Below are 72,089 nucleotides of genomic sequence, written 5' to 3' on the forward strand. Positions count from 1 at the left end.
ATATTTATCCGAATTCTATCTTTTCTTGCTCATTGCCCTTTTGGATTTTTTTCCTTTGCCGCTTTCCCTTAATTGTCTGCTTTGCCAATCGGACAGCCGCTCTGCGGACTGTCGTTGGATCAAATGCTTGGCTATTTTGGGAAGGCAAGTACTTAGCCGTTTTTAAGAGTTTTTGAGCAAGTTGAATAGAAGGCGGCAATCCGACTATTCAAGAGTCGGTTTGCGAAAAAAGGCTGGAAGCCGTCTTGAGCTATGTTTTATGCTTTGAGTCCTTAGCCATTTTTCATGCGAATGCCCATTCTACCTTACTCATGCCCACCGTACATTCTCTCTACGAGCTGCGGCTTCTGATAGGAGACGGTTTAGGTGTTACACACTACTTGTCCGGCTGTAGGAAATATTTCATAGTGCAAGGCGGCAAGTCCCCGGGCCGACTTGTCGAGCCCGGTGCCAAGCTGCATAATAAAGAGTAACATACTTGTAGGCATAATTTTTATCATACAGACAAAAGAGGGCAGTCCCCGAGCTCGTCTCGGGGGCCCCGAAGTCTTGGTACTTTAATACAAAAGGTAGCATGGTACATACTGCATCAACTATAAAATCTTCGGAGGAGATTTTCATTCCATGGCCGCTCTGTCTCCTTGACGGAGTCATCCCTCTTGCGTGCTCGGGGCTTCTGAGCGTCAATCAGGTACTAGGAGTCATTGCCCAGCACTTTGCTGATGATTAAAGGGCCTTCCCAAGGCGCCGACAGCTTGTGCTGGCCGGCTGTTCGCTGGATCAGCCGGAGCACAAGGTCGCCTTCTTGGAAAGATCTTGGCTTGACCTTCCTGTTGTGGTATCGGCGCAGGCTCTGCTGGTAGATGCTAGACCGGCTGAGTGCCAACAGCCGGCCCTCTTCCAGCAGATCGACGCCGTCTTGACGTGCTTCTTCTGCTTCCTCCTCGGTGTACATGGTGACTCGTGGGGAGTCGAACTCTATGTCCGTTGGGATGACAGCTTCGGCACCGTAGACGAGGAAGAAAGGCGTGAAGCCGGTTGACTTGTTTGGATTCGTGCGTAGACTCCAGATGACGGCTGGCAGCTCGTCGAGCCAGCAGCCAGCCGAGCGCTCCAGAGGTTCGACCAGTCGGGGCTTGATGTCGGACAGGATGAGGCCGTTTGCTCGGTCCACCTGGCCATTTGACTGTGGATGGGCGATGAATGCTAGGTCCAGTCGGGTGCCCTGTGTTGCGCAGAAACGGGCCAAGGGGCCTTTGGCAAAATTTGTGCCGTTGTCGGTGATGATGCTGTGTGGTATGCCATACCGAATTGTGATATCGGAGATGAAAGTCACGGCAGTCGGACCGTTCTGTTTCTTGATTGGCTTCGCTTCTATCCACTTGGTGAACTTGTCCACTGCGACAAGTAAGTGAGTTAAGCCACCTCGTGCTGTCTTGAATGGTCCCACCATGTCTAGACCCCAAACTGTGAAAGGCCAGGCAATGGGGATGGTCTTGAGTGCAGAAGCCGGCTAGTGCGGCTTGGAGCTGAACTTCTGGCACCCTTTGCATTTTTGGACCAATTCCTTGGCCTCTTCTAAGGCAGTCGGCCAAAAGAAACCATGTCGAAAGGCTATTGCGACGAGTGCTCTTGAAGCCGCATGGTGGCCGCACTCGCCTTGATGGATGTCTTTGAGAATTGCTTGGCCTTGCTCTGGCTCTACGCAGCACTGGTAGACACCAATGACGCTGCGCCTGACCAGCTCTCTGTTGACTATGGTGTAGGCTGCACTCGGCGTTGTACTAGCCGAGCTGAGGTCTCATCAGTTGGCAGCTCTTTGCTCACCAGGAATTTGAGGATGGGCTGGGCCCATGAGGGTGCTGCTATTTCTTTGACTGCCAGAACTGCGACTTGGACGAGGGCGGTTGGGCTGGGAGGTGATTGGTTGGAGTCAACAACCGCTTGCTGGGTTAATGAAGTCCCCGGGCCGACTGGCGCGGTTCTTGGGCCGAGTTCTGGAGTCTTCGAGCCCGCCGCCACAGTCCCCGGGCCGGGTACTGCGGTCCCTGGGCCGGCCTCGACTGTGCCGGCTTTGGAACCATCTGCCAAAATCCCTGTACCATCTGCCAGGGCTCTGGAGTCGGATCCGACTTCTTCGGGAGGAGCTGGCACAAAGATGGAGTCTGATTCTGGTGAAGGCTTGACAGACGGCTTGAGGAGGCGTTGAAGGGCGACGCCGGATTGTATTGCTTGGCGGGTAGAGCCGATTCATGCCTAGGCATCTGCTTGGTCATTGTCGTTTCTTGGCACATGAAGGAACTCGCACCCCTCGAAATACCCACTGAGTTGCTGCACGAGGAAACGGTAGCTCGCCATGTTTGCATCTTTGGCGTCCCAGTCGCCAGATGACTGTTGGACCACTAAGTCCGAGTCGCCATAACACAGGATCCGGCGAATGCCAAGTTCTTTGGCAAGCTGGAGCCCGTGAATGAGCGCCTCGTACTCGGCGACGTTGTTGGAGGCGGCAAAATGGATTTGCAGTGCGTATTTGAGCTTGTCGCCTTTAGGAGAGGTGAGGACGACGCCGGCTCCCAAGTCGTTGCGCATCTTGGAGCCGTCGAAATGCATCCGCCAATGGGTGGAGTCGGGCGCTGGAGGTAGGTACTGGGTCTCAGCCCAGTCGAAGAGAAAGTCGGCCAGTGCTTGTTACTTGATGGCGGCACGTGGCTGGTAGTGGATGGTGTAGGGAGCCAGCTCTATGGCCCACTTGGCCACTCGGCCAGAAGCATCTCGGCTTCCAATGATCTCGGCAAGTGGGGCTGTGCAGACCACAGTGATTGGATGCTCTTGAAAGTAAGGCTTCAATTTATTGGCCGTAAAGTGCACGCCATAGCACATCTTCTGGTAGTGAGGGTAGTTCTGCTTGGAGGTTGACAGTACTTTGCTTAGGTAATATACCGGTCTCTGGACAGGTAGTGCCTTGCCTTCCTCCTTGCATTCCACTAAAATGACCGTGCTGACTACCTGGCTGGTGGCGGCGATGTACAGGAGCATAGGTTCCTTCGGAGTCGGAGCCGCCAAAACGGGTGGAGTAGTTAGCATCTTCTTCAACTGGAGAAAAGCTTCGTCCGCCTTGTGGTTCCACTCGAAAAAAGTGGTCTTCTTCGTGAGTTGGTATAAGGGGAGAGCTTTCTCGCCCAGCCGACTGATGAATCGGCTGATGGACGCCAAGCAGCCAGTGAATTTTTGCACGTCCAGCAGTCGGCTGGGTACCTCCATCCTCTCAATGGCCTTGATCTTTATAGGGTTGCATTCTATGCCGCATTCAGAGACCAGGAAGCCAAGGAGTTGGCCAGCTGGTACTCCGAAGACACACTTCTCGGGGTTGAGCTTGATCTGGAATCGGCGCAGGTTCTCAAAGGTCTCCTTGAGGTCTTCCAGCAGTGTTCCACACTTTTCCGTCTTCACCACCACGTCGTCCACGTAGACGTGGGCGTTCCTGCCGAGCTGCTTGAGGAGGCACTTCTGCATGCAACGCTGAAAGGTGGCGCCGGCATTCCTCAAGCCGAACGTCATGGTGAGGTAGCAGAAGGCTCCAAACGGCATGATGAAGGCGGTCTTCAGTCTGTCAGCCGGGTTCAGCTTGATCTGGTGATATCCTGAGTATGCATCCAAAAAACTCAACATCTTGCATCTGGCTGTGGAGTCTATCACCTGATCGATTCTCGGTAGAGCAAACGGGTCCTTGGGGCAGGCCTTGTTGAGGCTCGTGTAGTCAATACAGATTCGCCACTGCTTGTTCTTCTTCAGTACCAGGACCGGATTTGCTAGCCATTCTGGAAAGAACACTTCCATAATGAAGCTGGCTGCTAGGAGTCGGGCTATCTCTTCTCCGACAACTCTTATCTTCTCTTCTGATAGGCGGCGCAGGGGCTGACTGGCCGGCTTTGCATCAGATCGGACATGTAACTTGTGCTCGGCGAATTCCATCGGTACACTTGGCATGTCTTTGGGGGACTATGTGAGGATGTCCCGATTCTCACGGAAGAAATCGACGAGCTCGCCTTCCTATTTGCTGTCGAGGTTTGCGCCTATGACAGCGTACCTCTCCGGGTGCTCCGGATCCAAGGGTATCTTCTTTGTCTCTTTGGCCGGCTTGAACGAACCCTCAGCCTCCGACTCCTTTGGGTTGGGCGACACCTCTGGCTGCTTGCCGGCCATCGCCACAACCCACTCCAGGAGCCGCTTCTCGGCTGTGATCACCAGGGACTCGGCTAGCCGACTGCTCTCAGCCGCACAGGCAGACAATTTCCGGTAGTCGCCGGCTACAGTCAGAATTCCCCTGGAACTGGGCATCTTCATTTTGAGGTAGGCGTAGTGGGGGACCGCCATGAACTTGGCCAAGGCGGGTCGGCCGAGTAGCGCATGGTATGGGCTCTCAAGGTCCACCACCTCAAACCAAACTGACTCTCGGCGGAAGTGATCTTTGTCTCCAAAGAGGACGTCCATCAGGATCTTGCCGATTGGTGAGCAGGAAAGCCCAGGAATAATGTCGTGGAACACAGTCCGACTGTTCTGAAGCTGTCTTTGCTTGATTCCTAACTTCTCCATGGTGTCTTTGTACAGGATGTTGATGCTGCTGCCTCCGTCTATCAGAACTCGCGAGAAACGCGCGGCTCGTCTATCCGTAGCAAAGGTGGCATCCAAGACCAAGACATAGGAGCCCGGACTTGGCATTACCTCTGGGTGGTCAGCCCTGCTCCAGCTGATTGGTTTCTCGGACCAGTGCATGAACTCTGGTGACTCGATGCTACTGCATTCACCTCTTATTGCTGCAGCCGCCTGCTGCGTCGATCATCAGCCATACTGGTAAACACCACGTAGGCTCCGTGTTCTTCAGGGTATTCGTCTTGTACTGCGCCGACTGGCCTAACAGCCGGCTGCTGGGGCGGAGGCAGAGGCGGCTACCCAGCAGGCGGGGGAGGTAGGAAGCCGTCTCCCTTGGCGATCTTGGTGAGCCAGAGGGACTTTCGGGTGGTGTGATTCGACGGCTTCGCGCCGCTATGGAACTTGCAAGGTCCATCCAAAGTATTCTCGTAGGAGAAGGCCGGCAACCAGTTGGGCTTGCGGCCTTTCTGCCGCTTGGGCGGAGGCTGCCCATCCGGCTGCTGGGCTTCAACTGTCGCGACCTGTCGGCTACTGGAAGCAGGCTGCGGGGCCTTGCGCTTGTGGTCGCTCTGCTGTTGCCGCCGACTGGCATCTCCCGCTGGAGTTCTTAGAGCCTGAGGGGCCACTTTTCAAGTTGCGCTGACTTGAATTTCCGCCTTCATGGAGGAGTCGGCCGTGGCGTACTTGTCTGCTATGATCAGCAGCTCGTCGAGGGTTTCCGGCTCGTCGCAGAGGAGCTTGTGCTTGAGGAGGGTGACTTCTTTGCACCCGCTGTGAAGTACTCGATAGCCTACACCTCGTGCACGCCCTCGCATGAGTTCCGAAGCTCATCCTGTTGGGGAACGTAGCAATAATTCAAAATTTTCCTACGTGTCACCAAGATCAATCTATGGAGTCATCTAGCAACGAGGGATGTAGATCGCACGCGGAAGCGTTCAAGAGAACGGGGTTGATGGAGTCGTACTCGCCGTGATTCAAATCACCGATGATCCTAGCGCCGAACGGACGGCACCTCCGTGTTCAACACACGTATGGAGCAGCGACGTATCCTCCTTCTTGATCCAGCAAGGGGTGAGGACAAGTTGATGGAGATCCAACAGCACGACGGCGTGGTGGTGGAAGTAGCGGGATTCCAACAGGGCTTCGCCAAGCGCTGCGGGAGGAGGGAGATGTGTCATGGGAGGGAGAGGGAGGCGTCAGGGCTTAGGTTTTGATTGCCCTCCCTTCCCCCCACTATATATAGGGCCAAGGGAGAGGGGGAGGGCGCAGCCTTTCCCCTTCCTCCAAGGAAGGGTGCGGCCAAGGGGGGGAGGAGTCCATCCTCCCCAAGGCACCTCGGAGGTGCCTTCCCCCTTTAGGACTCTCCCCTTTCCCTCTCTCTTGGCGCATGGGCCTCTTGGGGCCGGTGCCCTTGGCCCATATAGGCCAAGGCGCACCCCCTACAGCCCATGTGGCCCCCCGGGGCAGGTGGCCCCACCCGGTGGACCCCCGGGACACTTTCGGTGGTCCCGGTACAATACGGGTGACCCCGAAACTTGTCCCGATGGCCGAAATAGCACTTCCCATATATAATTATTTACCTCCGGACCATTCCGGAACTCCTCGTGACGTCCGGGATCTCATCCGGGACTCCGAACAACTTTAGGGTTACCGCATACTAATATCTCTATAACCCTAGCATCACCAAACCTTAAGTGTGTAGACCCTACGGGTTCGGGAGACATGCAGACATGACCGAGATGACTCTCCGGCCAATAACCAATAGCGGGATCTGGATACCCATGTTGGCTCCCACATGTTCCACGATGATCTCATCGGACGAACCACGATGTCAAGGACTTAATCAATCCCGTATACAATTCCCTTTGTCTATCGGTACGATACTTGCCCGAGATTCGATCGTCGGTATCCCGATACCTTGTTCAATCTCGTTACCGGCAAGTCTCTTTACTCGTTCCATAACACATCATCCCGTGATCAACTCCTTGATCACATTGTGCACATTATGATGATGTCCTACCGAGTGGGCCCAAAGATACCTCTCCGTTTACACGGAGTGACAAATCCCAGTCTCGATTCGTGCCAACCCAACAGACACTTTCGGAGATACCCGTAGTGTACCTTTATAGCCACCCAGTTACGTTGTGACGTTTGGCACACCCAAAGCACTCCTACGGTATTCGGGAGTTGCACAATCTCATGGTCTAAGGAAATGACACTTGACATTAGAAAAGCTTTAGTATACGAACTACATGATCTTTGTGCTAGGCTTAGGATTGGGTCTTGTCCATCACATCATTCTCCTAATGATGTGATCCCGTTATCAACGACATCCAATGTCCATGGTCAGGAAACCGTAACCATCTATTGATCAACGAGCTAGTCAACTAGAGGCTTACTAGGGACATGGTGTTGTCTATGTATCCACACATGTATTTGAGTTTCCTATCAATACAATTCTAGCATGGATAATAAACGATTATCATGAACAAGGAAATATAATAATAATCAATTTATTATTGCCTCTAGGGCATATTTCCAACAGTCTCCCACTTGCACTAGAGTCAATAATCTAGTTCACATCGATATGTGATTAACACTCAAGGTCACATCCCCATGTGACTAACACCCAAAGAGTTTACTAGAGTCAATAATATAGTTCACATTTACCATGTGATTAACACTCGATGAGTTCTGGGTTTGATCATGTTATGCTTGTGAGAGAGGTTATAGTCAACGGGTCTGAACCTTTCAGATCCGTGTGTGCTTTACAAATCTCTATGTCATCTCCTAGATGCAACTACTACGCTACATTTGGAGCCATTACAAATAACTGTTCTACTTAGAACTATTCTAAATTGTTGCTCCATTATACGTATCCAGTATCTCTACTCAGAGCTATCCGGATAGGTGTTAAGCTTGCATCGACGTAACCCTTTACGACGAACTCTTTTACCACCTCCATAATCGAGAAAATTCCTTAGTCCACTAGTTACTAAGGATAACTTTGACCGCTATCTTGTGATCCATTCTTGGATCACTCTTGTACCCCTTGACTGACTCATGGCAAGGCACATTTCAGGTGCGGTACACAGCATAGCATACTATAGGGCCTATGTCTTAAGCATAGGGGACGACCTTCGTCCTTTCTTTCTATTCTGCCGTGGTCGAGCTTTAAGTCTTAACTTCATACCTTACCACTCAGGCAAGAACTCCTTCTTTGACTGATCCATCTTGAACACCTTCAAGATCATGTCAAGGTATGTGCTCATTTGAAAGTACCATTAAGCGTTTTGATCTATCCTTATAGATCTTGATGCTCAATGTTCAAGTAGCTTGATCCAGGCTTTCCATTGAAAAACACTTTCCAAATAACCCTATATGCTTTCCAGAAATTCTACGTCATTTCTGATCCATAATATGTCAACAACATATACTCATCAGAAATTCTATAGTGCTCCCACTCACTTCTTTGGAAATACAAGTTTCTCATAAACTTTGTATAAACCCAAAATCTTTGATCATCATCAAAGCATACATTCCAACTCCGAGATGCTTACTCCAGTCCCTAGAAGGATTGCTGGAGCTTTGCATACTTATTAGCATCTTTCAGGATTGACAAAACCTTCCGGTTTGTATCACATACAACCTTTCCTCAAAAAATGTCAAGGAAACAATGTTTTGACATCCTATCTGCAAGATTTCATAAATAATGCAGTAATCGCTAATATAATTCCAACAGACTCTTAGCATCGCTACGAGTGAGAAAGTCTCATCGTAGTCAACTCCTTGAACTTGTCGTAAAACATCTTAATGACAAGTCGAGCTTTCTTAATGGTGACATTTACCATCATTGTCCGTCTTCCTTTTAAAATCCATCTGCACTCAATAGCCTTACGACCATCGAGCCATTCTGCCAAAGTCTACACTTTGTTTTCATACGTGGATCCTCTCTCGGATTTTATGGCCTCGAGCCATTTATCGGAATCTGGGCCCACCATCGCTTCTCCATCGCTCGTAGGTTCATTGTTGTCTAGCAACATGACTTCCAAGAAAGGATCACGTACCACTCTGAAGTAGTATGCATCCTTGTCATCCTATGAGGTTTGGGAGTGACTTGATCTGAAGTCTCATGATCAATATCATAAGCTTCCACTTCAATTGGTGTAGGTGCCACAGGAACAACTTCCTGTGCCCTGCCACACACTAGTTGAAGTGAAGGTTCAATAACCTCATCAAGTCTCCACCATCCTCCCACTCAATTCTTTCGAGAGAAACTTTTCCTCGAGAAAGGACCCGATTCTAGAAACAATCCTTTATTGCTTTCAGATCTGAGACAGGAGGTATACCCAACTGTTGGGTGTCCTATGAAGATGCATTTATCCGCTTTGGGTTCGAGCTTATCAGCCTGAAACTTTTTCACATAAGCGTCGCAGCCCCAAACTTTTAAGAAATGACAGCTTAGGTTTCTCTAAACCATAGTTCATACGGTGTCATCTCATCGGAATTACGTGGTGCCCTATTTAAAGTGAATGTGGTTGTCTTTAATGCCTAACCCATAAACTATCGTGGTAATTCGATAAGAGACATCATGGTATGCATCATATCCAATAGGGTGCAGTTATGATGTTCGGACACACCATCACACTATGGTGTTCCAGGCTGTATTGGTTGTGAAACAATTTCCACAATGTCTTAATACTGTGCCAAACTTGTAATTCAGATATTCATCTCTATGATCATATCATAGATATCTTATCCTCTTGTCACAACGATCTTTCAACTTCACCCTGAAATTACTTGAACCTTTCAGTAATTCAGACTCGTGATTCATCAAGTAAATATACTCAACATCTACTCAAATCATCTGTGAAGTAAGAACATAACGATATCCACTACATGCCTTAGCACTCATTGGATTGCACACATCAAAATGTATTACTTCCAACAAGTTGCTTTCTAGTTCCATTTTACTGAAAACGAGGCTTTCAGTCATCTTGCCCATGTGGTATGATTTGCATGTCTCAAGTGATTCAAAATCAAGTGAGTCCAAACGGTCCATTTGCATGGAGTTTCTTCATGCATATACACCAATAGACATGGTTCGCATGTCTCAAACTTTTCAAAAATGAGCGAGTCCAAAGATCCATCACACTATGGAGCTTCTTCATGCGTTTTTATACCGATATGACTTAAGTGGCAGTGCCACAATTAGGTGGTACTATCATTACTATCTTATATCTTTTGGCATGAACATGTGTATGACTATGATCGAGATTCAATGAACCATTCATTTTAGGTGCAAGACCATTGAAGGTATTATTCAAATAAACAGAGTAACCATTATTCTCCTTAAATGAATAACCGTGTTGCGATAGACGTAATCCAATCATGTCTATGCTCAACGCAAACACCAATCTCGATGGTAGAGGGAGCGTACGATGCTTGATCATATAACATTGGAAACACTTCCAACACATATCGTCAGCTCACCTTTAGCTAGTCTCCGTTTATTCCGTAGCTTTTATTTCGAGTTACTAACACTTAGCAACCGAACCGGTATCTAATACCCTGGTGCTACTAGGAGTACTAGTAAAGTACACATTAACACAATGTATATCCAATATACTTCTGTCGACCTTGCCAGCCTTCTTATCTACCAAATATCTAGGGTAATTCTGCTCCAGTGGCTGTTCCCTTTATTACAGAAGCACTTAGTCTCGGGTTTGGGTTCAACCTTGGGTTTCCTTACTAGAGCAGCAGCTGAATTGCCGTTTCATGAAGTATCCCTTCTTGCCCTTGCCCTTCTTGATACTAGTGGTTTCACTAACCATCAACGATTGATGCTTCTTCTTGATTTCTACTTTTGTGGTGTCAAACATCGCGAATATCTCAAGGATCATCAAATATGTCCCTGACATATTATAGTTCAACACGAAGCTCTAGCAGCTTGGTGGTAATGACTTCGGAGAAACATCACTATCTCATCTGGAAGATCAACTCCCACTCGATTCAAGCGATTGTTGTACTCAGACAATCTGAGCACAAGCTCAACAATTGTGCTTTTCTCCTTAGTTTGCAGGCTAAGAAAATCGTCGGAGGTCTTATACCTCTTGACGTGGGCACGAGCCTGAAATCCCAATTTCAGCCCTCGAAACATCTCATATGTTTCGCGATGTTTCAAAAACCGTCTTCGGTGTCTCAATTCTAAACCGTTTAACTGAACTATCACGTAGTTATCAAAATGTGTATGTCAGATGTTCGCAACATCCACAGACGACGTTTGAGGTTCAGCACACTGAGCGGTGCATTAAGGACATAAGCCTTCTATGAAGCAATGAGGACAATCCTCAGTTTACGGACCTAGTCCGCATAATTGCTACTATCAACTTTCAACTAAATTTTCTCTAGGAACATATCTAAACAGTAGAACTGAAGCTCGAGCTACGACATAATTTGCAAAATCCTTTTTGACTATGTTCAGGATAAACAAGTTCATCTTATGAACTCCCACTCAGATAGACATCCCTCTAGTCATCTAAGTGATTACATGATCTGAGTCAACTAGGCCGTGTCCGATCATCACATGAGACGGACTAGTCAACATCGGTGAACATCTTCATGTTGATCGTATCTTCTATACGACTCATGCTCGACCTTTCGGTCTTCTGTGTTCCGAGGCCATGTCTGTACATGCTAGGCTCGTCAAGTCAACCTAAGTGTTTGCATGTGTAAATCTGTCTTACACCCGTTGTATGTGAACGTTGGAATCTATCACACCGATCATCACGTGGCGCTTAGAAACGAACGAACTGTCGCAACGGTGCACAGTTAGGGGGAACACTTTCTTGAAATTTTAACGAGGGATCATCTTATTTACTACCGTCGTTCTAAGCAAATAAGATGTATAAACATGATAAACATCACATGCAATCAAATAGTGACATGATATGGCCATCATCACTTTGCTCCTCTTGATCTCCATCTTCGGGGCTCCATGATCATCATCGTCACCGGCATGACACCGTGATCTCCATCATCATGATCTCCATCATTGTGTCTCCATGAAGTTGTCTCGCCAACTATTACTTCTACTACTACAGCTAACGGTTAGCAATAAAGTAAAGTAATTACATGACGTTTATGTTGACACGCAGGTCATAAATAAATTAAGACAACTCCTATGGCTCCTGCCGGTTGTCATACTCATCGACATGCAAGTCGTGATTCCTATTACAAGAACATGATCAATCTCATACATCACATATATCATTCATCACATCCTTTTGGTCATATCACATCACATAGCATACCCTGCAAAAACAAGTTAGACGTCCTCTAATTGTTGTTTGCATGTTTTACGTGGCTGCTATGGGTTTCTAGCAAGAACGTTTCTTACCTACGCAAAAACCACAACGTGATATGCGAATTGCTATTTGCCCTTCATAAGGACCCTTTTCATCGAATCCAATCCGACTAAAGTGGGAGAGACAGACACCCGCTAGCCACCTTATGCAACTAGTGCATGTCAGTCGGTGGAACTAGTCTCACGTAAGAGTACGTGTAAGGTCGGTCCGGGCCGCTTCATCCCACAATGCCACCGAATCAAGATTGGACTAGTAACGGTAAGCATATTTAACAAAATCAACACCCACAACTACTTTGTGTTCTACTCGTGCATAGAAACTACGCATAGACCTAGCTCATGATGCCACTGTTGGGGAACGTAGCAATAATTCAAAATTTTCCTACGTGTCACCAAGATCAATCTATGGAGTAATCTAGCAATGAGGGAGGAGTGGATCTACATACCCTTGTAGATCGCGCGCGGAAGCGTTCAAGAGAACGGGGTTGATGGAGTCGTACTCGTCGTGATTCAAATCACCGATGATCCTAGCGCCGAACGGACGGCACCTCCGCGTTCAACACACGTACGGAGCAGCGACGTCCCCTCCTTCTTGATCCAGCAAGGGGGGAGGAGAAGTTTATGGAGATCCAACAGCACGACGGCGTGGTGGTGGAAGTAGCGGGATTCCAACAGGGCTTCGCCAAGCGCTGCGGGAGGAGGGAGATGTGTCATGGGAGGGAGAGGGAGGTGCCAGGGCTTAGGTTTTGGTTTCCGTCCCTTCCCCCACTATATATAGGGCCAAGGGAGAGGGGGAGGGTGTAGCCTTGCCCCTTCCTCCAAGGAAGGGTGCGGCCAAGGGGGGAGGAGTCCATCCTCCCCAAGGCACCTCGGAGGTGCCTTCCCCCTTTAGGACTCTCCCCTTTCCCTCTCTCTTGGAACATGGGCCTCTTGGGGCTGGTGCCCTTGGCCCATATAGGCCAAGGCGCACCCCCTACAGCCCATGTGGCCCCCCCGGGGCAGGTGGCCCCACCCGGTGGACCCTCGGGACCCTTCCGGTGGTCCCGATATAATACCGGTAACCCCGAAACTTGTCCCGATGGCCGAAATAGCACTTCCCATATATAATTCTTTACCTCTGGACCATTCCGGAACTCCTCGTGACGTCCGGGATCTCATCCGGGACTCTGAACAACTTTCGGGTTACCGCATACTAATATCTCTATAACCCTAGCGTCACCGAACCTTAAGTGTGTAGACCCTACGGGTTCGGGAGACATGCAGACATGACCGAGATGACTCTCCGGCCAATAACCAACAGCGGGATCTGGATACCCATGTTGGCTCCCACATGTTCCACGATGATCTCATTGGATGAACCACAATGTCAAGGACTTAATCAATCCCGTATACAATTCCCTTTGTCTATCGGTATGATACTTGCCCGAGATTCGATCGTCGGTATCCCGATACCTTGTTCAATCTCATTACCGGCAAGTCTCTTTACTCGTTCCATAAGACATCATCCCGTGATCAACTCCTTGATCACATTGTGCACATTATGATGATTTCCTACCGAGTGGGCCCAAAGATACCTCTTCGTTTACACGGAGTGACAAATCCCAGTCTCAATTCGTGCCAACCCAACAGACACTTTCGGAGATACCCGTAGTGTACCTTTATAGCCACCCAGTTACATTGTGACGTTTGGCACACCCAAAGCACTCCTACGGTATCCGGGAGTTGCACAATATCATGGTCTAAGGAAATGATACTTGACATTAGAAAAGCTTTAGCATACGAACTACATGATCTTTGTGCTAGGCTTAGGATTGGGTCTTGTCCATCACATCATTCTCCGAATGATGTGATCCCGTTATCAACGACATCCAATGTCCATGGTCAGGAAAACGTAACCATCTATTGATCAACGAGCTAGTCAACTAGAGGCTTACTAGGGACATGGTGTTGTCTATGTATCCACACATCTATCTGAGTTCCCTATCAATACAATTCTAGCATGGATAATAAACGATTATCATGAACAAGGAAAATATAATAATAATCAATTTATTATTGCCTCTAGGGCATATTTCCAACACGACCCAACGCGTGAGGTAATCCCGAGTCGACTCGTCGGGACCTTGCATGCACAAGGAGAGTTGACGAGGCTTGGGAGGACCCTTGTACGTACTGGTGAAGTTGCGGATGAATGCTTCGGTGAAGTCGACCCAGCTGTTGATGCTGCGGGTCTTCAGGCTGTTCAGCCATGTCCGGGCCATGCCCTAGAGCATGAGCGGAACGTACTTTACGGCGACACGCTTGTTGTCGTTCTCTATGCTGACTGCCGTGGAGTAGTCGACTAGCCAGTCTTCCGGCTTCATGGAGCCGATATATTTGGGCGTGTCTCTTGGGAGCGTGAACCCTTTGGGAAAGGGCTCGTCTTGAATGCGGGGCCCGAAACATGGCGGACCCAACTCATCTTCTTCTTCCAGCGCCAGGGATCGGTGAAGTCGGTCGATCCGGTGGCGGGCGTCATTTTCTCTGACTCCCTCTCGGCGGCCAAGGCGGTCACTGAGAGTCGGATGGTCAACAGGCGGCAGGGAGACTCGCCTCTCCTTGCGAGGAGGAGGAGGCGGACAGTCGTCCCGTCGTTCCACTGCTCTCGGGCGGCCGTCTCGGTCACGCTCTATGGTAATGTGAGTCCGACTGTGGCTGATAGTTGGATCCTTGTCTCTTCTTCCTCGGGCACCGCCAGTAGGCGTCCGAGACGTCGCGCCTTGATCTCGGCGAAGGTCGTCGTTTTGCCGCTGCGGCACCTCCGTGCGGCAGCCGGCCTCGTTCTGCACGGCAGCCGCGTCAAGGAGCTGCTGGACTTGCTCCATCATCAGGCGGCGTTCTTCGCCCTCGAAATTGTCCAGCTCGTCTGCCGCCGCCTGGGCGGCTCGGATGTTCTCCACTGGTGTAGCGTACACAGGGCGACTTGCCCTGAACAGGTCGGCGATGGCTACGCTGCGCTGCTGGACCGCGCCAAGGCGGCTGGGCCCAAATGGGGCCGGCGAGCCGCCAACAGCGCGATCCATCTCTCGTTGGTAGGCTTCCGACAAGCGTCTCATGCTAGCTAGCTTCTTCGCGCCTTCAATGAGCTGAAGGCGGCGCGCCTCCAACGTCTCCGTGTCAGCGTCTTCCGGAATGGGCGCAGTCAGGTCTTGTAGCGCCGCGCCGAGTGGATCATGCGCTCCTCCGCCGGGGAGCTCGTCATGACTGATGACGAGCACCTCGGTGACGGTGCTTCCGTCGCTCTCCGTGCGAGGGAGAGGTTCGTCGTAGACCACCACATTAGTGGGGAACGTGTCGAGCGACGCGGTGTCGGAGTCGACCAGCATCGGGTCGGTGGAGCCTACAGACTCCAAGTCCACGGCAGGCTCGCCGGAGACGTGGAGTTGATCGAGGAGGCCCACGAGGAGGCTCTCGGGGCCGCCCGTGCCTGCGTTAGACGCAGGTTCATCGGAGAGGCGAACCTCGCCGACAAGTTCGGCGAGGCAGCCGGCTGCGCAGGCGATCTCAACGCCGTGTAGTGCAGCGGCGCAAACTCCGTCTGGCGTGCCTGGCTGGCTGCGCTTGCCAGGGAGGAAAAGGGTTCCCGTCCAGAACAAGTCTCCGGATGGCGGTGCACCAGGCCCCACAGTGGGCGCCAAATGTCGGGGGTTGGGTGCGACACATGCAAAAGGATGGCTTATCATGGTGGGGGCGAGTAGAACGTCGTCGGTGCCTGGAAACGGGATGAGGCGTAGACATGCACGCCGGCGAATCTTACCCAGCTTCAGGGCTCTCCGGGGAGATAATACCCCTACTGCTGCTCTGCGGGATCTCCCCATGATCACTATGGCAAAGTGTTTACACGATTGCTCCTTGAGCTGTTTCCTAGAGGTAGGAGAGGGCAAGGCTAGCTCTCTCCCCCCTATATGATCTGGTCTAGAGCTAATAGGTTCTAACCCTTTGCATGGGTGCCCTGGGGGTTTATATAGGCCTACCCCCAGGGGTACAATGGTAATCCGGCTGGACGTGGGCCCAGCTGTCAGTGCCTCCGGCCTCCGTCTTCTCCGCCGACTGCTGGGGCCCGCCGACTGGCTAGGTACAGAGCCGACAGGCTGCGTTCACCGCGGGCGGGTCTTACCGACTGCTGATTACTGTAGCCGTGCTTCTAATGACGCGGGCTTCGTCATGGAGTCATGGAAACAGCCCCGCCGCCTGGTGGGCGATCACTATTGTCACTCTCCGTCACATCTGGTTAATGGCGCGTGGGCCCCGGGGGAGGAGCTGGCCGACTCCCGGGGGCCGACTTCCAACGAGTCCGACTGGTGGCGCACTTGCCGTCTCCTGGGGTCCCGCTGGCTGGTGGGACCCGCTGCCCCAAGGCCGTACGGACAAGCCGTCGTGGGCGCAAGAGTCGGTCCACCGATGCTTATGGTAGGGCTGGCATGGCAACAGTGCCACTCCGCACGGAGATCTCCGCGAGTACGACGTACTGTAGCCATGCCTGCCTTGGGACAGGGGTGGGGCAGTCTTCACTGTAGCCACTCCCCTGTCCTATGCCTCTTTATGAGGACATGGGGTTTTGCTGGAGTCGTGGGCTGACTCCCCAAGGCCGGCTTCTCTGGAAGTCACCATTCAGGAGTCGGCTTACCCTGAAGTCGTCCCCGGGACTCGGCCGCGAGTGGGCAGTTGGCCGCCTTGCCGCCGTCTTCTCAGAAGGCGGCTCTTCGCCCTGGGATCTGGGGCTCGGGTTAGCCTACCCGTGGCCCATTACTCCGACAAGAAGCTTAAACCCTAGTTTATGCGTTGCTTCGTAAGGGGCTGATTTGGATCCGCACAGTTAGGTTTACCTTAATACTTTTGTTATAGTTGCAGATGCTTGCAATAGAGGTTAATCATAAGTGGGATGCTTGTCCAAGTAAGGGCAGTACCCAAGCACTGGTCCACCCACATACCAAATTATCAAAGTACCGAACGCGAATCATATGAGCATGATGAAAACTAGGTTGACGATATTCCCATGTGTCCTCGGGAGCGCTTTTCTCTATATAAGAGTTTGTCCAGGCTTGTCCTTTGATACAAAAAGGATTGGGCCACCTTGTTGCACCTTATTTACTTTTGTTACTTGTTGCTCGTTACAAATTATCCTATCACAAAACTATCTGTTACCACTTATTTCAGTACTTGTAGAGAATACCTTGCTGGAAACCGCTTATCATTTCCTTCTACTCCTCGTTGGGTTCGACACTCTTACTTATCGAAAGGACTACGATAGATCCCCTATACTTGTGGGTCATCAAGACTCTTTTCTGGCGCCATTGCCGGGGAGTGAAGCGCCTTTGGTAGGTGGAATTTGGTAAGGAAAAATTTATATAGTGTGCTGAAATTTACTGTCACTTGTTACTATGGAAAGTAATCCTCTGAGGGGCTTCTTCGGGGTATCTTCACCCTGACCAATAGAGCAAACAGTTGCTCCTCAACCTACTGAAAATGAAAATGTTTGCTTTGAAATTCCTTCGGGTATGATAGAAAACTGCTAGCTAATCCCTTTTTAGGAGATGGAACAAAACATCCTGATGAGCATCTAATATATGTGGATGAAGTTTGTGGATTATTTAAGCTTGCAGGTGTACCCGGAGATGCTGTTAAGAAGAAGGTCTTCCCTTTATCTTTGAAGGGAGATGCATCGACATGGTATAGGCTATGTGATGATATGAGGTCTTGGAATTACAAATGATTGAAATTGGAATTTCATCAGAAGTTTTATCCTGTGCATCTTGTTCATCGTGATCGCAATTACATATATAATTTTTGTCCTCGCGAAGGAGAAAGCATCTCTCAAGCTTGGGGGAGGCTTAAATCAATGTTATATTCATGACCCAATCATGAGCTCTCAAGAGAAATGATTATTCAAAATTTTATGCTCGGCTTTCTGATAGCAATCGCACCATGCTTGATACTTCTTGTGCTGGCTCTTTTATGATGAAGACTATTGAATTCAAATGGGATTTATTGGAAAGAATTAAACGCAACTCTGAAGATTGGGACCTTGACAAAGGTAAAGAGTTAGGTATGACACCTAGTTTTGATTGTGTTAAATCTTTTATGGATACCGATGTTTTCCGTAAATTTAGAACTAAATATGGACTTGACTCTAAGATAGCAGCTTCTTTCTATGAATCTTTTGCTACTTATGTTGATCTCCCCAAGGAGAAGTGGTTTAAATATCATCCTCCCTTAGAAGTAAAAGTAGTTGCACCTATTAAAGTTGAAGAAAAGATTGTCACTTATAATGATCCTATTGTTCCTACTACATATGTTGAGAAACCACCTTTTCCTGTTAGGATAAAGGATCATGCTAAAGCTTCAACTGTGGTTCGTAAAAGCAATATTAAAACATATACACCTCCTGAGCAAGTTAAAGTTGAACCTAATATTGCTATTGTTTAAGATCTCTTGTCTGATAATATTGATGCGCATGTTATTTATTTCTGTGATGAAACTACTAGAATTGCTAAACCCTGTGCTAAAGATAAACCTAGACATGTGGTAGGCATGCCTATTATTTCTGTTAAAATAGGAGATCATTGTTATCATGGCTTATGTGATATGGGTGCTAGTGCTAGCACAATACCTCATTCGTTACATAAAGTAATTATGCATGATATTGCACCTGCTGAAATAGAAGATATTGATGTCACAATTAAACTTGCCAATAGAGATACTATTTCACCAATGGGAATTGTTAGAGATGTTGAAGTCTTGTCTGGGAAAACTGAATATCCTGCTGATTTTCTTGTTCTTGGTTCCCCACAAGATAGCTTTTGTCCCATTATATTTGGTAGACCCTTCTTAAACCCTGTTAATGCTACCATAGATTGAAAAAGGGATGTTGGTACTATCGGTTTAGATGATATGACTCATGAATTTAATTTCTCTAAATTTAGTAGACAACACCGTGAAGAAGAATTACCTAGTAAGGATGAAATTATTGGTCTTGCTTCTATTGCCATACCTCCTAGTGATCCTTCAGAACATTATTTGCTAGACCATGAAAATGTTATGTTTAAGAATGAAAGAAGGGAAATAGATGAAGTATTCTTTAAACAGGAACCTATTCTGAAAAACAATTTACCTGTTGAAATCTTAGGGGATCCTCCTCCACCCAAGGGTGATCCCGTGTTTGAGCTTAAACCGTTGCCTCATACTCTTAAATATACTTATCTTGATGAGAAAAAGATATATCCTGTTATTATTAGTGCTAACCTTTCAGAGCATGATGAAGAGAGATTATTGAAAACTCTGAAGAAGCACCATGCTGCTATTGGCTATACTCTTGATGATCTTAAGGGCATTAGTCCCACTCTATGCTAAACCAGTTGGTGATCATCAATGATGGTTGAATCCTAAAATGAAAGAAGTGGTAAGAAAGGAAATACTAAAGCTCCTTGAGGCAGTTATAATCTATCCCGTTGCTGATAGTCAGTGGGTAAGCCATGTCCATTGTGTCCCTAAGAAGGGAGGTATTACTGTTGTTCCAAATGATAATGATGAATTGATTCCTCAAAGAATTATTACTGGTTATAGGATGGTAATTGATTTCTGCAAATTAAATAAGGCAACTAAAAAGGATCATTACCCCTTACCTTTTATAAATCAAATGCTAGAAAGATTATCCAAACATACACATTTTTGCTTTCTAGATGGTTATTTTGGTTTCTCTCAAATACCTGTGTCAGCCAAAGATCAATCAAAGACTACTTTTACATGCCCTTTTGGTACTTTTTCTTATAGATGTATGCCTTTTGGTTTATGTAATGCACCTGCTACCTTTCAAAGATGCATGATGGCTATATTCTCTGACTTTTGTGAAAAGATTTGTGAGGTTTTCATGGAAGATTTCTCCGTCTATGGATCTTCTTTTGATGATTGCTTGAGCAACCTTGATCGAGTTTTGCAGAGATGTGAAGAAACTAATCTTGTCTTGAATTGGGAAAAGTGCCACTTTATGGTTAATGAAGGTATTGTCTTGGGGCACAAAGTTTCTGAAAGAGGTATTGAAGTTGATAAAGCCAAGGTTGATGCTATTGAAAAGATGCCATGTCCCACGGACATCAAAGGTATAAGAAGTTTCCTTGGTCATGCCGGATTTTATAGGAGGTTCATTAAGGACTTCTCAAAAATTTCTCGGCCTCTGACTAATTTATTACAAAAAGATATACCATTTGTTTTTGATGATGATTGTGTAGAAGCATTTGAAATTCTTGAGAAAGCATTGATCTCTGCACCTATTGTTCAGCCACCTGATTGGAATTTACCCTTTGAAATTATGTGTGATGCTAGTGATTATGCTGTAGGTGCTGTTCTAGGACAAAGATTTGATAAGAAATTAAATGTTATTCAATATGCTAGTAAAACCCTAGACAATGCACAAAGAAATTATGCTACTACTGAAAAAGAATTCTTAGCAGTTGTATTTGCTTGTGATAAGTTCAGACCTTATATTGTTGATTCTAAAGTAACTATTCACACTGATCATGCTGCTATTAAATATCTCATGGGAAAGAAAGGTGCTAAACCTAGACTTATTAGATGGGTTCTCTTGCTACAAGAATTTGACTTACATATTGTTGATAGAAAGGGAGCTGAGAACCCCGTTGCAGACAACTTGTGTAGGTTAGAAAATGTGCTTGATGACCCACTTCCTATTGATGATAGCTTTCCTAATGAGCAATTAAATGTCATAAATTCTTCTCATACTGCTCCATGGTATGCTGATTATCCTAATTACATTGTTGCTAAGTTTATACCACCTAGTTTCACATACCAGCAAAAGAAAAAGTTCTTCTATGATTTGAGGCATTACTTTTGGGATGATCCACATCTTTATAAAGAAGGAGTAGATGGTGTTATTAGACGTTGTGTACCTGATCATGAACGGGAACAGATCCTACGCAAGTGTCACTATGAAGCTTATGGAGGACACCATGCTGGAGATAGAACTATGCATAAGGTATAACAATCTGGTTTTTATTGGCCTACTCTCTTCAAGGATGCCCGTAAGTTTGTCTTATCTTGTGATGAATGTCAAAGAATTGGCAATATTAGTAGACATCAAGAAATGCCTATGAACTATTCACTCGTTATTGAACCATTTGATGTTTGGGGCTTTGACTATATGGGACCCTTTCCTTCCTCTAATGGATATACACATATTTTAGTTGTTTTTGATTACGTTACTAAGTGGGTAGAAGCTATTCTAACTAGTAGTGCTGATCATAACACTTCTATTAAAATGCTTAAAGAAGTTATTTTTCCAAGATTTGGAGTCCCTAGATATTTAATGACTGATGGTGGTTCACATTTCATTCATGGTGCTTTCCGTAAAATGCTTGCTAAATATGATGTTAATCATAGAATTGCATCTCCTTATCATCCTCAGTCTAGTGGTCAAGTAGAATTGAGTAATAGAGAGCTCAAATTAATTTTGCAAAAGGCTGTTAATAGATCTAGAAGAAATTGGTCCCAGAAACTTGATGATGCATTATGGGCCTATAGAACTGCATATAAAAATCCTATGGGTATGTCTTTGTATAAAATGGTTTATGGAAAAGCATGTCACTTACCTCCCGAACTAGAACACAAGGCATATTGGGCTATTAAAGAACTCAATTATCATTTTAAACTTGCCGGTGAGAAGAGGTTATTTGATATTAGCTCAGTTGATGAATGGAGAACCCAAGCCTATGAAAATGCCAAGTTGTTTAAAGAAAAAGTTAAAAGATGGCATGACAAAAGAATACAAAAGTGTGAGTTTAATGTAGGTGATTATGTATTACTATACAACTCTCTATTGGTCTGGTGCCTGACAACAGCTCTATCAAAAACTCAATGTCTCGATCCGACGGCATGCCTGGTAACTCCTCTGGAAAATACATCTGGGTAATCCTTCACTACAGGCACTTCCTCCTGAACAACTCCTGAGAGGGAATTTACTTGGGTTCTCTTTGGTGCGTGTCTGGATACATACTTAATCCTTTTTCCCTCCGGGGTGGTGAGCAGAATTGACCTACTAGCACAGTCAATGTTTCCACCATACTTCAATAGCCAATCCATTTCTGGTATCACATCCAATCCTTGTGACTCCAGGATTATTATGTCTGAGGGGAAAACATGGCCACCAATGGTTAAGGGTAACTTATCACACCATCGGTTGGCCATATACTCTACTCCTGGTGAGCTTACTAGCATGGGTGACCTAAGGGCTAAGGTGGGTAGCTTAAACTTGTCCACAAATCCCCTTGATATGTATGAATGCGATGCACCGGTATAAAAAAACGAGAGCAATAAATGACTTAACCAAAAACTTACCGATAACAGCATCTGGCTACTCTTCAACCTCCTCCACGTTAACGTGGTTCACTTGCCCCCTGTTGAAAGGGTTGGGCTTCTTCCCGGAGCTTCCATTGCCATTTCCATTCTTTGCTTTAGAACACTCGGTGGCGTTGTGTCCAGTCTTCCCGCACTTGAAACAAGTAATGTGACTTAGATCCTTCTTGGCGGGCGTTGCTAGGTTAGAGCGGTTCTAATTGCTACCTGCTCCATTCCCATTTCCATTCTTGGAGCCATTGTGATTATGCGAACTTCCTCCATTGTGCGTGTGGCCTCCATGGTTATGGGTATATCCTCCCGAGTTCGGGGTAAAATGAGGCTTCTGCTGAGCTCCTGAATTGTACTTCCCTTGTCCATACTTCCGTTTACGGCTCTCAATCTGCTGCTGCGTCCCTTCAATCATTAGAGCCTTTTCTACCAACTCCTGGTAGTTGTTAAATGTTGCCACCATTAACTGCATACTCATCTCATCATTCAGCCCTTCCATAAACTTCTCCTGCTTAGCGGCATCTGTGGCCACATCATCTAGGGCATGGCGGGCTAACTAACGAAACTCATCCACGTACTGCCCCATAGTACGGTTTCCCTGGCGCAAGTTGCGAAACTCACGCTTCTTCATGCTCATAGCTCCAGTTGAGACATGAGCAGTGCGGAATGCTTGCTGAAACTGCTCCCAAGTGACATTGGCTATAGGAAAGTGGTTGTGTAATTCTCCAACCATGAGGTTGCGGGTCCATCCAATTGAGGTGCAGCAAAAAGCACCTCCTCTGCATCTGTGCAACCTGCAGTGGTCAACTCCCTTCCAATCCTGCGTAGCCAGTCATCAACAACTATTGGCTTGGTGCTACTGGAAAACACCGGCGGCTGCAACCTCAGAAAACGGGCTAAGTTGTCAACAGGAGGTGGTGGCGGTGGGTTGTTGTTGTTGCCTTGGTTCTGGACTAACAATTGCATTAGGGTATTCTGTTGGTGGATCGATTGAGTGAGCTCCGGTGGGTAGGCAAATCCGGGGTCACGTCTCTGAGGCATCTGATGGGTTTAGAGGGGAGAGATTAGAATAGAGTGAGGTCTAGTGAGAAAGCACTACCCATATGCACATGAGATAAACACATTCATTTCACACCAATCAATTCAAACAAGAGCATACAATCGATCTAACTACCATTACAAAAGTGCTCGGACTGTTACTATATACATGGGGGAAAGACTACTGATAATATGGTGGTCTACTAGAAATTTTTATCGGTGGAAGACTCCATGATATCCGCTCCAGCTTCGTCTTTATAATCATCATCACTACTGTCAAGGTCAGAGTCGGTGTCATCGATGATGATGTAGTCCTCCGAACGGATGTCATCGGGATGATCGTCATCTCCTCCTAGCACGGGGTCTCCCATGAATACTCCTAGCTTCCTCGTCAAGTCGTCATTCTTCTCCACTAGTATTGCGATTTCCTCCTTGTAGCCGTCACATGTAGACTTGAGTTCCTCTTCAAGCTCCATGTTCCTGGTCATCGCCTTCTTCAGTTCTATCATGCTTGCGCACATTTGGTTCTCCTGGCGACGAATGTGCTGGTTTAACTCCTGGATGAATGCTGCAATGGACATGTCCCTCCTGGTGCTGATCATCTCACATTGCTCATCTCGGCGCCCACATATCTGGTAGATGGTTTCCTTAAGATCCTTGTGATAAACTTCGCCGATGCGTCCCATGGCGATGTGGGCTACCATGCTCTTACCTAGACTCCAGGTGGGTGCATCAAAGGAAAACTCTATGGTCTCAGTAACTGGCGTGAATGTCCTTCCTGGAACTTGAACTCGAATCATCCAATGCTCCTCTTCAGGTAAAGTGGCAGTGTAGGTCCCGGTGAATCTTGGTATTCCGATGTTCAGGTACCTAGTGACTTCCTTCAGGTGTCTCCCAAAAGGTGTGTCTTCATCCGGTTGTGCAAACTGGTTCCTTGGGTCCGCCATCCTATAGTGTGGAAAACGGAGAGGAGTCAAAAATGAGTAGAGAAGAGTGACCTATGGCTTATCTTAGTGGTCGTGTCCTACAATCAGCGTGTGCTCTGATACCATCTTGTAGCGATCCGACATCAAACGGTCAAATCTCTGTGCATAAGTGTCATCCCTGGACCGGTAATGCTGACACACACAGTACTTGAAGGATTTATAACAGAGTTTCAATCACACACTTAATACATCGATAGTCTCAAAAGAGAACTTATTACAATAATATGGCTTAAGGCCACCTAAATAAGATAACAGCGGAAGGCTTCGAAGGTAAAGCGAGTCCATCAACACCAATGGCATAGCTGAGTGCATGACAATGACCTAGCGCACCTTACTCTTTGTCTGAAAAGTCTGCAACATGATATGTTGCAGCCTGAAACGGGTCAACACATGGAATATGCTGGCAAGATAACACAGTAGAGCAATGAACAAGTAAATTCTACCACTACATGCATATATGGCTGGTGGAGGCTCTATGGTTATAATGTTTTTGCGAAAAGCCATTTTTTCCCTACAACAAAGGAATATATTTAGTTTAACTATCATGGTAGTTGTTAAACGTTGAGAAGGTTCCTCAAACTCAATACTAAGTAAACAGTATTAATAACCTATCAAATTAAATTAGAGTGATGAGATCAACATGATAATCCAAGAACCAGATACTCAAAATGTCCATAACCGGGGACACGGCTAATCATGATTAGTTTGTACACTCTGCAGAGGTTTGTGCACTTCTACCCACAAGACACGATCTCCTCCGTTGGATTTCTCGCACTACAAGGTGTTTGAGAAATGGATGACGGAGACACAGTCTTTCAGAAGCATTAACTCTTTACTCTGGATAGACTGTACCAACCTACATCCCCTACATCTGCTAGTCTACCACTGAAAGAGGTCACACAACATACTCAACTATGCTGGAGCCCATAATGGCTGTGGCTGCACACGAAAGTTTCCAGCATGAATAATCTTATGATCCCTTTGAGCCTGGGTGGCGAACCGTAGGATGATCACACGGGTACTCCGGGATATCCTAGGACAACACTAGATTCTCTAGGTGTGCAGACAACCACTGGGTGCTCCAGGGTGCCTCAACCAATCCACCCAGATGTGTATTTAAGTAGCCACCTTAAGTTAACCATTAATTAACAATCTCACATCTGTCATGGATACACTCAAACCCAAACCACGAGCATAGCGTAGCAGTATAAGCATCACATAGAAGTAACTCACAGGGTTGATATAAAAGGGCAATAGGTTCTACGTCATCATCTACTTCCCAATACCCACAAATTAATCACATCCTAATCATGCAGTGTTTGAGGATTGTAACTAATGCATAAAAACTAGGTAATAAAGGGGTATGATCAATGTGTTACTTGCCTTGCTGACGATCCACAAACCCTAGAGACTCGTAGTAGCACGCTTCGCACTCTAGGAATTCCATCGCAAATAGACAATAGCATACATAAGCACTCAAGCATAGATGCAAGGGTAAAAATGAAATAATAAGATCAAATCTAAAAATTCAACTGAAGAGCTTCGATTTGCAAAAAGAATCAATCAAATCGGAGCTACGGAACTGAAACTACGATCAAAAGAAATTTGAATTCAAATGTGCTTGAAACCAAATTTTAAATTTTCAAAATCAGGTTCAATTTGTTTGACCAGAAAGAGGGGCTCGAGATGAAGATTTTGGCGTTGGTTTTGCTGGATTTGGACAAACGGTTAAAAAGTTACGAGGGTTTGAAGATCAGGGGCTAATATGTGATAAAAATAATCGTGGATAGGTCCCTAGAAAAAAATAAACGGAAAAAGAAAAAACCTATCGGACCAACATCCGCTAACAGAAACGAACGGGCGAATTCATTCGTTAGAACGAATGAACGAACGTTCGCAAAGTGACCTAAACCGAAGAAAACCGAACGGATCTAATAATGAAAAAAACCGATCTAGGGTTTTTAAAAAACTGACGGTTTATACCTAAAACCGAAAAAATGGCGGCGACGAAGTCAAATGCGGCGGCGGGATTCCTGCGAGCGGCGGCGTCGGCGCGGCGAGGCGAGGCGGCAGCGGCGCGTCGACTTGCGGCGGCAGGCGGTGGCGGCAGCTGCGGTGGTGCTGGGTGGCGGTGTGGGGCGATGTGGGGAGAGGCGGCGGCGGTGTGGGGTATTTAAGGAGGGGGGTGCGGGCGGCTTGGGGAAGGGGCTGGCGGCGGAGTCCGCAAGGGACACGGCGGCGGCGACTCGGCTCGGGACTCTGTCCCTGAGTCCGAGTGGGAGGCGGTGCGGGGCGGTGGGCCAGCCCGGCTCGGCTGGGCCATTGGCCCAGTCGGGCGACGCGCGTTTTTTAATTAAAATTCTGCCGAAAAGGAAATCCTAAATAAATATAAAAAAATTCTAAAAATGCCTAAAACAATTTTCACCGTCGAAATAAAATATTTAGAACGTAGTGAACATTTTCTTGGCCTAAAAATGCAATTTTTAAAAATGCATATTTTTATAATTCAAATAAAATAGCAATAAAAATCCAAATAAAATTATTATTTGATTTTAACATTTTTCCTCCAATATTTCTTTTATTTTGGAGAAGTCATATTATCTCCTCTCTTTTATTTTGATATTTGGAGGGAAAATTATTAAAACCAAAATGATCCTCTCTTCAAATTTGAGGAAAAAATCAAATATGAAAAAGAATGAAATCCCCAACTCTCTCCGTGGGTCCTTGAGTTGCTTAGAATTTCTAGGATCACAACCAAAATGCAATTAAAATATGATATGCATATGATGACCTATGTATAGCATTCCAAATTGAAAATTTGAGATGTTACAACAATTGAATCTTGATGCAGGTCATGCATCGATCAAGACGTAATATGTACACATGCCCCACATCATTGTGTCACAAACACATATTAATGGGTGTCTTCCAGAGCTCAAATTGATATCATGATGACCCTGAGCACAAATATATGGTTGTAAGAACAATACCTCGTACCCATGCATGTTTAATTCTAGTGTTTACACCCGTAAGGTTGTTAAAGGTCCAGCTGAAAAACTAGAATTTGATTATCTCACAAGAACATGTCAAAGCCTTTGTTGTAGTGCACATCCTCTCGTGGGTTTGTTAACTGAGAGTTACTCCTTGAAAGAAAAGCAGGGAACCTTCGCTATCTGTCGTGGTTTTGTCACGGCAGATGTCCTAGAGAAAGGACTTACTCGTGGAGCCATAGCGGACGGGTTAGCTTGAAGGGGTTAAATGTAACGCCCCGTGACCGATGTACCAGGTGTCGTGCAGTTATTCGCTGTTGTTGCCTTGTCATTGCTTGCCTGTCATGCATTGCATATCATGTCATCATGTGCATTTCATTTGCATACGTGTTCGTCTCATGCATCCGAGCATTTTTCCCGTTGTCCGTTTTGCAATCCGGCGCTTCGTTCTCCTCCGGTGGTCATTTCTACCTTTCTTTTATGTGTGGGGATTAAACATTTCCGGATTGGACCGAGATTTTCCAAGCGGCCTCGGTTTACTACCGGTAGACCGCCTGTCAAGTTTCGTACCATTTGGACCTCGTTTGATACTCCAACGGTTAACCGAGGGACCGAAAAGGCCTCGTGTATGTTGCAGCCCAACACCCTTCCAATTTGGCCCAAAACCCACCTAAACCTGCTCCATCATCTCGGTCGTTCGATCACGATCGCGTGGCCGAAAACCGTACCTCATTTGGACTCTCCTAGCTCCCTCTACCTATAAATATGTGTTCCTCTCGGAATTTTCGCGCAGATGAACCCTAACCTCCTCCTCCGCGCGCAGCAGGACGTTTCTTCCCGCGCCGCCCGGACATGTCCACCGCCCGGCCACCTCACCCGGACCAATGTGGAGCCGCCACGTCGCCTCCTCCGCCTCCCGCGACCAAACAGACGCCGCCACCTCACCGCGCCGGCCCTCCTCCTCTCTCCTCCGCCGCCACGGGCCCGCGCGGCCCAGGTCTGGCCCGCGGGGCCCGGATACGCCGCCGCCTGGCCTTCTTCGCCCGAACCGCTGCCCGACCGCGCGCCCGAGGCGCCTCGCCGCCGCCGCCTCGTCCGCCACCGCGCCAGCCTCGCCTTGCGCCACTCCGCCGCCGCCGCACTTGCTCCGCCGCCGCCGCACTTGCGCCGCCGGGCGCCGCCTCCCAGCCCGCTCCTCCGCCGAGCCGAGGCGCGCCCCGCCTCCGTCCTTGGGCTACGCCGCCGCGGTATCATCGCCGGCCTCCCTCTCCACCAGCGAGCTCCTCCTCACCTCCGGTCGTCTCCTCCGTCTCCGGCGAACTTCTCCAGCGAGATCCGCGAAGCGGGATCAGATCCACCCGCGCGTCCATCCAAACGCCCCGTCCAGATCCGGATCCCTCCGTCCCGTACCACTTCGTCCCGGTTTGACTTTTCTGGAGGTATAATTTTCACTAAGTCCCGAGATTCCCAGATCCAAGTGCTCATGTTCATGGCCTCGTAACTTTGCATCTGTAGCTCCGATTCATGCATATAGCATATCCAAATGTTCATCTCAGAGAGTACATCATTTCATTCCATTGCATCATTTTCATTTGAGTTCATCTTGATGCCCGAAATGCTGTTAGAAGAGGGCTACTTGAGATAATTGTCAGATCTGCTACTTCGTTTAGCTTTTTGTCATTTTTTCCATGATTATTGTGTGCATGATGTGCCCTGATGCTCTACATATGTTTTGTTAAGGGTTTTGCCATCTTTCCAGAGGTGCAACCCATGTATTTTTGTGATGTGTGTGGTGACTAGCACAAGCTTGCAAAGTGGTGCACTTGTTAATTCTGTTTTTAGGGACTTTAGCAATTCCACTAAGTCCTTGATCTGTTTATCTCAAGATGCCATATGTTCATGTTGTTTCCTAGTGATCCGTGCCTCTTTTGAGGATGATCAGTAAGTATGTTTTGTTATTATTGTAGTGATCTATCCATCCATGTCTTTGTTTGCAATTATGGAGCACCCTAGCTTGAGTCAATCGAGCTCTACTTTTGCTACTTTGTGAATCTGGCCAGATTGTCAACTTGTTTGCAATTTTGCCGATGACGTTATGGTTGATCCGTGCATGCTATGCTATTTTTCTTGCCATGTCTAGATTGCATTTTGTGCCTTCTTGATGGATGTATGCTTGTCTTGCCATGACTTGCACCATAGTGAGTGCATCGAGCTCGTAAACATGCCTACTTGAGTTATGTTTCAGCATGTGTTAGTTTTCACCAAGTCTGAAAACTGATTATGTTTTTGCCATGTTCACATGCTTGCAATTGTATTTTCTGATCCCTTTTGGTTCAAGGTCACTAAGGGACTTTTGTTAAGCTCTTTGAGTAGCTCCATGCCATGCTTTAGTTTGCCATGTTCAGGCCCTTTAGCATATAGTTTTCATGCTCCAAAGAGTGCTATCTGATCTGAAATTCCAGACAAGTGTTAATTTCACTAAGTCTGAGATCTGTTTGTCATATGCATTTTTGCCATGCTTGTTTGAACCCGTTAATGGATGAATTGGCCGTAGCTCAGTGCTAGACTTTTGTTAAGCATCTTGAATGCATCCCTGCCATGTATTTTTTTTGTCATGTTTGGGTGCTGTAGCATGTTCATCTCATTGCATTTAGATGGCTACTTGCTGTAAATCGCACACCGGTGCCATATTTGAATCGCTTGCCATTTCCAAACCGTAACTCCGATTCCGGCGTTCTTTATATCGTTTTCAAGCGATTTCATATCATATTTCCAGTGGCACACTTGGATTTCCAAGTTGAGGCTAGGTTCATGCATTTCCTGTCATATCTTGCATATGTATCGCATACCGCATCCCGCAAATCATACCATGTTCATGTGTGGTTTGTTTACTATGTTGTGTGATTCTTTTTTGGTGTTTGCTTCTTCGGGTTGGTTCTGATAACATCGCATTTGTGAGGAACCGTTCGTCTACGTCCGTTTTTCTTCTTCATTGACTCGTTCTTCTTCCTTGCGGGATTTCAGGCAAGATGATCATACCCTCGAAATCACTACTATCTTTGCTTTGTTGGATGCTCGCTCTTTTGCTATGCCTATGCTGCGATACCTACCACTTGATTATCATGCTTCCCATATTGTTGAACCAAGCCTCTAACCCACCTTGTCCTAGCAAACCGTTGATTGGCTATGTTACCGCTTTGCTCAGCCCCTCTTATAGCATTGTTAGTTGCAGGTGAAGATTGAAGTTTGTTTCCTTGTTGGAACATGGAGATGTTGTTCCTTGATGGAACATGTTTACTTGTTGGGATATCACAATATATCTTATTTAATTAATGCATCTATATACTTGGTAAATGGTGGAAGGCTCGGCCTTATGCCTGGTGTTTTGTTCCACTCTTGCCGCCCTAGTTTCCGTCATATCGGTGTTATGTTCCCGGATTTTGCGTTCCTTACGCGGTTGGGCTATAATGGGAACCCCTTGACAGTTCGCCTTAAGTAAAGCTCTTCCAGCAATGCCCAACATTGGTTTTACCATTTGCCACCTAGCCTTTTCTTTCCCTTGGGTCGGCCAGCCCAAGGGTCATCTTATTTTACCCCCCCGGGCCAGTGCTCCTCTGAGTGTTGGTCCACCTGTCAGCTATTAGTGGCCACCAGGGGCAACTCTGGGCTGGCCTACCCGTACCTAAGACAATCTGAGTGTGCCCTGAGAAAGAGATATGTGCAGCTCCTATCGGGATTTGTCGGCACATTCGGGCGGTGTTGCTGGTTTAGTTTTACCCTGTCGAAATGTCTTGTTGTACCGGGATACCGAGTCTGATCGGAAGGTCTCAGGTGGAGGTCTATTCCTTCGTTGACCGTGAGAGCTTGTGATGGGCTAAGTTGGGACACCCCTGTAGGGATTTGAACTTTCGAAAGCCGTGCCCGCGGTTATGGGCAGATGGGAATTTGTTAACGTTCGGTTGTAGAAAACCTGAAGTTGACCTTAATTAAAATGAATCAACCGCGTGTGTAACCGTGATGGTCTCTTTCCGGCGGAGTCTGGGAAGCGAACACGGTTGTTGGAGTTATGCTTGACGTAGGTCGCTACAGGATCACTTCATGATCATACTTTTATCGACCGTGCTTTGCCTTCTCTTCTCGCTCTCATTTGCGTATGTTAGCCACCATATATGCTAGTCGCTTGCTGCAGCTCCACCTCATACTTTTACCTTACCCATAAGCTTAAATAGTCTTGATCGCGAGGGTGCGAGATTGCTGAGTTCCTGTGGCTCACAGATACTTCCAAACCAGTTTGCAGGTGCCGATGAGTCCTTGCAGATGACGCAACCATGCTTGGGAGGAGCTCGATGAAGATCTTGTCCTTTGTGTTGTTTCGTTCTAGTTGATCAGTAGTGGAGCCCAGTTGGGGTCGATCGGGGACCTTTGTCGCATTTGGGGTTCTTCTTTTATTTTGGCTCCGTAGTCGGGCCTTGATTGTATTTGGATGATGTAATGCTTTATTCATGGATTTGTGTGAAGTGGCGATTGTAAGCCAACTATGTATCTCTTTCCCTTATGTATTACATGGGTTGTGTGAAGATTACCTCACTTGCGACATATGCCTTCAATGTGATTATGTCTCTAAGTCGTGCCTCGACACGTGGGAGCTATAGTCGCATCGAGGGTGTTACATTAAAGTGGACACAGGGACGCAAGAGAGTTTATACTAGTTCGGCCCCTTCGATGAAGGTAAAAGCCTACGTCTAGTTGTAATGGAATTGATGGGGTTTCGATGACCAGGGAGGAAAGAAGCTTCACCTATGTCTCGAGTTGTTGTCTCTCTCCTCGAACCGCCGCTGGGTCGTCCCCTTATATACATGGGTGACGCCCGTCGGTTCACAGAGTCCCAATACCGGCTCATAGATTTGTCCGGTTTGGTCTCTACTTATTCCTAACTTACAATACAAGTTAAATACCAACGCTAGTTTATGGCTACAGGCCTTGAACCGACCATGGGCCTTGAGCCCTCCTCTGCCTTCTTGGGCTTTAACATACTTAACTACTGACAAAGTTAACCAGGCCCAGATAGGCCGGTTTACGCCCAATAGTGATATCCCCAACATTAGGCCCCAGATTGATTTGAACATGTTCATGTCAATCCTTTAGCAAAAATCTTCATCTTCAATATCTTCTTGTAGTTTGTTGGACTGCCATGATGTCATCTTCTCTGGTCGTTGTAAACCGGCGTGACATCACATGTTATAAAGGACCTTAATAGGTCTGCGACAATTAAGGCGACATCTTCATTTCCAGACCCATGGTCCCTTGATTTTCGTGCCTGACTCCTGTCCCTTCCCTTATAAATAGGACCGAAAGGTCATTTCTTTTCCCCTCCGTGCCCTTGTGCTTCGTCTTCCTCGCGTCGCCCAGCTTCGGAGCTCCGCCGCCACCGTCAACCTCTGCATCAACCTTGGCCGCTGCATCAACCTGGGCGCACCAGAGCACCGCGGCAACCTTCCGCGTCTTTCTCATCTCTAGTAAGTCTTCTGTTCTTTTCAACATAGATTTGCTCTAGGGTTTCATGTTCTTCTAGTGTTCATCGCCTGTTTCGTATTCATACGATAGCTCCTAGATGCATCTGTGAATCCTTGCTCTGTGTAGCGGTAGGTTTTAGCATCCGCCTTCAGTTTCATGCCTCAAGACCATAGATCTATATGTATCTCTTCCCATTGATTCAGTACTATTCTTTTTTTAACCTTGAATATTTTCCTTCTTTTCTGAACTTGCTTCAGATCCGTCGCTGTAGAGAAGTCTTGTGAAATCTGTTTCTGTAAACTTACTCATCTGCTTCAATGTTTAGACCAGGCAGTTTAACTTTGTAGAAAAAATTGCCAAACCGGTATATACCATTAGTCCCCTTGTTGAACCGCCAGATGTTGTTGCTTCATAAAACTCCGGTTTAGATAGATCTGTCTCCGGTTTAACATTGCACATACAAATGTACCTTAATCAATGCATTTTTGAACCGGGATCACCTACCTTGTAGATTTCATCATGGCCAAGCAAGTATATGAGTGCAACTGGGTTCCTTCTCGCGTCACAGAGGCTCAACTGGACGATTTAGTCCTGATCGGCGCCTTAGGCAGCAAAGATACCATCCATTGGAGGGCTCCTGGCAAAGAATGCCCTCCCACACCTCAAGAAGGAGAGGTCGTCGTTTTCGTAGATCACTTAGCTCGGGGCTTTAAGCCGCCCGGTTCTAAATTTTACTGGGACGTTTTAGCCGATTTTCAACTCCACCCACAAGACACTGGTCCCAACTCTGTTACAAACATGTGTCACTTCCAAGTACTCTGTGAGGCGTTCTTTCAAGAGGAGCCCACAGTGGAGTTGTTCAGAGACTGTTTCCATCTAAACCGCCGTACTGAGTTTTCTGATGGTTCCAATACGGAATTGGGTGGTGTGGTGATTCAGAAAAGGAAAGAGGTCACATACCCTCATGCCAAGCTGCATAGCCACCCCAAAGAGTGGAATCAAACATGGTTCTATTACAAAGACACCTCCCCTGCTAGTGAAAATCCTTTGCCTGGCTTTCGTCCGGAGCGGCTTAGCAATACACACCCCTTTCCGCAAAGGTTGACTGCCAAGGAGAGAAGCAAATACGCTCCTCAACTGTCCAAGCTCAGAGCCTTTATGGCCAACGGTTTAACAGGGGTTGATCTCGCTCGCTGTTGGATATCATGGAGCATACTACCCCTTAGTCAGCGCTCTGGTTTGATGTGCGAGTATACTAGCAGTGTTGATGACCCACTGCGCCATGCTAACATCCAGCTCACCGACGAAGAAATCACAGAGGCTGTGAACAAGATGCTGAATGAACCGGAACACATCTGTGCTAAAACCAGCCTGCTTCCCTTTTGTGCCACCAACAAACCGCCAGCTGTAAGAGTTTGATTTTTCTTTTTGCTGAATCTATTATTGATATATCTAGTCATTGTTTAATATCAGTGTCTGTGTAACCAGGGCAATGATCCGTTTTGGAGCAAGAAACTGCCGCAGGAGAAACCAGACAAACCGGAAAGAGCAACCCGGCAAAAGACTAAAGTTGTGAAGAAGACTGCCCACAGGAAACGAACCACTGCATCCTCTAATCCGGCCCCTGATGATGATATGGATAATCCGGACCTTGAGGTAGGGCTTGACTCACTTGGCTTATTTTTCATGCGTCTTATTGATGATGATATTTGTCAGGATGATGCTGAAGCCAGCCATGCTGATGCTGCAGAGGTAATTATTCTCTCCTCCGATTCAGGACCTTTGCCTTCACTAAAAATCCGTCAGGCAAACCGGAAAGTTAAATTTTCTCATCCTCTTGCTTATTTGGATCCCAAATTTCTTATGAAGACCCAACAGCACGAAGCTCGTCGCACAACCTGACACAGCGGCCAGGTAGTTACCTCCACCGGTTTACCAAACAGTCCGGTTCGGAAACGCCGTTTAGAGGTCTCTAATTTGCTTGTCAGTGCTTGTCCTAAAGCGGGCTGCTTTCGTCAACCTCTTAATCCATCTGACTCCGATTACCAGGTTACTTCCCACTCATCCTCTAGCGAGTCATCGGCTACTCAGCTGGCACCGCTCAAAACGATGCTTGGGTAAGCTATACTTATCATAACATTTGCAGTACATCACCTTGGAACATATGCTGTATTTGATTTTGTTATTCCTTTCAGGGCCAAGCCTAGGCCAAGCAAGAAGGCTCGCCTGGACAAAGCGGCTGAAGAGGATGCCGTCCTTGAACCGGGCAAAACACCAGATCTTGAAGCGACTATTCCTGAGGATATACCAAATGATCCACCGCAGCAAGACGACGATCTTATTGCTGAAGAGCGGCCTATTGATACCTCAAGTCCTGTCAATCAGCCCACAAGCTCCATCCGGATTGAGAAATCCACCGGTCCAACAAAGCCTACTGATAAGCCAACAGCCCCAGTGCAAACCGGCGATGCCAAGGATGATGAGGTTGTCATTACTAGCATTGGCCATACAGAGCCAAGCAATCCTGTCGCTTTGTCCAAACATACTGCCAAGGAAGAATTTGCTGCCTTTGGCAAAGGCAAGTGGAATGCTGATCTGGCGACTTACGCTGCTCTGAACGCCCAAGATATCCATTCCGGCTACCTGAACCGACTGTATACCAGTCGTGACTATGAAGCCGGTCTGGTTAACATGATGAAAGATAAATATGAGGTAACTTCCATATGCTCTTTCCTGCTTGTATATTTCAATTCTTGTTGACGCTCCTAGCCCCCGAGGGCCGGTTTGTAATCTTCTTTCAAACCGGGACTTACTAATATAAATCTTAATGCTTTGAAATTCGCTGATGTAGTCCCCAAGGGCCGGTTCAACTTAGCGTAGTTAAACCGGGACTTTAAGTAATTGAGATCGCCGCATCAGAATATATACGAGCAAATAGCCATTAGCCCCCAAGTGCCAAGTTGAATACTTGTATTGATCTTGGGACTTTGTAAGCAATTGAAAGATGAAGATCGAATATGCATTAGCCCCCAAGTGCCAAGTGCATAACTTGTTATGTGGTTGGCACTTCAATCCTTGTACCGTTTTGCTGAATCATATAACTGTCTGCATGCAGGCTGAGCTGAAGACGAAAGAAAGCCAAGTCGCCGATCTCCAAGAAAATCTGAAATCCCAACAAGCTAAAACCTCCAAAGCAAAAGAGGAATTAGCCAGCGCTTTAAGGACCATGGAACAGCTTAAGGAGAGCTTCAAGAAGAAGCGGGCGGATTGGGCCACTGAAAAATCCGCTTTAATCAAACGAGCAGAAGATGTCGAGGCTGCACTAAAACCGGTGGCGGATGAACTGACCAGCATAAAGCGGCACATGCATGCCATGACCACTACTATCTTTGGTAAGCCGGTTTGACTTCTGCATTGATTCTGCCATCTTACAGAGCTGCCGGCTTGTTAACCCTTTATGATATTTTAGGGAAACACATTGGTCACTTGGGGTCAGATGTGCGAAAGAAATTGAAAGCCGCCTATACGTTGATCGAACAACTGTACACTGGTGCACAACGTATCATCTGTACTGCATCCCACAACAAACCGGCGCCCACTTTGATTCAGGACACTCTGACAAAACTGTCAGTGCTTCCTGCCCGGGTTGAAGAGCTGAAGAAATCTGGTGCTTGAACCGGCGTGATCAATGCCTTAATCCGGGCAAAAGCTTGGGTGCCGGATTTTGATCCTATTGAAGCGGCTCAGGGCTATCCCAGCTTGAAGGAAGACGGGTCAGAGTTTAGTGAAGCGGATCTGCGAGCAATAAACCGGGAGGTGCGCCCGCTAGCTTGTTAATTGGCTGAAGAAGCAGACTTGTCTCATTATCAAGCCCAATATGACAATCAAAACAAGCGAGTAGCTGCACCAATTCATGAAGCGGAAAATCTTATCCCTCCAATCCGTAAGCATACTTATGCTCCCGATATTGACCCATCGTTGCTGATCCATGATGAAGCTATCTTTCAAGCATTAATGGGAATCGACTGGACAACTGTTGATTTCCAGCCGCTGGGTAGAGAAACTGAAGCTGAAGCGGCGCGGGATGACCCACAACCATCAGGACGGGCTAGTGACCAAGCTTGAACCGGAAGCCGGTTTAAAACTGCTTCTCCCTTGCGAAAACAATGATCTTATTGTGGGCACCGTGTTGCCTTGTAATAGGCTAGCTGATACTTTTGATGCTGATATGCCTTCGTGCATAATTACTGCAACTTGCTCTTCCTTTGGGTGATGAACTTTCCAAAGTACTTTCTGCAAAAAAATCTTAAAGTGCCACCGCGGTTGTACCGTTAGGCGGAATATGATGTCTGCATACATGAAATCAAAACATCCGAAATTTTTAAGTGTATGACCAAATTTTGAGATACATAATACCTGCCATCGTTGGACGTGAAGTTGGCTTGGCCAATCTTGAAGCGGAGTTTTATAAACCCACACTGTTGGAGGAGATAGCAGCTCCTGTATATATATGATTCTGGTTTACCATGTAAACCGTGCCAGGTTATAATAAACACCGTGTTACTCCGTAATAGGATGTTAACAAAAAATCAAACCGAGCAAATAGTCTCCGGATTAAAATGGACCGTGTTCCGTCAATTGACAGTTTAAACCGGCTTAAAACGCAATAAAAAGAAAGAAATATCTTTCAAAGAAAAAAAATGTGAAGCAAAGGCAATGACAAAACCGTTTGCAAAAAGAGGCTTATTTGAGCTGATCAGATGGCGTTACCATGGTCGGGCACGACCAAGCTCCCGATAGGTGTAGCTATGGTTCAAGTCAGCCAGGTCCCCAAATGAAACCATGGCATTTATGCCGATCAAGTGGCATGGCAATGGTTCAGGTTCGACCAAGCCCCCAAGTGATTCTGTGGCCTTAGGCCGATCAAGAGGCATGACTGGTTCAGACATGACCAAGTCCCCAAGTGATCTGGTGGCTCTCGCCTATCAAGAGGTATTGCATTGGTTCGGACACGACCAAGCCCCCAAGTGATATAACATGATGCTTTTGAAAAGCTAACTCAAGGGGTAAACCGGAGGCCGCTTTAGAACAACTCCGTGTAACCACACATGATGTAAAAGAACAGATACCCTGCTTTAGCTGAGGTTCCAGTTTATTATATTTAATCATAAAATATACATTATCGTAATATGTACATAAGTGGAGCCAATGGCTCAGGTATAGTAAGGCCGAAGATGAGCTATGTTCCACGGCCTGTTGGTCTCTTTCTCTGATGTACGTGAGTCTTTATGCTCTCGAATATCGATTAGATAGTATGACCCGTTGTGCAGATTCTTGCTTACCACAAAAGGTCCCTCCCAAGGTGGGGATAGCTTATGCATATCAGTCTGGTCTTGGATGAGCCGAAGCACCAAATCTCCCTCTTGAAAGGTTCTGGTTTTAACTCAGCGACTGTGATAACGACGAAGATCCTGTTGGTAAATCGCTGAGCGAGCAGCTGCTATGTCACGCTCTTCATCCAAACGGTCCAAAGCATCTTGCCGTGCTGTCTCGTTGTCTGCTTCAACATAAGCCGTCACACGAGGTGAATCATGACGGATATCACTGGGGAGAACCGCCTCCGCTCCATAGACCATGAAGAATCGTGTGTATCCTGTTGATCTGTTGGGTGTGGTATTGATGCTCCATAACACAGATGGTAATTCTTCTACCCAACAACCCGGTGTTCTTTGCAAAGGAACCATAAGCCGGGGCTTGATGCCTCTCAAAATCTCTTGATTAGCCCTTTCTGCTTGACCATTGGACTGTGGGTGTGCTACGGATGAAACGTCAAGCCGGATGTGCTCCTGGTCGCAGACCTCCTTCATGGAACCCTTGGACAAATTGGTACCATTATCTGTGATGATACTATGTGGAAAGCCAAACTGGAAAATCACTTTTTTGATAAACTGAACCGCCGTGGCCGCATCACACTTGCCAACCGGTTCTGCCTCCACCCACTTTGTGAACTTGTCAACCGCCACCAGGAGGTGGGTCTTCTTATCTTTAGACCTTTTGAAAGGCCCAACCTCGCAAACGGCAAAGTAATTGGAATCATTCTCAATTCTTGAGCCGGCACATGAGCACGTCTTGAAAACTTTTGGCAACCGTCACATCGTCTGACCAGATCCTCCACATCAGCATGAGCAGTTAACCAATAGAAGCCATGGCAAAATGCTTTAGCTACCAAAGATTTTGAACCGGCATGGTGACCACAATCTCCTTCGTGGATCTCACGCCAAATTTCACAGCCTTCTTCAGGAGACACACAGCGTTGAAACGCCCCTGATATACTGCAATGATGCAACTCGCCATTGACAATAGTCATGGACTTGGACTGCCGGACTATCTGTCGAGCCAGAATCTCATCCTCTGGTAACTCGCCCCGGTTCATGTACGCCAGGTAAGGAAGCGTCCAATCCGGAATGACATGAAGAGATGCCACCAATTGAGCCTCCGGATCAGGAATAGCCAAATCCGCTTCACCAGGGAGCTTGACCGACGGGTTGTGCAGCACATCGAGAAAAACATTGGGCGGGACCGGTTTGCGCTGAGAGCCCAGCTGGCTTAAAGCGTCCGCCGCTTCATTCTTCCGTCGGTCCACATGGTCCACCTGATAGCCTTTAAAATGACCTGCAACAATATCCACCTCACGACGATATGCTGCCATGAGGGGGTCCTTGGAGTCCCAAGTGCCAGACACTTGTTGAGCCACGAGGTCCAAGTCACCGAAGCATTTAACTTGACTTAGGTTCATCTCCTTAGCCATCCGGAGACCATGGAGCAAGGCTTCATACTCAGCTGCATTGTTAGTACAAGGAAACATTAAGCGGAGAACGTAACAAAACATATCACCTCGTGGGGAAGTTAATACGACTCCAGCCCCCGAGCCTTCCAATTGCCTGGATCCGTCAAAATAGATGGTCCAATATGTGTGATCCGGCCTTTCTTCAGGTGCTTGCATTTTCGTCCAATCATTGATGAAATCAACCAGTGCTTGAGACTTCACCGCCGTTCGAGGCACATACTTCAATCCGTGCGGCCCAAGCTCTATAGCCCACTTGGCAATCCGGCCAGTCGCTTCCCGGTTCTGGATGATATCCCCCAAAGGAGCAGAACTGACCACCGTAATTGGGTGCCCTTGGAAGTATTGCTTAAGCTTCCGGCTTGCCATAAAAACTCCGTACACCAGCTTCTGCCAATGCGGATACCTTTGCCTGGACTCAATGAGTACCTCGCTGATATAATAGACCGGACGTTGAACCGGATGCTCCTTACCTGCCTCCTTTCGCTCCACCACAATAGCCACACTGACCGCCCGAGCATTAGTAGCAACATATAGCAGTAACGGCTCCTTGTCAATGGGAGCGGCGAGCACAGGCGGATTGGCCAATTGCCGCTTTAAGTCCTCAAATGCTTCATCAGCAGCAGAACTCCAGACGAACTGATCCGTCTTCTTCAACATCTGATACAAAGGAATTGCCTTCTCACCAAGGCGGCTGATAAACCGGCTTAACGCGGCAATCCGGCCTGCCAGGCGTTGAACATCATTGATACACTTCGGTTTAGCTAGGGAGGTGATGGCTGCGATCTTCTCTGGATTAGCCTCAATTCCCCTGTTGGACACCAGAAAACCCAATAACTTGCCCGCCGGTACACCAAAGACACACTTGTCCAGATTAAGCATCATCTTGTATGTCCTCAGGTTACCAAAGGTTTCCTTCAGATCATCAACCAGAGTCTCCTTCTCCCTGGACTTAACCACGATATCATCCACGTAAGCATGTACATTACGGCCAATCTGCTTGTGAAGACAATTTTGTACACACCATTGATAAGTTGCCTGGGCACTTTTGAGCCCAAAGGGCATAGACACATAGCAGAAGGCTCCAAAGGGAGTTATGAATGTCGTCTTCTCCTGGTCCTTAACTGTCATTTTGATCTGATGATAGCCAGAATATGCATCCAAAAAACTTAAACGCTCACAACCCGCCGTAGCATCAATGATTTGATCAATACGGGGGAGAGCAGAAGGATCTGCTGGACAAGCCTTATTAAGATCTGTGTAATCCACACACATGCGCCAGGTGCCGTTTTTCTTCAGGACTAGCACCGGATTGGCAAGCCACTCAGGGTGAAAAACTTCAACAATAAAACCAGCTGCTAAGAGCCTGGCTACCTCTTCTCCAATCACCTTGTGTCTTTCTTCGTTAAACCGGCGGAGGAACTGTTTCACCGGTTTGTATTTAGGATCCATATTAAGGGTGTGCTCAGCGAGTTGCCTCGGTACACCTGACATGTCAGAGGGCTTCCATGCAAAAATGTCCCGATTCTCACGGATGAACTCGATGAGCGCGCTTTCCTATTTCGGATCCAAGTTGGCACTGATGCTGAACTGCTTGGACGAATCGCCAGGTACGAAGTCAACAAGCTTAGTTTCTGCTGCTGATTTGAACTTCAGGGCCGGATCATGCTCCGTAGTTGGCTTCTTTAATGGAGTCATGTCCGCCGGATCAACACTGTCCTTATAATACTTCAGCTCCTCGGTGGCACAAACCGACTTTGCGTAGGCCGCATCTCCTTCCTCGCACTCCAAAGCGATTTTACGGCTTCCATGAACTGTTATTGTCCCCTTGTAACCCGGCATCTTGAGCTGCAGATACACATAACAGGGTCGTGCCATAAACTTGGCGTAGGCTGGTCGCCCAAACAGGGCGTGATATGGACTTTGGATTTTCACCACTTCAAACGTCAATGTTTCCGACCTGGAATCATGATCATCTCCAAAGACCACTTCCAGAGCTATCTTACCAATAGGATATGCTGACTTGCCAGGTACCACACCGTGGAACACCGTATTAGACGGTTTGAGATTTTTATCTGTTAGTCCCATACGACGGAAGGTCTCATAGTACAAGATATTAATGCTGCTCCCTCCATCCATGAGCACTTTGGTGAACTTGTAACCTCCCACCTGAGGCGCCACCACCAGAGCCAACTGGCCCGGATTATCAACCTGGGGAGGGTGATCCTCTCTGCTCCATATGATTGGCTGTTCGGACCAGCGTAGATAACGGGGCACGGCCGGTTCAACAGAGTTGACTGCCCGCCTCTGAACCTTCCGGTCTCGCTTGTCCAAGCTAGTGGTAAAGACATGGTACTACCCACTATTCAATTGCTTTGGGTTGCTCTGGTAACCTGACTGTTGCTGCTGCTGGTTGTAACCACCCTGGTTGTTCTGATTATTTTGATTGTTATGTCCGCCCGGATTACCGCTGAATCCTGAACCGGAATTTCCTCCACCGTAACCCGGCCCGGATCCTGAGCCACCGCCGGAGCCGTGATCATACCGGAAAGCATTAGAATTTTTGAACTCCTGCATAATGAAGCAATCCTTCCAAAGGTGGTTTGCTGGCACCTCCTTCGTCCCATGTCTTGGACAGGGCTGGCTCAGTAGATAATTTAGGCGGTCCGGGTTAGGGTTGGGTGCCCCAATGCGATTTTTCGGTTTACCCTTGCGTCACTGGCCATTGTCCTGCGCGTTGGTAGTAGCCACAAAGTCCATGTTACCATCCGCTTTACACTTGCCTCCACCACCATTGCCTGCCCAGTGATGCTGCTGACCTTTGGAGTTGTTGTTCCTCTTTCCCTTCCCTGCCTTGTCATCATCAGATTCAGGATCCTTGGTACTATCAGAATCAGCATATTTTACCAAAGCAGCCATGAGGGTCCCCATGTCAATGCAATGGCGCTTCATCCGTCCCAACTTCATCTTTAGGGGCCCAAACCGGCAGTTGCCTTCTAGGGTTAAGACTGCGGTGTCAGCGTTGATGCGGTCTGAAGAATGCAACACTTGTGAGACCCGGCGCACCCAATGAGTCGTCGATTCTCCTTCCTCCTGGACACAGGCAGCTAAGTCTACTATCAACATGGGCTGCTTACATGTATCCTTGAAATTATTGATAAACCGGGCTCGTAATTGGGCCCATGAACTGATAGAATTGGCCGGTAAGCTTTTTAACCAAGTGCGGGTCATTCCTTCAAGCATCATGGTGAAGTATTTCACACATGCCGCATCATCCACATCCAGCGTCTCCATGGACATCTCATAGCTCTCCACCCATGTCTCTGGGGGTTGATCCACCATGTAATTCGGTACCTTGCGCGGGCCCTTGAAATCCTTGGGCAGGCGCACATTGCGTAAAGCAGGGACAAGGCAAGGCACCCCCAAAGAGCTAGAAGTAACACCGGGTTCGACCGAAATAGTTGGACGAACTGGCGTAAGCTGCCGAGCCTGATATTGTGCGGCTAACTCGGCCTCCCTGCGTGCTCGGGCCCGATCCACCACTTCCTGAGCGTTATCAGCACCACCCGCCGGGTTGTTGCCGCGGGGTGCTCCACGTCGTTCATTACTTGACACTGCCGGTTCCTCCATACGCCTGCTATAGCTCCGGCTTGGGCGAGGGGTCGAGTGGATCTGGTCGCGGCTGTACGAGTATGCTTCCTGTTGGTCCAAAGCTATCCTAAGAAGCTCCTTGACCCATCGCGTCTCTATCGCCTGGGGTGAGTCACCTTCAATTGGAATGGCCTCCAGCCGTGCAGCAGCGGCGACGAGATTGTCCATTGGGTTGGAGTAGTGACCCGGAGGTGTTGAAATAGCCTGAGGTATAACGGTGTTTTGACGAGGTGGATCTATCCGACGAGGCTGAACCGGCGCACCGGTCCCAGGAGCTTCCGCCCGGTTTCCCTCCAGCGGATTACTGGTTCCTGCTCCCGGGGTGTTGAAAAGGTCTCTGGCCTCGAAAACCAGAGGCAAATGGGATCGGTACTTCCTCCTCATGACTTCATGCGACGCGTTCTGGTCCAACATGAGCCTGTAGGCTTGTGCGTCTAGAGCGGCCCGCTCTGCGGCCATCCTGGCATCCTCAGCTGCCAAGTCCGCCTTGGCCTGGGTGATCTGTTCCCTTACATTTGCAATCTCCGCGTTGTGGATGTCCTGATCCTCCGGATTAGCTTCCGCCATAAGCATAGCCAATGCATCAAATAGCTCTGATAGGACTTGAGCCGGCGGGCGCACAGGGCCTCCTGCCCCGGCAGCCGTCGCCGCTGCTGAACCATAGGTTGTTGCCGCAACGGTCGAAGAATGAAGCGCTGCTTGTGTGCCGGCCATGAATATTCCAACTCGGTTGGGCAGATCAGAGGGGTCCGGAATACTGTCGCCGTCAGAACAACCCCCAATCCGGCCATCTTGTAGCTGATATAGAGATTCAGTTTCTCCGGTTGATGACTCATTGCCGGAGTAAATGACGGTCTCGCCGCCAGATCCCGATCCATCCTCATGACCTCCTCCATGGATGACTCCCACGAAGGCACGCTTCATGGCCGGTTTAACCCGGGCAGATCACGCACGCTGAGCCGTTTCGACGAGGTCGGTGCAGATATCCGGCTCAGGGCCCGGTTCTCCGATCTTGCCGATGAAAACGTGTATGCCACCAAAGGGGACCCGGTACCCGTACTCAACTGAGCCGACCTCAGGGCCCCAGCCTGCATCGTCGATGTAGAGCTTGCCGCGACGACTCTTAGTCATCCGGCCCACAGCGTAGCCCTCGAGTCCTTCAAAGCGGCCCTCCAAGAACTTGAAACCATCGTGCGATGGCCCCATGGTGGGCGCCAACTGTCATGGTTTTGTCACGGCAGATGTCCTAGAGAAAGGACTTAGTCGTGGAGCCATCGCGACGGGTTAGCTTGAAGGGGTTAAAGCGGACACAGGGACGCAAGAGAGTTTCTAATAGTTCGGCCCCTTCGATGAAGGTAAAAGCCTACGTCTGGTTGTGATGGAATTGATGGGGTTTCGATGACCAGGGAGCAAACAAGCTTCGCCTATGTCTCGAGTTGTTGTCTCTCTCCTCCAACCGCCGCCGGGTCGTCCCCTTATATACACGGGTGACGCCCATCGGTTCACAGAGTCCCAATACCGGCTCATAGATGTGTCCGGTTTGGTCTCTCTTATTCCTAACTTACAATACAAGTTAAATACCAATGCCGGTTTACAGCTACAGGCCTTGAACCGACCATGGGCCTTGAGCCCTCCTCTGCCTTCTTGGGCTTTAACATACTTAACTACTGACGAATTTAACCCGGCCCAGATAGGCCGGTTTATGCCCAGTATTGATATCCCCAACACTATCCAAACCAAATCTCAAAGAGCATTAGTTGCCATGGTGCTAACCCAACCTATGTGATCGAAGATCCCGTGAATCAGGACATGCGAAAACAAGATACTAGGTAGCTAAGGAGAGTAACCTTACCAATCCACTCCATTGGAGAGGCAGCACTCTCTAATGTATAAGGAAGGTTAATGTTTGTCTTAATGTATTCTAAAGCTTGCATAAGCATGATGTAGTGCTGGTCACAGCCTATGAGATAGAGAAATCTTTAGGAAGCTCATGAATAGGCCAAGAGTGTGACTAATATGCTCCACCCGCGGGGTTAGCCTTCAGCAACCTAATACCAGTAAGACAATTGGTGGGGGTTGTTGAATTATAGATGGCTTTGGGTCCATAACAATAATTCCTGGTTAATTTGTAAGGCCCATGTAGGTGCATGACGAGGTGATGGAAAGTTTAGTACCACCTCACAAGTGGAGGAGAGTTGACACCCCTTTATAAGGGTTTCTCTTACACATGCTATTGGATCTTGAGAAGAGAAATGGTACATGCACACTCCTCCGCCGCCTGCCTCGCACCTCTCCGCGTGTGGGTCGTGTTCCGTGAATGAGCCGAACCGAGCTCATACTTATGTCATGCGTGCACTTTATTTTTTCCGGACAAAAATGGTTAATTAATCAAGGATTAATTACGAGTCACTAATGGAAGTGACACTGTGTGAGACATTGGACCGTAGGTTGATTGTCAACTCGGTCATGGGACTAGGCCCATGCCCCCCTAAGTAACATGCTATATATTGGAGGCATTGGCATCCCTAACGGACACACTCAATTCCTACGCATAACCCTAACCATCATCTATTGTTCCACTCACTCTAGCTGCTTCCGGGGATTACATCTTGTCGACTGTGTGCATGGCTGTTCGGAGGTTCGGAGAGAGAAGGCCTCTAGAACCCCGTGCTTTGTGATCCTGCAGTAGGAGAAAGGCGATAGGGCTTTTGGGGAGCGTCTCAGTGTGAATGCTCCCGGTTCATCTTCGTCCTCTTCTTTCATTACTTTCCCGATGCCGACGCCATGGCTGAGGATGTTGTCGCCAAAAATAAGGCTGCAGATGAGTCTGCCACCGCCGTCACGCTTTAGCTTGGTCTACTGGTGGGTACAATCTCCTATTTACTCATTCATGTGGTAGCCATATTTACTATGTTCATAGATGTTTCAGTTTTATGTTCAGTATGTGCTCACATGTTTAGATATCTGTATGAGCTTCGTACTGTTAATGCCATGTTCATGATTTATTTAGAGATTAAATCAATCGAAGAATGCTAATATATCCAGCAGTTAGCACTCTAGTTGTGGCAATGGCAGGATGAATAGTCTCCGCGGCAACCAGACGCCTATTTCAGGGCATCCATGGTTATTAAGATTTTGTATTCAACAAGCCTCGTCCGTACGAAGGACCATGCTACTGGAGTTTAAGCCAGATTGCTAGTGGAAGTGCAACAGAAATGTCCACGGAGAATGGCAACAATGGCACCAAACTAGTGAAGAACTAAAAAGAAATTTATATCGATCTGACGACTCCATTGCATCTATGCTTGGAGAGAAGTTGGACAATCTCACTAGTCCACATAAAGTTGAAGTTGTTCAAGCTTGAAAAGTGACTCACTCGCTTTTCTTAGCGAAATCCATGAGTTAGAAAATTATGATAATATTGGCAGTTTATCACATCTTGGTTTCCGATGAGTCCAAGTTCTAATCTATAATGATCTTACCGAGCAGAATGAAGAAGAGATGAGTATTAAAACAAATGAATCAATGAATTTGTGTTGCCTTTATGGCTTCCAGACATGAACTATGTCACATTCATGTCTTATGGGCTTAACAATTTAACATAGTAATTGGGATGCCTTTGTTCCTGATGGACATGAAGTATGCTTGTATGAGTGAACTATAGTTTCCTTTTCGCCTTTTGGACATGCATATGGTGAATTGTGCTTTCCCAATCTAAATATGGTGAATTAGAACATATTTTGTCTATATTTTAGAACAAATTTATTGTCTAACATATATGTCAAATGTATTGTCAGCATATTATCTTTATTTTAGATGAATATATTAAATATATTTATACTGTGAATCTGATGTTGTCTACATTTTTTCTTTTTCATAGGCAAAAGAATGTACAGCTATTTTACTTGTTACATTGATTGTGTACAATGTTACAATTTAAAATGAGCACTGCTACATGACGATGGTTGGCAGCTGATTCCTGCACGACAAAAATTTGCAGCCATGCAGTCCTTTCTCACTGGGCTACAACCGTCGATCCTAAGTCGCGATTTTTGTTTGCCATTCAACAGGTCATTCATTTAATTTCACAAATCCATGTGGCAGACAAACAAGAAAATTAGAATTGGAATCCAAATCAAATCCTTTGCGGAATGTGTTTTCACAGCAAATTTGACAATTTGACCTCGGGACGAAATCAAATCACAGAATGAACTGCCCATGAAACTATTTCATGTGGCTGACTGAGGGAGTCCTGGATTAGGGGGTCTCCGGACAGCCGGACTATCTCCATTGGCCGGACTGTTAGACTATGAAGATACAAGATTGAAGACTTCGTCTCGTGTCCGGATAGGACTCTACTTGGCGTGGAAGGCAAGCTAGGCAATACGGATATGTATATCTCCTCCTTTGTAACCGACCTTGTGTAACCTTAACCCTCTCCGGTGTCTATATAAACCAAAGGGTTTTAGTTCGTAGGACAACAACCATAACATACAATCATACCATAGGCTAGCTTCTAGGGTTTAGCCTCTCTGATCTCGTGGTAGATCTACTCTTGTACTACCCATATCATCAATATCAATCTAGCAGGACGTAGGGTTTTACGTCCATCAAGAGGGCCCGAACCTGGGTAAAACATTGTGTCCCCTGCCTCTTGTTACCATCCGGCCTAGACACACAGTTCGGGACCCCCTACCTGAGATCCGCTGGTTTTGACACCGACATTGGTGCTTTCATTGAGAGTTCCTCTGTGTCGTCGCCATTAGGCTTGATGGCTCCTACTATCATCGATAGCGATGCGGTCCAGGGCGAGACTTTTCTCCCCGGACAGATCTTCGTATTCGACGGCTTTGCACTGCGTGCTAATTCGCTTGGCCGTCTGGAGCAGATTGAAAGCTACGCCCCTGGCCGTTAGGTCAGATTTGGAAGTTTGAACTACATGGCCGACATCCGCAGAGACTTGATCTTCGACGGATTCGAGCCATAGCCGGGCGCGCCGCACTGTCACGACGGGTATGACCTAGCTCTGCCACCGAACAGTACCCCAGAGGCCGCGCCCGCATCAGCTCCAACCCTTAGCTCGGAGCCAACTGCACCAATCGAGGACGGCTGGCTAGACACCGCCTCAGGGGCTGCAGTCTCAACGACGATCGAGCCGAACACCAGCCTAATCCTCTGCGAAGCCCGTGACTCCAAGGTGCCGGACTCTTTTCTGGACTCCGAACCGTCCGCGCCCCTGCCAATCAAATCCGATTGGGCGCCGATCATGGAATTCACCGCCGCGGATATCTTTCAGCACTCGCCCTTCGGCGACATTCTGAATTCACTAAGGTCTCTCTCTTTGTCAGGAGAGCCCTAGGCGGACTATGGCCAACAGGATTGGGATGCGGACGACGAAGAAATTCGACGCCCACCCACCACCCATTTCGTAGCCACTGTCGATGATTTAACCGACATGCTCAACTTCGACTCTGAAGACATCGACGGTATGGACAACGATGTAGGAGACGAACATGAACCAGCGCCTATAGGGCACTGGAAAGCCACCTCGTCATATGACATATACATGATGGATACACCCAAAGAAGGCAATGGCGATAAGATAGCGGAGGATGACCCCTCCAAGAAGCAACCCAAGCGTCGATGTCAGCGGCGCCGCTCTAGCTCCCGCCAAAGCAAAAGTGGTGATACCGGCACAGGAGATAAAAACACTCCGGATAGTGCCAAAGACAACAACATTCCCCTTCAGCAAAATTCAGAACAGGAGGATGGAGGAGCCAGCTCTCCTGAGAGAGCGGCAGATGGAGAGGAGGAGGATGACAATTACATGCCCCCCTCCGAAGACGAGGCAAGCCTCGGCGACGATGAATTTGCCGTACCAGAGGATCCCGTCGAATAAGAGCGCTTCAAGCGTCGGCTTATGGCCACGACAAATAGCCTGAAGAAAAAGCAGCAGCAGCTTCAAGCTGATCAAGATCTGCTAGCTGACAGATTGACTGAAGTCCTCGCGGCCGAGGAATATAAACTCGAGCGCCCCTCCAAGAATTACCCAAAGTGCAGGTTACTACCCCGACTGGAGGAGGAAGCGTATGATACGGCTGAACGGCCACCTCGTGGCCGTGATAGAGAGGCATTCCAGCCAAAAGCTCAGCCTCCACCCCAACGCCATTCAAATAAAAAGGCATGGGGAGATATGCCTGACCTGCAAGACATATTGGAGGACAAAGAAAAGCATGCAAGATCGATCTACGGATCACGAGGGCGCACCACTCTGCGAGATGATAAACGTCACGCCGGATATAGTAAAAGCAAATCCGGCCGGGCTGAACACAGCGGGCAAGACCCATTTGAGCTGCGTCGCGATATAGCCCAATACAGAGGCGCCGCACACCCCTTATGCTTCACAGACGAAGTAATGGAACATCAATTCCCAGAAGGTTTCAAACCTGTAAATATTGAATCATACGACGGCACAACAGATCCCGCAGTATGGATCGAGGATTTCCTCCTCCACATCCACATGGCCCGAGGTGATGAATTACACGCCATGAAATACCTCCCACTAAAGCTCAAAGGACCAGCGCGACATTGGCTTAACAGCTTGCCAGCAGACTCCATTAGCTGTTGGGAAGATCTAGAAGCCGCATTCCTCGACAACTTTCAGGGCACTTATGTGCGACCACCAGACGCCGATGACTTGAGCCACATAATTCAGCAGCCAGAAGAGTTGGCCAGGCAATTCTGGACTCGGTTCCTTACAAAGAAAAATCAAATCGTCGACTGTCCGGATGCGGAGGCCTTAGCGGCTTTCAAACACAACATCCGAGACGAGTGGCTAGCCCGATACCTTGGTCAGGAAAAGCCGAGATGACGCTCATGACCCGCTTTTGTGCGGGAGAAGACAACTGGCTGGCTCGCAGTAATAACATATCAAAGAACCATGGTACCTCAGATACCAAGGACGGTAATAGCAGGTCACATCGCAACAAACATTAGCGCCGCATTAACAACGAAAATACTGAGGATACGACAGTTAATGCCGGATTCAAAGGCTCTAAACCCGGTCAGCAGAAAAAGCCGTTCAAACAAAGTACGCCGGGTCCGTCCAGCTTGGACCGTATACTCGATCACTCATGTCAAATACACGGCACCCCAGACAAGCCAGCCAATCACACCAACAGGGATTGTTGGGTGTTCAAGCAGGCCGGCAAGTTAATTGTCGAAAACAAGGACAAGGGGCCGCATAGAGATGACGAGAAGGAGCCCCGGCAGCCGCACAATGGAGGACAGAAGAGGTTTCCCCCGCAAGTGCGGACGGTGAAGATAATATACGCAACCCACATCCCCAAGAGGGAGCGAAAGCGTGCGCTCAGGGATGTATATGCGTTGGAGCCAGTCGCCCCAAAATTCAACCCTTGGTCCTCCTGTTCGATCACCTTCGATCGCAGGGACCATCCCACTAGTATCCGTCATGGCGGATTCGCAGCACTGGTCCTAGACCCAATCATTGACGAATTCCACCTCACTCGAGTCCTCATGGATGGCGGCAGCAGCCTAAACCTGCTTCATCAGGACACAGTGCGCAAAATGGGTATAGACCCCTCAAGGGTCAAACCCACAAAAACGACCTTTAAAGGCGTCATTCCAGGTGTGGAGGTCCACTGCACAGGCTCAATTACACTGGAAGTGGTCTTCGCATCCCCGGATAATTTCCGAAGTGAAGAGTTAATCTTCGATATAGTCCCGTTCCGCGTTATCACGCGCTGCTCGGGCGAACCGCATTTGCTAGATTCAATGCAGTACCGCATTATGCATACCTCAAGCTCAAGATGCCAGGACCTCGCGAAGTTATTACAGTCAATGGAAACACAGAGCGCTCTCTCCGAACAGAGGAGCACACCGCGGCCCTTGCAGCAGAAGCGCAAAGCAGCCTCTCAAGGCAATCAACCAGTTCGGCGCTTCAAAGCCCGGACACCTTCAAGCGCGCTTGGGGCAATCGGCAAATAAATCACCTGGTGCGATCTAAGCTCGCGTAGAAATACGGCGGCCACCCCAATCCCAGCCCAACGGTGAAACTCGTGCCGCGCGTACAAAATTACGCATTAAAAATACCATGGGCACAGTTGGGGAGGGGGGCACATGTAACGCCCCGAGACCGATGTGCCAGGTGTCCTCCGCTTATTCGCTGTTGTTGCCTTGTCATTGCTTGCATGTCATGCATTGCATATCATGTCATCATGTGTATTTCATTTGCATACATGTTCGTCTCATGCGTCCGAGCATTTTCCCCGTTTTCCGTTTTGCTTTCCGGCGCTCCTATCTCCTTCGGTGGTCATTTCTACCTTCTTTTCATGTGTGGGGATTAAACACTTCCGGATTGGACCGAGACTTGCCAAGCGGCCTTGGTTTACTACCGGTAGACCGCCTGTCAAGTTCCGTACCATTTGGACTTCGTTTGATACTCCAACGATTAACCGAGGGACCGAAAATGCCTCGTGTGTGTTGCAGCCCAACACCCTTCCAAAGTGGCCCAAAATCCACCAAAACCCTCTCCATCATCTAGAGCGTTCGATCACGATCGCGTGGCCGAAAACCGCACCTCATTTGGACTCTCCTAGCTCCCTCTGCCTAAAAATATGTGTCTCCCTCCGAAATCCTCGCGCAGATTAAACCCTAGCTTCGTCCTCCTCGCACCCGGACAAATCTCCCACCGTGCCGGACAATGTCCAGCCGCCGCCGCCACCTCGCTCCGACTAATCCCGTCGCGCCACGTCACCCCACCGCCGCCGCCAGCCAATCCCGAGCCGCCACCTCACCTCCCCTGCGCCCACTTCGTCGCCATACTCCCAGGGCCCAGATCCGGCCCGCCCCAGGGACGAACCGGGCCACACCGGGCCCTCTCTCCGCCGTCGCTTGCCCTAGGCTGACCGAAGCCACGCCGCCGCCACGAACTCCGCCGGCGCCCGAGCCGCCAGCCGGTGGCGATCCTCGCCGCACCAACCGCCGCCGAAGCCCGGCGCACCTCCAGCCGTGTCCCCGCCGCCTGTGTCACCCGACGCCGCCATGCCTTCGCCGCGCCGCCTCCCACGCCATGGCCGCCGCACTGCGCCGCCTTCCTCCGGTAGCTCCTGCACCGCCTCGCCATTCGTGTCTTCCGGACCTCACCAGAGTTCGGACCCCGCCGGGATCCTCCACCGCGCCGCCGGATCAAGCTCCTCCGGCCACCAGCAGCTCCCTCCTCCGGCCTCCTCCTCGTCTCCGGGCTCCTTCTCCGTCTCCGGCGCAACTCCGGCCAACTCCGGCGAGATCTCGTCGGGAGGGACGAGATCCACCCATCCTCCCAACCAAACGGCCGGATCCGTCCCGCACCGTGCCGTCCCGCTTCTCTCCGTCCCGCGTTGACTTTCCCGGGGTGAGATATTTCACTAAGTCCCCGAGATTTCTAGTTTCAAATGCCCATGTTCATCGCATCGTAACTTTGCATCCATAGCTCCGATTCATGCATGTAGCATATAAAAATGTTCATCTCAGAGTTTCATCTCATTGCATCATTTTCATTTGAGCTCATCTTGATGCCTGAAACGTTGTTGGAAGAGTGCTATTTGAGTTAATTGTCAGATCTGCTGCACCAAATAGCTATTTGTCATTTTTGCCATGATTAATGTGTGCATGATATGCTCTTGAGCTCTACATGTGTTTTGTTATGTGCCTTGCCATCTTTCCAGAGGTGCTATCCATGTATTTTTGTGATGTGTGTGGTGTCTAGCACAAGCTTGCAAAGTGGTGCATTCGTTAATGCTGATTTCAGGGACTTAGCAATTCCACCAAGTCCTTGATCTGTTCTTATCAATATGCCATATGTTCATGTTGTTTCCTAGTGATCCATGCCTCTTTTGAGGATGATCAGTAAGGATGTTTTGTTAATCTTGTAGTGTTCTATCCGTCCATGTCTTTGTTTGCAATTATGGAGCACCCTAGCTTGAGTCAATCGAGCTCTACTTTTGCTATTTCATAAATCTGGGCAGATTGTCTACTTCTTAGCGATTTTGCCGAGGATGTTGTAGTTGATCCGTGCATGCTATGTTGTTGCTCTTGCCATGTCTAGCTTATATAATGTGTATTCTTGATGGGTTATGCTTAGATTGTCATGCCTTACTCTGTAGTGAGTGCATCGAGCTCGTAAACATGCCTACTTGATATCTGATTTGCATGCTCCAGTTTTTCACTAAGTCTGAGATCTGATTATGTTTTTGCCATGTTCACATGCTTGCAATTGTATTTTCTGATCCCTTTTGGTTCAAGGTCACTAAGGGACTTCTGTTAATATCTTTGAGTAACTCCATGCCATGCCTTGCTTTGCCATGTTAAGTTCCTGTAGAATATATTTTTTCTTGCTCCAAAGTGTGCTACCTGATCTGAAATTCCAGGCTTGTGTTAATTTCACTAAGTCTGAAACCTGTTTATCAATTGCACTTTTGCCATGATTGTTTGAACCTGTTAATGGATGAATTGGCCGTAGCTCAGTGTTCATATTTTGTCAAGCATCATGAGAGGATCCCTGCCATGTATTTTGTTGCCATGTTTGAGTGATGTAGCATATTTATCTTGTTGCATTTAGTTGGCTACTTGCTGTTTATCACATACCGGTGCCATATTTGTTTTGTTTGCCATTTCCAAACCGTGCATCCGATTTCGGTGATCTTTATATCGATTTCAACCGAAATCACCTCACCTTTCCAGTGGCACACTTGGATTTCCAAGTTGATGCCAGGTTCAATCATTCCTTTGCAAATCATGCATATGCATCGCATACCGCATCCCGCATATCATACCATGTTCATGTGTTGGTTGTTTACTATGTTGTGTGCTTCTTTTCCGGTGTTTGCTTCTTCGGGTTGGTTCCGGTAACGTCGCGTTTGTGAGGACCCGTTCGTCTACGTCCGTTTGTCTTGTTCATGGACTCGTTCTTCCTCCTTGCGGGATTTCAGGCAAGATGACCATACCCTTGAAATCACTTCTATCTTTGCTTGCTAGTTGCTCGCTCTTTTGCTATGCCTATGCTGCGATACCTACCACTTGCTTATCATGCCTCCCATATTGTTGAACCAAGCCTCTAACCCACCTTGTCCTAGCAAACCGTTGTTTGGCTATGTTACCGCTTTGCTCAGCCCCTCTTATAGCGTTGTTAGTTGCAGGTGAAGATTGAAGTTTGTTCCTTGTTGGAACATGGAGATGTTGTTCCTTGTTGGAACATGTTTACTTGTTGGGATATCACAATATATCTTATTTAATTAATGCATCTTTATACTTGGTAAAGGGTGGAAGGCTCGGCCTTATGCCAGGTGTTTTGTTCCACTCTTGCCGCCCTAGTTTCCGTCATATCGGTGTTATGTTCCAGGATTTTGCGTTCCTTACGCGGTTGGGTTATAATGGGAACCCCTTGACAGTTCGCCTTGAATAAAACTCCTCCAGATAGGCCCAACCTTGGTTTTACCATTTGCCACCTAGCCTTTTTCCCTTGGGAGTCACGCATCCCGAGGGTCATCTTTATTTTAAACCCCCGGGCCAGTGCTTGTCTAAGTGTTGGCCCAACCCAGAGCACCGTGCGGGGCCGTCCCTTGGAAACTTGGGTTACGTTGGCTCCCGTATGCTTAGCTTATCCGGTGTGCCCTGAGAACGAGATATGTGCAGCTCCTATCGGGATTTGTCGACACAACGGGTGGTCTTGCTGGACTTGTTTTACCATTGTCGAGGATGTCTTGTAACCGGGATTCCAAGTCTGATCGGGTCTTCCCGCCAGAAGGAATATCCTTCGTTGACCGTGAGAGCTTGTGATGGGCTAAGTTGGGACACCCCTGTAGGGATTTGAACTTTCGAAAGCCGTGCCCGCGGTTATGGGCAGATGGGAATTTGTTAACGTCCGGTTGTAGAAAACCTGAAGTTAACCTTAATTTAAATACATCAACCGCGTGTGTAACCGTGATGGTCTCTTTCCGGCGGAGTCCGGGAAGTGAACACGGTGTTGGAGTTATGCTTGACGTAGGTTATTCTAGGATCACTTCTTGATCATACTTTTATCGACCGTGCTTTGCCTTCTCTTCTCGCTCTCTTTTGCGTATATGTTAGCCACCAAATATGCTAGTCGCTTGCTGCAGCTCCACCTCATACCTTTACCTTACCCATAAGCTTAAATAGTCTTGATCGCGAGGGTGCGAGATTGCTGAGTCCCCGTGGCTCACAGATTACTTCCAAAACCAGCTTACAGGTGCCGATGAGCCCGTGCAGATGACGCAACCAAGCTCAGGAGGAGCTCGATGAAGATCTTGTCCTTTGTGTTGTTTCGCTCTAGTTGTTCGGTAGTGGAGCCCAGTTGGGGTCGATCAGGGACCTTGTCGCATTTGGGGTTCTTCTTTTATTTTGGTTCCATAGTCGGACCTTGATTGTATTTGGATGTTGTAATGTTTTATTCATGTATTGTGTGAAGTGGCGATTGTAAGCCATCTATGTATCTCTTTCCCTTATGTATTACATGGGTTGTGTGAAGATTACCTCACTTGCGACATTGCTTTCAATGCGGTTATGCCTCTAAGACGTGCTTCGACACGTGGAAGATATAGCCGCATCGAGGGCGTTACAGCACAACTGCGGCATGCCCCAAGACGCAGCCTAAACCGCACTAGGGGCTTCCCATTTGGTTATTTTTTTCAGGACCTTAATCTCTGGAAACACTATCCGACAGCACTATTGCCGAACACATGATGCAGCAACCAAGGAGGCAGACAGCTACGTCATACCATGGATTTCCCAGGTGGATTACAGTAACGAGCGAAATATTAGATTTAATATCATTCCTCAGCTTGCCCTTGGAAGGGACATAGTCCTACTCTTTGCTTATCGCACTATCTGTATCACTCTGCTTTAACACAATTTTTTTAATAAACAATGCATGACATTACGACTATCATTGCATTCTTGTTATATATATATATATGTGTGTGTGTGTGTGTGTGTGTGTTCATTAATGACGCCTTGCAACCATACACCTTGGTACGGTTAATACACTAGGGGCTTACGTACCTCACAGTACGGTGTGAAAAGTCCGAACACTTTCACAAGTGCAGCACCCTGAACTTATAGCATTATATGCATCAGCTCCGAATCATGTCTTTGGTCAAATGTTGGGTTTGCCCGGCTCCTATGTTTTGGTACCTTACGTTTCGCTCTATCGTCTAAGGTAGCGCTAGGAGAACTACTGCGATTGTGCCTCGGTTCTGCTGGGTTCAGCACCTCAGTAGAGAAAGCTAAAACTGACTGTCATGATAAGGCGAGAGACTGGTCGCTGTTTGGCGAGGTTTTCAAGTCCCTAAAGACTTATGCCGCTTAGAGCGAGGGGCCGGCCTTGTCCGGCTTAAAGGCGTGCATCGCGCCCCGAATTCGGCCTTCCAAATACCAGGGGCTTCTCCGAAATTTAAAATTATAGAATTCTATGGCTAAGTGAGAGTGACAAAGCATTATTAGTCTGGTTGCCTTGTTCGCTGTGCTGAGCACCTCCCTCGAAGGACCCAAACATGGGAACAAGAGTGCTCAGGTTTATCCAGAACACCCCAACACTCGTGGCATGGGGGCAGAAGACGAGGACTAGCCATCTCTCAGATTGGATAAACAGCCAAACAAAAGGTAATATTTTAAATTCAAACAAGCGTTGCATAGCGCATATGAAACAAGTTTTCATAAATACAGGATAAAACGAGCAAGTCTCATTCAAATATTACATCTTTTGAACACTCATCTGCGATGAGACGGGCACCCGGCAGAACACCCTCATAGTACATCTCGGGGTGGCGGTGCTCCTTGCCCTCCGGCGGCCCCTCCTTGATCAGCTTCACGGTGTCTAGCTTGACCCACTGCAATTTCACACGGGCGAAAGCCCGGCGTGCACCTTCAATACAGACAAATCGCTTGACGACCTCCTGCCGCGGGCAGGCATCCACAAGCCGCCTCACCAGGCCGAAGAAGCTGTTTGGAAGGGCGTCGCCAGGCCACAGCCGGACTATAAAGCTCCTCATGGCCAGATCGTCCGCCTTATGTAGCTCGACCATCTGCTTCAGTTGGTCACTCATTGGCACCGGGTGTTCGGCCTCAGCATACTGAGACCAGAACAGCTTCTCCGTTGAGCTTCCATCCTCGGCCTGGTAAAATTGTGCGGCATCGGACACGCTGCGGGGCGAATCTACAAATGCTCCTGGAGAGCTCCGGATTCGGGTAAGTAATCAGTAATTTACTTTTACATGCTTGCTTTGCATATAGAAAGCCTTACCCGCCGCTATCTTCTTCATCGCATCAATCTCCTGGAGGGCCTTTTGGGCTTCGGCCTTGGCACTTTTTGCGCTCTCGAGGGCCGCGGCAAGCTCATACTCTGGCATCTTTGAGTCAAGCTCCAATGCCTCATGCTTCGCCACGAGAGCCTAGAGCTCTTGCTGCACCTCGCCCACCCGAGCCTCGTGCTTCTCTCGCTCGGCGCGCTCCTTGGCCGCTTTATCTTCGGCCTTGGTTAGCGCTTGCTTCAGGGTCGCCACCTCGGTCGTGGCCCCTGGCAAATATATGATGATCCTGTCATTTTGCAATCGCATCTTCTTTTATATATACATATCTATAGACAGGGTATTACTTACCCTTGTTCTCCTCGAACTGCCTCTTGGCAAGGTCGAGCTCTTTCCTGGACCCCTCGAGGTCCTGCTTCAGTATGGCGACCTCCGCAGTCAGTGCGGCGGACGCCAGCAGCGAAGCCTGCATATGCATATTGACATGCTTATATTAGACTCATGCGATATTATTTGATCCTCTATTCAGCTTTTCTTTGTGAACACCGAACAAAGCATCAGGGGCTACTGTCTATGCGGTAATATTTCTACTACATTTTAAAACACTTACCTCAAAGCCTGTTAGAAGGCTGGCACAAGCTTCAGTCAATCCGCTCTTGGCGGATTGAACCTTCTAGATCACCGCACTCATGATAGTGTGGTGCTCCTCATCGATGGAAGCGCTGCGAAGCAGTTCCAACAGATTGTCCAGCGCCTCTGGATGGACAGAGGTCACCGGCACAGGCGTCTTGCCCCTCTTAGAAGGAGGCCGCCTGCCCGAGCCCGGAACCGCTGGAGGTTCCGGCGCGGTGTTCGGCTGAGGGACGAACTCGGAGCTCTTAGGGGCCCCGTCCCCTCGGCTCCCGGAGTCTGGAAGGTCACCTTGAGGCGCCTCCAGGACTGTCTCCCCTCAACCCGGTGCCTCTTGAGACAGCACCTCAGCGTCGTCAGCAGGATGAGGGGAGGTGGCGGTCGGGACTGGATCGCTATCCATGTCCGACGAGCCCAGGGAGCCGTCCGATGATACATCGATGCTGGTTCGCGGCAGCCTGCATGATCATGTTCGACGTTAGGGAAAGCAGTGCGACAAAGGAATTCTATGAGTTACTCTGGTATCCGAATACTTACGATCTCCCCGGGGGCTTGGCCCTAGGAAACCACTTGTCTTCGCCTTCGTCGGCGGCGGTGGAACTGTCCGGAAGGAGAGTCCTTCCCTTCTTGGACCCTTCGGCCTCCCCAGTTGGGGCGGCCTTCCTTTTCTTGTCTCCCCCGCCTGGAGGGGGAGCATCTTCTTCTTCCACCTCGTCTTCGGGGGAAGAGTGTGCCGCAGAGTTATCGGACGATGAGTTCGATAACACCTGGCGCTGGGAACTCTTTCGGGTTCCCTTGGCCTTCTTGGTCTTCTCTGGCACCTTGTAAGGAGCCGGAGCCAGCATCTCCGCCAGGAGAGCGCCCGCAGTGTCTTCAGACAAAGGGGCCGGACAATTAATCTGCCCCGACATCTCCACCCAGTCCTATCAAAGGCATGGAGATTAGACCCCGCGCATAATTAAGCTAGGGAAAATAAATGTCCTATGGGACGTATTGAACTCACCGAACGCGCTAGGCGCTTTGCGCTTAGTCCGCGGTCCTCGGCGAGAGAAGGGGGGACCTCGGCGCCCTTGAACAGCACCTTCCAGACGTCCTTGTGCATCGTATTGAAGAGCTCGCTCAGAGTCTGGTGCCGGGCCGAGTCGAACTCCCACAAGGTAAAATCCCGTTGTTGACACGTGAGGATCCGGCGGATGAGCATAACTTGGACTATGTTGACAAGCTTGAGCTTCTTGCTCGCCATGCTCCGGATACATTTCTGGAGTCCATCCAGCTCCATCGATGAACCCCACGACAAGCCCTTCTCTTTCCAGGAAGTGAGCTGTGTTGGGAATCCGAATCGAAACTCAGGGGCTGCCGCCCATTTGGCATCGCGCGGCTCGGTGATGTAGAACCATGCCGATTGCCATCCCTTTATTGTCTCCACGAAGGAGCCTTCGATCCATATGATGTTGGGCATCTTGCCCACCATGGCTCCGCCGCATTCTGCTTGTTGGCCTCGTACTACCTTCGGCTTGATAATGAAGGTCTTTAACCACAGGCCGAAGTGGGGTCGGATGCGGAGGAAAGCCTCACACATGATGATGAACGCCGAAATGTTGAGGATGAAGTTCGGGGCCAGATCATGAAAGTCCAGCCCGTAGTAGAACATGAGACCACAGATGAATGGATGGAGGGGAAACCCTAGTCCGCGGAGGAAGTGGTGAAGGAAAACTACCCTCTCGTGAGGTTTCGGGGTAGGGACGATCTGCCCCGCAGTGGGAAGCCGATGCGCGATGTTCACAGCTAAGTATCCGGCTCCGCGCAGCTTCTTGATGTCTCCCTCCGTGACGGAGGAGACCATCCACCTGCCTCCCGCTCCGGACATGGTTGGAGAAGGTTGAGGTGGGAAGTGTGGACTTGGGTGCTAGAGCTCGAGTGTGCAAAAATGGATGAGCAAATGAGGAAGAAGGCGTGGATAGAAAGGTGAATCCTTATCCCTTTATATGGGCGGATGAAGCTAAGCGTCCCCACTTGCCTGGTAAAACTCGCTTATCCCCCAAGTGCCGTAATTGATGGCGCGGTTGGGTTACCCACGCCCGTATTGATGGGAATCCCGTAATAAGGGGACATGATCTCTGCTTTGACGAGACATGTCGAAAAACTGCCTCGCGTTATGTGTGGGGCTGGTTAAAGGAAACGGTTCGAATAATCACCGGGCCATGACATAACGGCATGCTGCCAAAACAAGCTAGCAAACTAGATCTGCGAAAATATTATTCTCTCTACGGTGGAATGTGGAACTTATTTTGCAGGGTCGGACACTATCCTCGTATTCCAATTTTTCTGTGATTTATTCGGAGAAGGAACCCGCCTTGCAATGCCGAAGACAATACTATGTGCCGGACTCATCGTCATTGAAGCCTGGTTCAGGGCCTACTGAGGGAGTCCTGGATTAGGGGGTCTCTGGACAGCCGGACTATCTCCATTGGCCGGACTGTTAGACTATGAAGATACAAGATTGAAGACTTCGTCTCGTGTCCGGATGGGACTCTACTTGGCATGGAAGGCAAGCTAGGCTATACGGATATGTATATCTCCTCCTTTGTAACCGACCTTGTGTAACCCTAACCCTCTCTGGTGTCTATATAAACTGAAGGGTTTTAGTCCGTAGGGCAACAACCATAACATACAATCATACCATAGGCTAGCTTCTAGGGTTTAGCCTCTCTGATCTCGTGGTAGATCTACTCTTGTACTACCCATATCATCAATATCAATCTAGCAGGACGTAGGGTTTTACCTCCATCAAGAGGGCCCGAACCTGGGTAAAACATTGTGTCCCCTGCCTCCTGTTACCATCCTGCCTAGACACACAGTTCGGGACCCCCTACCCGAGATCCGCCGGCTTTGACACCGACACTGACCTTTTTGTGTGGCGCCCGACACGCAGGTGCCGCACCCTATGGTGCAGCGCCTAGCTCTGGTGCATTGCACCTCTGTCCACCGTGGCAGCCCCTGGGGCCGCACCCATTAGTGCAGTGCCTCCGAGCTAGGCGCCACACATGTAATGTGCAGCGCCTATCTCTTAGGCGCTGCACTCTCTGTTACTAGTTGGCTGGGCCCCATCCCCCACTCCCCCACCCCACACACCCCTACCCCCATAGCATCCGACCCGAGATTTGCCCCCTCTTCCCCTCTCTCCCCTCTCAAATCCTCTCCCAAATCTTGCAAATTTGAAGATTTTGTCTGTGGATTTCAAACTCAAACCCTCCGTCAAGGTAATCTTCTCTGATCCCCTTGTTTTGATCCAAGTAATGTTAACAATTACTCATTTGTTGCTAGTTTGGGGAAACCCTAGTTTTGTATGGATCTAGAGATTTGCATGGAGATGTGAGATGTTTGTTTGCCAATTTCCTATGATTAGGCTTGTTAGTATGTTAGGGTTATTCTTATGAGTGTTCTTATGTTGGTGCTAGGGTTAGGGTTGTTGTTTCATATGTATTTTAGGGTTTGTATACCATGTTAATCCTTGGATCATAACTCATGGAAGCAATGTTACGTTGTGTTGTTTGAAGGGCCAATTCCAGTTCTGCCCCTAACTTGAACCCACTACTCAGTTTTGCCCCTAATTTTCAGGTATGCTCAGTTTTGCCCCTCCGCCATTAGTGTCACTTATAGAAATGCCCTTTTGCGCCGTTACCGTCCGGTCAAAGTACTTTGACCATCCAAAAAAATAGCAAAAAAATCAAAAAATATGAAATTTGGTGGGATCGAAGATAGTCACGTCCGCAAGGCACGTGCACAATTTTGTGTTGGTTGGACACTCTGGGAGCTCGTGGCAAAGGAAAAAATAATAATTTATGCCTATGAACAGTAAATTCGAAAAAAATAGCAAAAAAGTTCAAAAAAATTGTATTTATTTGGCGTCAAAGAGGCTTGAGTGCACAAGGTGCTTGCAAGTTTTGCTGATCAAATGACGTACGAGGCGCTCTAGAGAAAAAAAACAAAATGCTGCATTTTTTCAAAGTTTTTTTGAGCTAAAATTTGTTTTTTTCTCCACGAGCTCCTACGATGTCCAAACACAACAAAAATGTGCACACATCTTGCGAACCTGAATATCTTCAGTCCCATGAACTTTCATATTTTTTTTGATTTTTTTTTGAATTTACTGCTCGCATGTGTACAAAATTTATGTTTTCCTTTGACACGAGCTCCCGGAGTGTCCGAACGGCATGCAAATGTGCAGGCGCCTTGCGGACATGACTATCTTCGATCCCACCAAATTTCATATTTTTTTGATTTTTTTGCTATTTTTTCATGACGGTCAAAGACCTTTGACCGGACGGTAACGGCGGAGAAGGGCATTTCTATCAGTGAAACTAACGGCGGAGGGGCAAAACCGAGCATACCTAAAAATTAAGGGCAAAACTGAGTAGTGGGTTCGAGTTAAGGGCATAGATGTAAATGTCCCTTGTTTGAATGCTTATAGGGATGGGAAGAACATGAGTGTTTGTTCATCATGGGGACAAAGACACCTTCTTGAAAGGCAATATTGAACCGGACCCTGATGAGTTTGACATGGTGTTTGATAGTAGTCCTAGCTATGCGGAGCTCTTGCAACAAGTGAGGAAAGAGTTGAATTGGATGGACCCTAGTGATATCATTGAGTTGGAGGGAAGGCATAATGTTGGTTTTGGAATGCACATCCGTTGGAAGACAATGCGTGTCAACTCGGAGCAACGTTGGGTTGCATACAAGGAGACGGTGGCCGAATCACTAGACAAGGCTCTTGAGTTATTTGCAACGAAGAAGGTTGATTCAAGTTTGCATTTGGACTTGAACCGGAACCCCTCCCCTTTGGTTTCTAGTAGCCCCCCACCCTTGAAGCAAGATTAAAATTGTTGAACCTCTTTTGACCCAAGAAGTGAGGCCAACATTGAGCATGTTTCCAAACAACCAAAATGAAGCTTTGCAAGAGGAGAATGATGAGTATGCGGACGATGACAATGAAGTTGATCTCCATGATAACAATGTGGGTGATCTCGACAAATATCATTTGCAAGAGACAATGTACCATTCCATCCCTTATTCCCGTGGCTATGCATCGGATTCGGATGACGAAGGTCCCGATGAACAAGTTAATGAGGAGGGGCTCACGGTGAAGGAGGCCGAAGCTTTTGAGAAGGTATTCGGTCGTGATCATCGGACTACATTGTTCAAGGATGTTATTCTCGCGGATGAAGCCATGGTAGATGGTGGCCAAGGTATATCTCTTAGGGTTAGGCCAAGATCTCACCGTGATTTGGATGATGGCAAGAACGGGATTGCTAAAGGGTCTAAGTTTGATACCTTCTTGGAATTGAAGATGTGGCTCGACAACTACTCGGTTACGCATTATCGTCCACACAAGCTGGTGAACTCAGACATCAATGTGCGCTACACGGTTGCGTGTGCATGTGAAGATGAAATATGTCCGTGGATTGTGTGCCAACTCACATGTGCCGAGGCAAAAGGGTGGATGGCAAGATTGTGTCCCAAGACCACATACAACTCACGTCGGAGTTCATCGCTTACAGGCTCTCCAACTCAATATCCACACTTCCAACAATGAGCGTCCAACATGTCATTGACCTTATGAAAGCCATCTTTCATTACAAGGTGAAGTACGGCAAGGCATGGAAGGCGAAGCAAGTGCTACCTCTTGAGCATGCATTGGTTCTCCCTTGAAGAGGAAAGGGTGATGCAGCAAAGTAGTGTAAGTATTTCCCTCAGTTTTTGAGAACCAAGGTATCAATCCAGTAGGAGACTACGCGCAAGTCACCTCGTACCTACACAAACAAATAAGAACCTTGCAACCAACACGATAAAGGGGTTGTCAATCCCTTCACAGCCACTTGCAAGAGTGAGATCTAATAGAGATAATAATAATAAGATAAATATTTTTGGTATTTTTATGATAAGTAAAGCTTGCAAAATAAAATAGATTAGAAACTTGTATGATGGAAAATAGACCCGGGGGACATAGGTTTCACTAGTGGCTTCTCTCAAGATAGCATAAGTATTACGGTGGGTAAACAAATTACTGTCGAGAAATTGATAGAATTGAGCATAGTTATGAGAATATCTAGGTATGATCATGTATATAGGCATCACGTCCGTGACAAGTAGACCGACTCCTGCCTGCATCTACTACTATTACTCCACACATCTGCCGCTATCCAGCATGCATCTAGAGTATTAAGTTCATAAGAGCGGAGTAACACTTTAAGCAAGATGACATGATGTAGAGGGATAAATTCATGCAATATGATATAAACCCCATCTTTTTATCCTTGATGGCAACAATACAATATGTGTCGTTTCCCCTACTGTCACTGGGATCGAGCACCGCAAGATTGAACCCAAAGCTAAGCACTTCTTGCATTGCAAGTAATATCAATCTAGTAGGCCAAACCAAACTGGAAATTCGAAGAGACTTGCAAAGATAACTAATCATACATAAAAGAATTCAAAGAAGATTCAAATATTGTTCATAGGTAATCTTGATCATAAACCCACAATTCATCGGATCTCGACAAGCACACCGCAAAAGAAGATTACATTGAATAGATCCCCAAGAAGATCGAGGAGAACTTTGTATTGAGATCCAAAAAGAGAGAAGAAGCCATCTAGATAATAACTATGGACCCGAAGGTTTGAGGTAAACTACACACACTTCATCAGAGAGGCTATGGTGTTGATGTAGAAGCCCTCTGTGATCAATGCCCCCTCCGGCGGAGCACCGAAAAAGGCCCCAAGATGGGATCTCACAGGTACAGAAGGTTGCGGCGGTGGAATTAGGTTTTTGTGGTGCCCCTCGATGTTTTCAGGGTACATAGGTATATATAGGAGGAAGAAGTAGGTCGGTGGAGCCACGAGGAGCCCACGAGGGTGGAGGGCGCGCCCCCTACCTCGTGGCTTCCTCGTTGGTTGGTTGACGTCCACTCTAAGTCCTCTGGATCACGTTTGTTCGAAAAATCAGGCTCCCGAAGTTTTCATTCTGTTTGGACTCCGTTTGATATTCTTTTTCTGCGAAACTGTGAAATAGGCAAAAAAACAGCAATTTGGGCTGGGCCTCCGGTTAATAGGTTAGTCCCAAAAATAATATAAAAGGATATAAATAATCCCATTCAACATCCAAAACAAAATATATATAATAACATGGAGCAATAAAAAATTATAGATACGTTGGAGACATATCAAGCATCCCCAAGCTTAATTCCTGCTCGTCCTCGAGTAGGTAAATGATAAAAAATGAATTTTTGATGTGGAATGCTTCCTAACATATTTCTCAATGCAATTTTCTTTATTGTCTCATGAATGTTCAGATCCGAAAGATTCAACATAAAAGTTTAATATTGACATAAAAATAATAATACTTCAAGCATACTAACTAAGCAATCATGTCTTCTCAAAATAACATGGACAAAGAAATTTCATCCCTACAAAATCATATAGTTTGGTCATGCTCCATTTTCGTCACACGAGAATGCTCTCATCATGCACAACCCCGATGACAAGCCAAGCAATTGTTTCATACTTTAGTAATCTCAAACTTTTTTCAACTTTCACGCAATACATGAGCGTGAGCCATGGATATAGCACTATGGCTGGAATAGAATATAATGAAGGGGGTAATGTGGAGAAGAAAAAAGGAGAAAGTCTCACGTTGACGTAGCTAATCAATGGGCTAGGGAGATGCCAATCAATTGATGTCAATGCAAGGAGTAGGGATTGTGATGCAACGGATGCACTAGAGCTATAAATGTATGAAAGCTCAACAAAAGAAACTAAGTGGGTGTGTATCCAACTTGCTTGCTCATGAAGACCTAAGGCACTTGAGGAGGCCCATTGTTGGAATATACAAGCCAATTTCTGTAATGAAAAATTCCCACTAGTGTATGAAAATGACAAAACAAGAGACTCTCTATCATAAAGATCATGGTGCTACTTTGAAGCACAAGTGTGGACAAAAGGATAGTAGCATTGCCCCCTTTTTTGGGCCTTATTTTTTTATTTGGACTTTCTCTTTTTTTGGGACAATGCTCTATTAATGATGATCATCGCACTTCTATTTATTTATTTACAACTCAATGATTACAACTCGATACTAGAACAAGATATGACTCTATATGAATGCCTCCGGCGGTGTACCGGGATGTGCAATGACTCATGAGTGACATGTATGAAAGAATTATAAATGGTGGCTTTGCCACAAATACGATGTCAACTACATGATCCTGCAAGGCAATATGACAATGATGATGCGGGTCATAATAAACAGAACGGTGGAAAGTTGCATGGCAATATATCTCGGAATGGCTATGGAAATGCCATAATAGGTAGGTATGGTGGCTATTTTGAGGAATATATGAGGAGTTTATGTGTGATAGAGTGTATCGCATCACGGGGTTTGGATGCACCGGTGAAGTTTGCACCAACTCTCAAGGTGAGAAAGGGCAATGCACGGTACCGAAGAGGCTAGCAATGATGGAAGGGTGAGAGTGCGTATAATCCATGGACTCAACATTAGTCATAAAGAACTAACATACTTATTGAAAAAATCTACAAGTCATCAAAAACCAAGTATTACATGCATGCTCCTATGGGGATAGATTGGTAGGAAAAGACCATCGCTCGTCCCCGACCGCCACTCATAAGGAAGACAATCAAATAACACCTCATGTTTCAAATTTGTTACACAACGTATAGCATACATGCATGCTACGAGACTTGCAAACTTCGACACAAGTATTTCTCAAATTCACAACTACTCAACTAGCATAACTTTAATATCACTATCTCCATATCTCAAAACAATCATCAAGTATCAAACTTCTCTTAGTATTCAATGCACTTATATGAAAGTTTTTTATTATGCCTAAAAGCAAATTACTATGCTGTTCTAAAGGACTCTCAAAATAATATAAGTGAAGCATGATAAATCAATTATTCCTATAAAATAAAACCACCACCGTGCTCTAAAAGATATAAGTGAAGCACTAGAGCAAAAACTATATAGCTCAAAAGATATAAGTGAAGCACGTAGAGTATTCTAATAAATTCCGAATCATGTGTGTATCTCTCAAAAGGTGTGTACAGAAAGGATGATTGTGGTAAACTAAAAAGCAAAGACTCAAATCATACAAGACGCTCCAAGCAAAACACATATCATGTGGTGAATAAAAATATAGCTCCAAGTAAAGTTACCGATGAACGAAGACAAAAGAGGGGATGCCTTCCGGGGCATCCCCAAGCTTTGGATTTTTTGTGTCCTTGGATTTTACTTTGGGGTTCCTTGGGAATCCCCAAGATTAGGCTCTTTCCACTCCTTGTTCCATAATCCATCAAATATTTACCCAAAACTTGAAAACTTCACAATACAAAACTTAACAAAAAATCTCGTGAGCTCTGTTAGCGAAAGAAAACAAAACACCACTTCAAGGTACTGTAATGAACTCATTATTTATTTATATTGGTGTTAAACCTACTGTATTCCAACTTTTATATGGTTTATAAACTCCATTACTAGCCATAGATTCATCAAAATAAGCAAACAACACACAAAAAACAGAATCTGTCAAAAATAGAACTGTCTGTAGTAATCTGTATCAAACGCATACTTCTGAAACCCCAAAAATTCTAAAATAAATTAATGGACGTGAGTAATTAATCTATTAATCATCTGCAAAAATAATTAACTAAATATCACTCTCCAATAAAAAATGGCAGCAATTCTCGCGAGTGCTATTGTTTCTGTTTTTTACAGCAAGATAAAAAAGACTTTCCCCAAGTCTTCCCAACGGTTCTACTTGGCACAAACACTAATTAAACACAAAAAACACAACCAAAACATAGGCTAGATAAATTATTTATTGAATAGCATCAAGTAAAAATATTGGGTTGTCTCCCAACAAGCGCTTTTCTTTAAAGCCTTAAAGCTAGGCATAAGATTTCAACGATGCTCACATGAAAGACAAGAATTGAAGCACAAAGAAAGCATCATAAAACACATGACAAAAACAGCTAAGTCTAAAATACTTCCTATGCATAGGCATCTTATAGGCAAACAAATTATCAAGGCAATAAAAAACTAGCATATGCAAGGAAGCGGAAAGAAACAATAGCAATCTCAACATAACGAGAGGTAATTTAGTAACATAAAAATTTCTACAACCATATTTTCCTCTCTTATAATAATTACATGTAGGATCATCCGCAAATTTAATAATATAGCAATCATATAAAATATTCTCAACATGGTCCACATGCATGCAAAGTTGACACTCTTCCGAAATAGTGGGATCAACATTAAGTAAAGTCATGACCTCTCCAAACCCACTTTTATCAAAAACTTCATAAGATTGAAAATTCTCCAAATATGTGGGATCTAAAGTTGACACTCTTCCAAACCCACTTTCAATATTATTGCAAACATTATTATCAATCTCATATTCATCATGGGGCTTAAATAAATTTTCAGGATCATAAGAAGAATCACCCCAATCATGATAATTGCAACAAATAGTAGTCATAAGAAAACTAGCATCCCCAAGCTTATGGTTTTGCATATTATAACCACAATTGACATTAATAGAATTTATACTATCATCATTGCAATCATGCTTTCTATTCAAAGATCCATCGTGAATCACTCCATAAAGTACTTCATCACAATTTTCAGATTCAGGAATTTCAAGCAAAACTTCATAAAGATAATCTAGTGCACAAAACTCACTAGAAATTGGTTCATCATAATTGGATCTCTTAAAAAGATTAGCAAGAGAATGAGGATCCATAGATCTTATGTTCTCTGTTTAGCAATAAATAAACAACTATTCCAAACAAATGAGCAAACGTGCCAAGTAAGACATCAAAGCAAATTGAAAGACGAACAGAAGAAGGGCGAATAAAACAGCAAGGATGAAGTGGGGGAGAGGAAAATGAGAGGCAAATGGCAAATAATGTAATGCGAAGGATCAGAGTTGTGATGGGTACTTGGTATGTCTTGACTCAGCGTATATCTCCCCGGCAACGGCGCTAGAAATCCTTCTTGCTACCTCTTGAGCATGCGTTGGTTTTCCCTTGAAGAGGAAAGGGTGATACAGCAAAGCAGCGTAAGTATTTCCCTCAGTTTTTGAGAACCAAGGTATCAATCCAGTAGGAGACCACGCGCGAGTCACCTCGTACCTACACAAACAAATAAGAACCTCGCAACCAACACGATAAAGGGGTTGTCAATCCCTTCACGGCCACTTGCAAGAGTGAGATCTGATAGAGATAATAATAATAAGATAAATATTTTTGGTATTTTTATGATAAGTAAAGATCTCAAAATAAAATAGATTAGAAACTTGTATGATGGAAAATAGACCCGGGGGCCATAGGTTTCACTAGTGGCTTCTCTCAAGATAGCATAAGTATTACGGTGGGTAAATAAATTACTGTCGAGCAATTGATAGAATTGAGCATAGTTATGAGAATATCTAGGTATGATCATGTATATAGGCATCACGTCCGTGACAAGTAGACCGACTCCTGCCTGCATCTACTACTATTACTCCACACATCGACCACTATCCAGCATGCATCTAGAGTATTAAGTTCATAAGAACGGAGTAACGCTTTAAGCAAGATGACATGATGTAGAGGGATAAACTCATGCAATATGATATAAACCCGATATTTTTATCCTCGATGGCAACAATACAATACATGTCGTTTCCCCTACTGTCACTGGGATCAAGCACCGCAATATTGAACCCAAAGCTAAGCACTTCTCCCATTGCAAGAAAGATCAATCTAGTAGGCCCAACCAAACTGAAAATTCGAAGAGACTTGCAAAGATAACCAATAATACATAAAATAATTCAGAGAAGATTCAAATATTGTTCATAGATAATCTTGATCATAACCACAATTCATCAGATCTCGACAAACACACCGCAAAAGAAGATTACATCGAATAGATCCCCAAGAAGATCGAGGAGAACTTTGTATTGAGATCCAAAGAGAGAGAAGAAGCCATCTAGCTAATAACTATGGACCCGAAGGTCTGAGGTAAACTACTGACACATCATCGGAGAGGCTATGGTGTTGATGTAGAAGCCCTCCGTGATCAATGCCCCCTCCGGCGGAGCGCCGGAAAAGGCCCCAAGATAGGATCTCACGGGTACAGAAGGTTGCGGCGGTGGAATTATGTTTTCGTGGTGCCCCTCGATGTTTTCAGGGTACGTAGGTATATATAGGAGGAATAAGTAGGTCGGTGGAGCCACGAGGGGCCCACGAGGGTGGAGGGCGTGCCCAGGGGGTAGGCGCGCCCCCTACCTCGTGGCTTCCTTGTTGGTTGCTTGACGTCCACTCCGAGTCCTCTGGATCACATTTGTTCCAAGAATCACGCTCCCGAAGGTTTCATTCCGTTTGATATTATTTTTCTGCGAAACACTGAAATAGGCAAAAAAACAGCAATTTGGGTTGGGCCTCCGGTTAATAGGTTAGTCCCAAAAATAATATAAAAGTGTATAAATAAGCCCATTAAACATCCAAAACACAATATATAATAGCATGGAGCAATCAAAAATTATAGATACATTGGAGAGGTATCAGCAAGCCGCATTTAAGATGTTGTATGGTACTTGGGAGGAAGAATACAACCGAATCCCTAGGTTGTTGTTAGCCATGGCCGCCACAAACCCGGGCATGGTTCATGTGGTCAAGCCTCATAGGGAAACACAGTGGTTCATGAAGGAAGGAAAGTCCGAGTATTTGGTTGTGCTTTTTGGGCATTCGAGCAATGCGTGGGGGCTTTCGAACACTGTAGGCCAGTCATCGCCATTGATGGCACGTTCTTGACTGGACAGTACACGGGAACCTTGTTGGTTGCGATAGCAAGTGATGCTAATAACCGGGTGTTGCCATTGGCATTTGCTTTGGTTGAGGTGGAGAACAATGACAACTGGGAGTGGTTTTTGCGTCTTTTGAGGACGAAGGTGTTACCTGCTCAGAGGGAAATTTGTGTCATATTAGATCGGCATCAAGGAATTCTTAACGCGGTGGAGATTGACATTCCTGGGCATGCTCCATTGCACCATCGATGGTGCATGAGGCACTTTTGTTCCAACTTCTATAGGGCATGTGGCCTTAAGGAGTTGGCCGATGATCTTCAAGATTGTTGTCTCGCTTTCTCCGAAAAGCGGTTCGCCACTTTGTACAACAAATTGCTCGCACACAAAAACGTTGATCCCGGTGGTCAAAACTTTCTCAATAGGCACATTCAATACCAGAACAAGTGGGCACATGCTTTTGATGAAGATGGCCGAAGATACGGTCAAATGACAAGCAATATGGCCGAATGCTTCAATAGGGTGCTCAAAGGTGCACGTGGATTACCCGTGACGGCAATAGTTCAATACACATTTGACAAGATGAATGCGTACTTTCTAAAGTACTCGATGGAAACGGATGCACAGATAGCGGGTGAGAACAATTGCAAGTACAAGTACAAGTTCCCACCCAAGATTAATGAATCTTATATTTACTACTCGGAGGCACCAAACGAGGCTCCACGTTAATCCTCATTAACTTTGCAAGTTATCCGTACGATCTCCTCATTAGCTAACCATAGCCGTAGGATGAAATTGCTAAGAGTCCATGACCTTTGTCCCACCTGAACTTTTTTTTGCT

This window comes from Triticum dicoccoides, chromosome 2A (assembly GCF_002162155.2).
Source record: "Triticum dicoccoides isolate Atlit2015 ecotype Zavitan chromosome 2A, WEW_v2.0, whole genome shotgun sequence".
NCBI lineage: Eukaryota > Viridiplantae > Streptophyta > Magnoliopsida > Poales > Poaceae > Triticum > Triticum dicoccoides.